At 42.4% G+C, this 72089-nt stretch overlaps 1 protein-coding gene across 1 annotated transcript; it reads left to right on the plus strand.

Moving 5' to 3' along the window:
• Positions 1-14258: 14258 nt before the first annotated feature.
• On the plus strand, positions 14259-48369 carry slc7a11 (solute carrier family 7 member 11). The gene is made up of 12 exons (XM_079269164.1): positions 14259-14660; positions 16682-16808; positions 20759-20874; positions 23074-23199; positions 29145-29244; positions 30937-30981; positions 32121-32244; positions 36323-36426; positions 38548-38644; positions 40674-40823; positions 41066-41243; positions 48166-48369. Exons 1-12 carry the CDS (start codon positions 14372-14374, stop codon positions 48219-48221), a joined length of 1512 nt encoding a protein of 503 aa, XP_079125290.1. The 5' UTR covers positions 14259-14371; the 3' UTR covers positions 48222-48369.
• Positions 48370-72089: the final 23720 nt, after the last annotated feature.

Genomic DNA, 72089 nt, shown 5'->3' on the forward strand with positions numbered 1-72089 from the left:
GGACCGCTGTATTAAACCCAGAGACTTTGGAGACCCTGCTACAACTTCACCACTTTTCCGATGCCAGTCAAGTTGGATATGGAACTGTGTCTTATGTGAGATTGGAAACAGATCATAAAGTACATGTTGCATTTCTCTTGGGAAAGGCTATAGAGTTGCTCCACTAAAGCAGACTACAATTCTTTGACTGGAACTCACAGCCGTAGTTCTTGCGGTTTGTGTGGATGAAATGCTTCGGAAGGAGGTGCACCTCAAGCTGGAGAGGTCAGTCTTCTGGACGGACAGCACAACAGTCCTTAAATATATCTCAAGTGAAACTAGACTATTCCACACTTTTGTGACAAACAGAACCTCTTTCATTAGAGAAGCAGCAGATGTGGATCAGTGGAGATATGTGGGTTCCAAGGAGAATCCAGCAGATGAAGCAGCAAGAGGAATGAGAGCTGAGGATTTCCTGAAAGGCAGGAGATGGATAAATGGACCTGAGTTTCTCTATAAGTCAAAGAAGGAGTGGCCTAAACTGGATGTGGATCTTGATGTAATTTCTGCAGATGACCCAGAGGTCAAAAGGGACTTAATGGTGAATGCTATCATCAAGGATTTGTAAAATACCACCAACCACCTGATCTATTATTTTTCATCTTTGATTACACTAAAAACATCTGTGACTTAGTTTCTGAAGGTCAAGGAACGTTTCCTGTCATTGGGACAGAAGAGAAAGGAGTTGTGTGCTTCTGCAGGCCTCAGAAAGGACAATCTGTAGATTCAGGAGAATGAAGTCGAAAGAAAAGTTCAAAGCTTTAAAGCCACACTCAAAGGACAAAGCTTAACACCTGAAGACCTTGCTAAGGCAGAGCAGTCAGTCATTCACAGTGGCGGGCTGTGCATTTTATACCTGGGCCTTCAGTGCTGTCTTGTAACTGAAACACCACCTAATAACCTCATGATGGTGCCACAGCTACGGTTATTTGTTTCTAGGAGTTTAATAATACACATATTCGTATTAAACCATTTGGTACAAGGCTTACAAACCGAACAATACGTTTGAATATTACTAGTGCATTTGGAAAATGCAGAAGCTTAAATTGTGGGAAATATAATGTTTTCGGTGGACTGCGCTCACGTAGGAGATACCGGGCTGTGACCTCTCAACCCGGAACAAAAAAAACCACAACAAAAAACAGCTGAGGCCCCGCACTTCTGAGAGGCTAGGCTAAACTAGCTTAACAAACAATAACTCCGCACATGACGGTATGCTTCGTAATTAACGGACAATGCATATAGTCCAAATCTGTAAGATTAACACAATGACAACAAACTCACAAGAACCAGTCACATCTATTCATATGCCAACAGAGCAACAAATCAATCCAGCAACACTGCTCCTTTTTTTGTTGCCAAAGAGTTTAATCCCACGGTTAAATCCTAACTCACAAATCAGTTTCTCCCCCTTCAGTCATTGAGTGTTAAAAATACAAAGCTAGGTAAACATAAAAAATCTACACCAAGCAAAATGCGAAAAATTTCATAATTTCTTCCATATATTTCAATTTGAGCTCTTACTACTCTGACTAAGCCTCTGATGGCTACTTTAAGTTTTGTTTCACGATAGTCATGTGCTCGCCCACTGACCAATCACAGCACACGCTGCACCTCACTGCAGAGCTGCACCTGCAAACTGAGCTGCACGTAATGCTGACGTAGTTGTAGGCCAGCTAGCAGGCTCTGACACGTCAAAGAATACGCCCATCATGTCAAACTAAAGATCTGATTGGTTGAACACTATGACAATCAACAATATCATCCCCATTCACTTAAACTGCAAAAGGATTCACTTGTGAGTCCGCAGGCCTGGGGCCTCTCTTCTTACCTACAGACACAGAGGTGAAATATGATTGGATAAAAGCTCTACTTAAACAAGCTGCACTGAGCAACTGAGGAAGACAGTAGCTGTGCAATGAGAAAATAAGATAATGGGAAAAATATTTTTATAAATTACAACATATGTAGTGTATTAAGAAAAAATATTAGATTATAAAATAGCTATAACTTTGTGATTCTCTTTAGGCCAGCAGAGAAGGCTTTGAAGGCCCTGACGGCCCACCACATTCATTCAATATGTACAAGACAAGTACAAAGCTGAAATTGCCTCACTGAAAGGTTGCTTTAAAAACGTCCCCAAAGAAAGTCCGCTGTACAAACTGGACCCAGTAATGGATGATGAAATCCTCAGAGTTGGTGGTCAGTTGAGTAAAGCAGCACTGCCAGCAGAATCCAAACATCCAGTCATTTTGTCAAAAGACCTGAATGTATCCACACTGATTTTGCACTCAAGTAGGCATGATGGCGGCACGCATGTACGCAGTGGCTCGGCACTCTCGGTTTGTTCGCAGCTTTTTCGTCCTGTGTGTTTTGTGTGTACTTGTTTGTGTATCAGAGGTTCATAAACAATACGAGCGAGCTGAACTCATTGACATCGGAGGGCAGTATGAGGTCCACATCCCTGAAATATCGGATTCTATCCCACCGGAGATCCTGCGACTGGGAGGGCTCGGGGATGCTGCCTTCATCCCACCCAGGAGGCGCCGCAGGCGGCGGAGGGAAAGAAGGCAGAAGTGGGGCAAGAGGAGCGGCCTGCGGGCTAGGCTACGAGCTAACCCCAACTGACCAGCTCTTCCTCGTCTTTTTCTGGCAAATTCCCGGTCACTTGTCAACAAGATCGATGAAATGAGGCTAAGGATTACGTCACACAACACGAGCAGCTGTCTGATGATAATTACAGAGACTTTGCTGGACAGTACCGTTCCCAACGAAGCTATCGAGCCAAACGGTTTACCGAGGAGATGGGACTGCAGACTCTGGTAAGAGCAGAGGTGGAGGAGTGTGCATCTACGTGAACAATGACTGGTGTACAGCTACGGACATCATTGGGAAACACTGCTCCCCGGACTTAGAATACCTGGCTGTGAAATGCAGACCGTTCTTTCCGAGGGAATTTTCTGCCATCCTGATTACAGCTGTTTACATCCCACCACATGCTAATGCGAAGCTAGCTCTGGAGGAGCTACACAGCACTGTTAGCAACCAGTTAAATGGTCATCCGGAGGGAGCTGTGATTGTGGCGGGAGACTTCAACCACGCAGAACTAAAGACAGTGCTGCCCAAGTTCCACAGAAATGTAAGCTTCCCCACCAGAGACAAGAACACTTTGGACCAGGTGTACACCAACATCTCGGGAGCATACAAAGCTGCACCATCTCCACACCTCGGCTTATCAGACCACCTCTCTCTGATAATGACTCCATCATATAAACCAGTAATTTGCAAAACAAGACCAGCTGTCAAAACCATTCAAGTATGGAGCAACAACGCTGCTTCACCTCTGCAGGACTGCTTTGAAAGCACGGACTGGGAAGTGTTTGCACAGGGAGCTGTCCTGGAGGAGTACAGCTCGGCTGTCCTGGCCTACCTACACTTCTGCACTGAGACAGTAACGACCACCAAAACCATCAAAGTGTTCCCAAATCAAAAACCCTGGCTGGACAGAAATGTGTGGTTACTGCTTGGAGCAAGAGACGCCGCCTTCAGGTCTGGTGACATACCGGCCTACAAAAGTGCCCGGACGGACCTGAAGAAGGGCATCAGAGAGGCCAAGCGCAGATACAAACGGCGCATTGAGAGACACTTCGAGAACAACGACCTCCGCCGCATGTGGAGAGGTATTACAACCCTGACTGACTACAAGAGCAGCACCACACAGATCAGTCAGGACAGTGAACTCCCCGACACCCTGAACCGCTTCTTTGCCCACTTGGATAGACAGCACAGCGGCGCAACAGCTGAGAAGATCCAGCCCAAGGAGGAGCAGACACTCTTCCTCCAGCACCACCAGGTGAGGTCCACTCTGAGGAGGATCGACATCACCAAGGCAGCGGGACCAGACAAAGTGTCGGACCGCACACTGAAGACCTGTGCTGACCAGCTAGCAGAGGTGTTCACCAACATTTTCAACCTCTCCCTGCAACAAGCTGCAGTCACCACCTGCCTCAAAGCCACCACCATTGTCCCTGTCCCGAAAAAGACCGCAGTCAACTGCCTCAACGACTATTGCCCAGTCGCCCTTACCTCAGTCATCACGAAGTGCTTCGAGAGGATGATACTATCGCACATCAAGGACGTCCTCCCAGCAGACCTGGACAGCCACCAGTTTGCGTCCCGAGCAAACAGGTCTACGGAGGACGCGATCTCCATCACACGGCCCTGTCTCACCTGGAGCACCCTAACACATACATCAGAATGCTCTTCATTGACTTCAGCTCTGCCTTCAACACCATCATCCCCCATAAACGGTTATGATGTGGGGTGTTTCACGGACCCAAATGCAGACTCAGACAGCAAAGTTCTATTTCAAAACCAAGGTTCGTTTATTTCTCTCAGTCAAGGGAAAAAACAGGAAAAGGACAAAGTCAATAGGAGGCATCTCCACACCTCCGCCCGGTTCCAAGCCGGAGAGGGACTAATCCTGTGGAGCGGCAGATGAAGCCGACAGGCAAACTATCAAACGTCACTACGGAGGCGCGTCCTCGCGCTCCCCTCGAATCCTAAGCCGGGAAGAGCCCGGTCCGTGTCCGTGGCTGGCAGGCAGGCTGGATCGTCTGTGTGACACCCGAGGCTCGACACAGGAACGCCAAGACTAAACAGTTGATCTCCGAGGAACAAACTGGAAGGCTTCTACGTACAGGTGAAAACCCGAGGCTCGACACTGTACGGCAGGCAGGTTGAAGAAACGAGAGACAACGTTAGTAACGGGTCTTCAGAGAGTGAACAGCGGGACGACTCATGGGTCGGAATACCAGGTAGGTAAATGGACGGACTGACAACTGGGATGAGAGTGACAGGAATATTTATGTCAGCTGGAAGCGATCACCGGAGATGAGGCACAGCTGTGCCTATGGAGAGAGGCGCGGCAGTGGGCGGGACTCCTAGGAGGACACTACTGAGGGAAATACAGCAGAGTTAGACACAAATCCTCACATAAACTGGTGCATAAACTCAAAAACCTTGGACTTTCGACATCACTCTTATGGATTCTGGACTTTCTCTCAAACAGACCACAGAATGTCAGGATAGGGATCCTGACAACAACTACCATCCTGAACACTGGTGCACCGCAGGGCTGTGTGCTCAGCCCGGCCCTCTTCACCCGGGACTGTTCCCCCACCTATTCCTCCAACACAATAGTGAAGTCTGCTGACGACACCACTGTGGTGGGACTCATCTCCAACAACGATGAGACACACTACAGACAGGAGGTCCAACATCTGGCTGAGTGGTGCTCGGACAACAACCTGGTCCTGAACACCACCAAGACCAAAGAAGTCATAGTGGACTTCAGGAGATGCAGGAAGACCACACCCTCTCCACTCTACATAAGTGGGGAGGAGGTGGAGAGGGTGGACAGTATCAAATTCCTGGGGCTCCACATTACTAAAGACCTTACTTGATCCCTGAACACATCACACCTGTTGAGGAAAATCAGCATTATAACTGAAATGCCCTTCAATTGAACTAAAAACAAGTTACGTAACGTGTTATTCTCTGTTAGTTTTCGGGAAATGATTCTCTCTCTGTTCGTTTTTGGGAAATGATTCTCTCGGACAGATAAAGTGTGATTAATCTCAAAAGGACCAAAACAACCCCTTACATGGAGTTGTTTTCTGTGAGAACGAAATAGGAACCACCCAGATTAGAAGCCCAGATGTGTCCTGTTTTGATTGAACAGACAGGTTTGATTGATGAGCCACACGGCTAAAGAAGGCGTGTATTTAGTCTATAAAAGTGTTCCTCGGACAGTTAGATTTTGAATCTGTTTCCATATGCCAAGTTCGTATGTTGTTAACGAATGTGCATTAAACAAATTCCCGCTGGATTGCAAACTCCGATTCGTCCTGTCTACTCCTCATTTACGCTTCTACATAATTGGCGCCTCAACGTGGTTCGGGTCGAGACCTGACATCTCCTCTACGCCAGCCAACCGACAATCACGCTAAAGGCGCCGTGTCAGGTATGAGATCTTCATATCTCACCATAGTATATTTCTGTATAGCGTGGTTCTCGCTTGTGTGATAGAGAGGGAGTGTCTGGGGTCCCCTCGACTGAATCCACGCTGTTTAGCGGAGGAGGAGAGGGGCAGATTGGTGTGTGCTGGAAAAAATGCTAAAAGATGTTGATATGATTCAATTTGATCTCCAGCTGTAAAAAGAGAGCTCTCTCGTGTGGAACAGCGTACGCAGCATTCTGTTGGCGTGACGCCTGGTTGTGGCCAAGTTAAGCTCAAATGCGGAGTACTCTGTGCATCTCTCAAGCTCAAGAGCCTTTTGTACGCTAATGACAAAGCGACTGTGTGCTATTGATAAAGCAATTTCTAGAAATAAGTGTAAGGAACTCCAGTGTGGGTTCCAGTGTGAGATACGTAGGTCTTGAGACGACTCTTTACTCGAGAGGGAAGAAACGAAAAGACTGGCTTAGATTTAAATAATAAAACTATAATGTGAGTCTGTTAGGAGTGGTTTCTGTTTAAGGCAGGACACTACGCTGACGAGACTCAGAAATTTTGTGCAGAAATCTAAATGAGCAGGAAAAGTAATATCTAATTAGACAATAAAATGAATAGTACAGTTTGAAAAGGTGTGCACACGACTGTAACATATTGACATTACTGATGAATTAATAGTATAAAGGAGAGATCCTTATGTGACAAAGGGAAGATAACAAAAAGAGACCTGGACAAAAAACTGACTGACAGACTGAGACCGCTGACTTTTGATGTGATATACATCCGGATGGCTTTGCATGTGTATGAGCTATTGGCATGTTTTTGGTTGTTTACCCAGTGGTAACGCTTTTGCAAACAAATATAGTTTGTTTCAATCCGTCTGCATATATCCAGGCTATATTGTGTCCAGATCCGATTCTGTCTGTAGGAGGAGAAAAAATAGTGAAAAAATAGAACGTTCATGCTCCGAGTACTTGATGATGGCTGATTGCCCAGATGTGTGTGCGCCAAAATAAACCCTTGCGCATGATTGGCTGTACGCCCAGATTTTGGGGCCTGACAGGCTTACTCACTCCGTACAGAGAGGAGTAGAGTTGTCATGCATACAGACATTGATCATACATAGTCCTAAATAATCAGAGGAAGAGTGTTGATGGAAAGGTGTTGTGGAGATCACAGGAAGGATTGTTGGTTGCACTTGGTGCATTGCTGACCATCTCAGAATCGCACAGTGAAAATCACTGTGCGAGGGGGGAAAAGGTTAAAAGGTTAAAGAGACAAATTGGTTAAAGTTACAAGACATGGTTAAAATATTTATCAGATAATACTATTTCAAGTATAATAAGAACTATCCAATAATGTATCAGAAGTAAAAGCACAATTGTAACTTGTAAAATGGGGGATTAGACGAGTAATCTGAACTCTGTGGGACGACAGAAGCGCGCAATTAATAGCTGATTCCTCCCAGAAGGTGAGAGGCTGTCCTCAAATGGGTAAAAGTCAAAGTGAGTCTGAGCAGCTTGATGCCAAGGTCTTACCTTCAATAATAAAATATATGCGAGACAAAGATAATCAGACTGCCAAACAATGGAAAGAATGGATCAAATGGGTTCCCTGAAAAAGGCAGTTTCAGCCTACAAAAACGTTTAACTCAAAACTTGTTTAAAGCAAAAGGAGAAAGAGGAAGCAGAAATGTATGGAATCATGTCTAAGGGAGAAAGAGAGAGATTAAGAAATAAAGGTCAGAAAGACAAATTAGAAAAAACAGGGACCAATAACAGATAAAATTGAGTAAATAAAAAGGAAAATATACTGCCGAGCTCTGTTCTGTTTGTTCTATTTCTGTCCGAGGGACACGGTCAAGTGGACCCCAGAGAGGGAACCACTGACACACAAACATTAACACAGAGGGAGAGTTAACTTTAGATTCTGACTGTTTAGTGTAGTTTAGACTATGACAAACTAGACAAATACATACCAGATGTACGCAAATTAAGGTTTTAGAAAGTTACCACAAGACAAACACTATTAAAGGAAAAATGTTCAGAATGTCACATGCAGGCTGATTAAATGGATTAGATCAAATGTTTGAGGAAGTAGTATTTAGAGAAGGGAAATAAGTGGTGAAGTTACGTATAATGGACAGAAAATACTGCTGCTGTATCTGTTTTTCTGTCTCCCGAGCAGTACGACTGTGTAAGGGGGAAATCACATGTGTGTCCTTGGCATGAAGCCCAGGAATGGAGAGGATGTCTGACTGGCTGCACAGTCAGACCCACACTCACTGACTTCAGAAACAGAGGTTCCTGGTAAACTCTACAGTGATAAGGGTGACGTATACAAAACAAGAAGTACATCAATATCAAAGAAACAACTCAACTTAACAACTTAACTTATGTTTGATGAGAAAACACACACCATGGGTCCAAATGTGTGATGTAAGACAGGTGAGGGGTGCTAGTGTTCACCCAAAATCGTGATCTGCCCAAGTTCAAAATTTGATTTCCACCCATGCAAGAAGCAATAGCTACTCAATCGAGATATTAATGATATTACACCCGTTCTTGAGTCTTTAATGAAGGTTGGTATAATAATCAAATCTTATGATACACCGGTGCACGCACTAAAATTTTTCCTGTAAAGAAAATTCGAGACTTGAGGGAATCACCTGAGTGATGATTGTCTAAGATTTACAAGCAGTTAATGTATCGGTGCATCCACGAGCACCTCAAACTTTGGCTGCCTAAGGTCACAAGGCTAACTGTCCAAATTGCAATTTGCTCTCGATAAAGTTTCATATCTGGGACATGTGATCACAGCAGAGGGCAGAACCCTCCCTCCCAAGAGAACACAGGCAATTAAACTGTGCCTAAACTACAAACTGAGAAACAAATGAAGAGCGTTTTAGGAATGACGTCACAGTATGACAAACCACTCAGAAACAGAGGCTTTCCTCTATCCATGATTCATGGTAAAGATCTTTATGCGCATGACAAACTGACCTGGACCGACCGCTCGACTGATGCCTTTAATGACAAAGATTTTAATCCTGCTACTCTTTTTCCGACTGCAGCAGATGGAGAGCCACATAACTGTTGTTTCTCCTGAACAGGTCTGCACACCGAGACCTGACCTCACAGACACGCCCACCAAATGCTGATTTACAACTGTTAGTGGACGGTTTGGCATCCCGCTCGCCGGACATGAAAGAAGGGCTGGTTGGTTTGCTGTAGTCTCATCACATCACATGACACTATTTTCTGCTCAAGCTGCAGATCATGTGGCTCTCACAGGAGCCGGTAAGCTTGCTGCCAACAAAATAGTTAACTTCTACACAGACTGTTGCTATGCCTTTGGTGTAGTGCACCACTGTGGCACCTTGTGGAAACACAGGAGCTTTTGGAAATCATCCTGCAAAACCATTTCTCACCACCGTCTCGTGGCCGACTTGCTAGAAGCCATATTGCTCCTTAAAGATTGTTTGTGTTATGAAATGAGATGCTTACACTAACGCTTCTGATCCCATCTCAACAGGAAATGCTGCAGCTGATGCTGCGACTGAGCAAGATTTATTTATCAACAGAAATATCCCTCACTTATGATGTTCAAATATTGCAGACATTAGCGACCTCTGCAGAGAAAGTGTTGGGCCTAATCTGGTGCAATTTAAACATTATTAATGGATAATGGATTATTATTAAAAAGTATTATGAGCCCAGACAACTTCCACATGAATTATTCTATTGTTCAGCTAAATTAGCCCACAGCAGTGATAACTTGGCAAAAGGGAGAATATGTGATATATTTTGAAAGGTAGATCCACATTTTGTAGAGTTTTAAAGTTAAAAAGGTAATTTAATAAGATATTAAATCTTATACTTTCTTTAGCTGGTCATATCAATCTTGATGTATCATCAAAGCAAATAATAACACCACTTAAATACAATTAGTATCGATATTTTGAACATTTTTATCTCTTTTACACAAAATTTAATTCTTGTGACAAAATGATGATGTAATGAACTGGCCCTCGATATTAGATCATTTAAATACAGTATTTGAATTAGTTTTTAACTGACATTAGGAAATGTAGGAACTGCAACAACAAATATTATTTATATTTTGTTTGGTTATAATTTTAGAAAGCACGACCACAGTCCATGCTTGTACCAATGACACACATCAGCAGAGTGCCAAAGATCCAAAACATCTTCCACATCACACTATGCCACTGTTTAATGTGGTACACCAACTTGTCCGACACTAAGGTGTTCAAAGATTACATTTCCTGTAAACATGTCCTGTACCATAAATATATATATATATATATCTATAAGTACGCCAGACGTCATCCCTGTGACAGACCTTGACGTTCCAAAGAACCTCACTTTCACTGACTGCTTTGAATCACAAGGCACCCGGCACAACGCATGTTGTTCTTCTAAAAAGCCGATCCTGCACATCAGACTTGTTTGTCTGACTGTTTTCCTCCCGTAGAACTACGAAAGTGACATTTCTGTGTAATACTTGTGTTTGTTATTACAGCTTGCTGTCTGAGAAACATGATCTCATAAACAGCCTGTGCTTTCTTTTATTATTTTACTTGATAAAGGAATCAGTTGAATTGACAGTTGATTCTGAATGAATATAATAGGAATATAAATACTTGGATGATAGAAGTTTTACACATTGTTAAAATTGTTGTGTGTTATGAGCCCCACTGATATGTTGTCTCTCTATAACAGTTCAACAGAGATGAAGGTCCGACGTCTGTGTTTCGCCTCATCTCAGGAGATTTATTTTGTCATGTTGATGTGAACATTCCCAAGCTAGCTACAACATGGAGTTGCTTCAAACTGACAAAAACAGCTCATGTTTTGACCTCATCGATTATGTCATCATATGTTGTGCGTATGTAAACCATTTTTGCCATTTCGATAAATTGTAAACACTTTAGTGGCCATGGGAATGGCCAGAGGGGGGAGTTGTTGGCAATTGGCAATTTATCATGTTCTGTTAGATATAACTTCTATCGCAGACAAGGACATCCGAACCCATCCAATGTAACAACTACCAGGACTCCAACCTTGAGAGCCGTAAGAGCCCAGACGGTGGTTCAGCCGTCCTGGAGGAGAGCCAGAAGCCATGAATCAGATGAGTGCGATGCAACCACACATATTCCATCCCATGTTAGACCAGGACCTATACCAGCATTGCCATTTAAGTTCAAACCAGCCTATCCAGTGTTCAGACAGTTGCACGTTAATACACGTAGAAAGAGACGACTTCACACCATGTGGAAAGGGCACACAGCTCTCAGCACACAGCTGAGGCTGATGACAGAATGAGCCGAATGTGGAATCCAAATCATGTTTATGATGCACATGTGAAATAAAAACATTGGCACTTCCTACATGAGAAGTTCAAGTGGACTCTTGTATGGATCTCAAAAGAAACGACTATTGGGATCAGTATCCTGAATATCAAGTGTGGAACGCATGTGCAGAAATTATGATTTGCACATTGCAAAACAAGCCTCCCACTAATCATAAAGCAGATCAATTGGAAAAGTATGAATGTTTTGCCAGTGGTGGATTTGCGTCAGACAAAAGAAGGGTTGACGTAGGCAATACTACTGTGTACTGTAAAGTAACCCGAGTGTCCTGGTTCCACAGGCGAACATCACTCCTTCGTTCATTAGGAGACCGGTATGATATGAAAACCCAATACCATGAGACCAAAGTTGTGAAAACACAACTATGACCATTCCCACTCTTCATTTGTTAAACAAACAAACATCAGACATAGCCGACATGTATGGAATGTGTTGTGAAATGCTTTACTGAATATACTGGTGAAATGGAGAAGAATTCGGGGTTTGAGGCAAGAGCTTGAGGAGAGTGCTGGCAGGGGGGTGGTCAGGGGATTGGTTAGACTAAATTTTGGGAAAATAAGGGGTCTGTATTGCTAAAAGCAGGCATTAGCGCATTAATGATGCAAGAGAGACAAAAATGGACAAGCCCAAGAAGAAGCCTCACTAGACATAGTCCTTGTTCCGGAAGAGGATCTTGGATGATGGGGAAAGTTTTGGATGCAAGACCAGATGCAAAGGGGCTGCTGCGCTCTATGCCACTTCAAACCAGGACCAGCATTCTGGAGAGGCCGGTGATGAAGCTCTGTCTGCTATTGGAAGCGGCAGTCTCGCATCATGGACTGATGTTTTCTCCACCTCTATCTTTCCCTACCTCTATTTCTCTTTTCTTTTTTGTTGTAGGTGTATCAAGAAGAAGATTCACTTAAGGTTAATACATGGCACATAGATATATCATATTGCATGTCATGTTTATGTTGTAGGAATAGCTCGTTTGAGAATAAGAATAATTGTGATAGTATGCACAATTAGGGGCCGGAATGTTGGAGCGATTTATTTGATATTAGTATTTTGTTATTTAATTAATAAGTAGTATTGTTTAATTATTTCATTAGATTGATTGTTTGATATATTAAGATTGCTTTTTCTCTTTAATGGTCATTTGATTAGTTATATTATGTTTTGTTGTTTGGGTAAAAACTGTGGGCACCTGTGGCTATATATAGGAGTAGATAGATAGGACCAGCATGCACTGGGGTGGGCTTATAGTTTTTACCAGCACAGGAGAGACAGCGTAAGACAGGAGTTTTGTTTGTTCTTTTTGTTTGTTAACTTGTTTTGTTTGACTTACCTAAATAAAGAAGAAAAATCGGAATCCTGCATGGACAATCTACTCTCTTCTGCCTGCGTAGAAAACTAACCACGGTGCATCAGTGGCACTTGATTATCGTTTGCTTTATTTTGAGTTATTCGACAAATGGCCACCACAGTTAGATTAGAAAACTATTTACAGAATAGAAAATAAAAATATGTGGTGAAAGATCATGATGAATGGCCACTGTTTGAGGTAGTGCGACCACACAGAAGCTTTTTGTCAGATAATGTCTGAAGATGAATGAATTGAAAGCAGTCCACTAGTGAAATGATCTAGTTACACTTTGCATGTGATCAGTTGCCTGTCTGGTTTCTGGATGTTGACATAATAACAAGATCATTCACTTCGTTCACTCACTAGAACAACAAACACTCTGAAGGCCCTACTCAATCAACAGAAGAAGGCATGAGGTCAGGGGACTCAGTTTTTCAACAGGCTTGTCCTTTTTTACCCCCACTTCTAGCAGGGGCGTCTCACAGAACTAAATTACTACAGGTCAATAGCACTAACTTGTCACATCATAAACGTCTCATCCTAGCATACCTCAGACCAGTGGTGGGGCCATCTACTGCAGTTTGTGTGTCAGCCACGTAGTCTCATGGCCCCGGTACTACCTGACTGGCAGACTGCAGTTTGTGAGGCTACAGAACTTTGTGTCTGCCCCTCTGGTGAGTAACATCAGAGCCCCCCAGGGAACTGTATCATCCCTCTTCCTGTTTAACATCTACACATGATACTTTAAAGACAACTCTGACTTGTGTCACCTTCAGACATTTACTGTTGACACTGCCAATGTGGGGGGTGTGGAAGTTGGCCAGGGGGAGGAGTATAGAGGCGGGTGGACCACTTTGTTCAGTGGTGTGGGGAAAACCACTTGGAGCTGAGGCTGGGTCTGTAATTGGCTACAAGCTGGGGGAGTTGGCAGAGGACAGAATATTGGCAATACTGCTGGCAATCACGAATAACACCTCCCACCCCCTACACACATATTGCTATACAGTATATATTGCTGATACCGGCCGATACACATGCCAACATGTGAATAGGGGCAGTACTTAAAGCATTGAACTGGTGTGATTTGTGTGTTGCTGGAGTGGATCTCTTTCACGTTCCAAGTAAATCGATTATGGAGGGTTTGCCACTTGCCCAGATTCTATTGCTTCTAACATACTACCCAATGCAAAGTACTCTGTGAGAAAACAGAGTGAAATCGCCTTGAGGAAATTATAGAGAAAGAGGTACAAGAGGAAAACAGTTTGAAGTCAGAAAGGGGAAGAGAAAGCTTCCAAGGCTTTACAGCGGTTTATTAGTGAGTGAGACAGAGAGAGAGAGAGAGAGAGCGAGAGAGAGAGAGAGAGAGAGAGAGAGAGAGAGAGAGAGAGAGAGAGAGAGTGTGTGTGTGTGTGTGTGTATTTTGTAACTTTGCCTGCACTAGTCACACAGTCTGAGTGGTTCCAGGCTACACTAGAGGGACAGATTCCAAGTGAACTACACTTTCACTTACACTTTGACTCTCATTCCAAGGGAGACGCACTGTGTGTGGTTTTCAGTGTTAGGAAGTGTTCAAAAAATGACCAAAAGGTCAGAATCTACTCAAAAAGATGGAAAAGTCGCAACAAGTGGACACAAAGTTTCCAAAAATGAGAGCCATTCAGATCCCAGCGGGAAAATGCAGGACCAGGACGACAGGAAGGTGGGACTGGGGAAAAAGGTGACCGTGCTCCGAGGGATATCCATCATCGTCGGCACCATCATCGGAGCCGGGATCTTCATCTCTCCAAAAGGCATCCTGAAGCACTCAGGCAGTGTAGGAATGTCCCTCATTGTGTGGATCGCCTGCGGTGTGCTGTCCCTGTTCGGTGAGTTGGTTGACAGGTGGACCAGTAGCTGAAAAATATGTCTTTTCTACTTTGAGAGTAGCAACATTGAATGGGAAAAGTGTTGGTGGAGGTGAAAGTTACAAAACATGTTAACTGTGTACACCGATTACTAAATAAATAACTAAATAAACAGAATTCCATTTCCATGTGTTGAATCAGCCCCTAAAACAGTTGACTTTATTAGGAATGATTTACATCATAAATCTGAGTAGCCTCCACAATGTGATGCAGGAGTCAGGCCTACCTCACTCACAAAGCTGTGCTTGCTTTGCTGGTTGTGTGTGAATAGTCATCAATGATGACCAAGACTGTATTATTTTGCAATAGCAATTGCTTCATTGCTAATCAGGCATATAGGTTCAGCGTTACTGTGAGTTTACAGTGTCTGCTTGGAAAGTCTTGGGGCTTGGATTAATGTAGTTGATTACCGCTAGTGTACAGCTTTTGTAAAAATATTTAAAAAAGGGGGAATGTATAATTTTTCAAAAAAAACATAAATATGTTCAACCAAGCAGGAGGTAATGTCTTTAACTTAATATTTGTAACTACACACTGACTACATTTAATAAGGATGCAAATAGTAACACTAACTATTGTTAAATAAATACGCACAAAAAACACTGAACTTGGCTTCTGGTAGTATAAGAATATTTGTATTCCTTTTAAGATTGATTAAAACAAATAATATATACTATGTTGTGGAATATTTCTATGAATAGTCGGGAGAAGAGTGTAAAATGTTTCTTATCAATGTCAAATGAAACAGAGTCTGGATGAACGATCAAAGTTGTAATAGTCAATTTATTTGCTTGCAAGCAAAGAGAACACAGTCTCACAGATACATCACGTCATCTGCAGGAGGTCCTCTGACGACACAGTTAAATGCACGGACATTTATACCCAGCAGCATGCTGTTATCTTGGTTCGCAAACAAGAATAAACAAAGAAGACAGGAGAAGAAAAACAAGTCAAGGCAGATGTTTTTCTTTGAAGCACAGTGTCCTGTCTTTACGATACCCTGAATGTGCTTTTAAAGCCTGTTTACAAATCCCTTTGTTATCAGTTTGCCCCACAATAAACCATGGATACACCCAGTCAGATGCATCCTTTGATGTCACTGTGACCTGGTCAAAGAGTTAAGTCACAGTATTGCAGACACGGAATGAACCTGTGAACCATCACACATCATAAATACCTAAAGAGGGTCATGCCCTTCAGCTGATGCTCATCAAGGGAAATACCGTAATCAAGACCCTCTGTGTGTTTCCGTATTTGAAAGACAGAAACAATACACAGGAACAAACAGATAACAAGATGAACAAGGTTTGGTGCCTGCACTTCTAAAGACTTAACAAGACACCTGGCTTTAACCCTAAAGCATAAGACTCTGACATATTTTCCCATAACAACTATAAATAAGTCTGATCTGGTCTGAACTGATCTGTTGTGTCTTTCTACAGCCTCCATCCACCCAAACCTACTTCTGTTCACTCCAAACAATAAAACATAAGACAAGTAGCGATTAGGTTTGTCACCACAGTGTAATTGGGAAAACATTATAGAACAATATAAAAGTAATTTCGTGGAGATAGAGTTGAAATACTGGTACTGGAGGAGGCAGTGCTGAAGTGTTGCTGTGCCCATCTGTGTATTCTAGCATATATTGTTGCAGTATCCCTAACTCTTTCAGTTTTTGCACAGTAATGAAAAGTCCAAGCACATTACCCCTAAATACCCTTCCTTAATCCCTTTTCAGCTTCCCTTAATTTGTATTCCCTGAACTTGTCATTAAAATGCGTCGACCTAAACCTGTTTCTCTTAAGTTATGGGTTGAGATCCTGAAAGGCTCCCACAGTCATATATCTGGGTGATTGTGGGGGCCAGGGAGGGACTGTACATTTCTATAGATGTGGCTGACACAGTTAAACAGCCATGGGACTGTTGTGTGCCGGCCTTCTTGCTTCAGAGCCAGAGCTAATCAGTCACCTCTGTCCCTGCAGGAGCCCTGTGCTACGCTGAACTGGGGACTTGTATTAAGAAGTCTGGTGGACACTACACATATATACTGGAAGCCTTTGGACCTCAGATGGCGTTCATAAGACTATGGGCTGATCTCATAGCTATAAGGTAATGTCTGCCTCCTTACCTCAAGTTTGCTGAGCCTAACTTAAAAAGTGCATAAATGTTTTTTATACCAACAATGATCAAATCAATATGTTCTCTTCCCAACTCGTCACATACGGATGCTTGGCCAGGACCCCTTGGCGTCAATTTTAACACCCTGAGTAGCCTTTAGCGTAATCTTTCTAATGTGCAGGGTTGTCCGATAGACCTCATTGTGTTTACCGTTGTGAATTTGAACAAAACTACATGGTCAGGTTTAAAAGATCATGGTTTGTTTTAAAATAACTACATTTGTTTTTGTAAGTTACGTAAGTTTGCATGCAAGTTAAAATAAGTAAGCCTTAACGTTTTGTTTTGTCTTGTGGGTGTAAATCCTGTCTATGTTTTTTTAACTTACCGGTACATAGGTAACTTAAGTTTGTTACACAAGTAAGTTATGTAATTTAAAATAAGTCACCATCCTCCTGGGTGAAAGTCCTGTGTCCCTATGCTTACTTTGTTGCTCTTTATACTACATACATACCTGCCTACCTTCTTTACTCCTTTCATAACTAGAGGCTGTCCTTCACATGCAAAACTGAAATCTGAATTCTTTATCCAAAATTGTGTTCAATGGTCACAGAAAAAAAAGGATGGTCAAAGACATTGGTAATCTCTTGGCCACTCAACAAAAGCTTCCTGCTATGTCATTGATTCATTAGCCCCATTTGGGACTAGCACTATCCATTGCACCCACCTTATTAATTTAGTTTAGTTTTGTATTGTGAATTCTGCGCCACAAATAGAATAATAAAATCGATCAGACTCAGTGTGCAAGGTCTCTGTACGTGATGATTTATATCGGATGATGGATTTTAAAGAAAGCATACGGAAAATTCTGTCTTGGTGTGCAAAGGCCTTGACATCAGAGGGGTACGTGGTGTTAGATCCTGGGCTACTTCTGGCCCGATACGGGGCTACTTACTGACTCAGCTCTCTATTAAAAGATTGTCGAGCTGGTGTTCTTGCGAGGGAACTTTTGTGTGTGTGTGCATGAGGAAATCACCCCAACTTCCCTGTCTGGGTGTTCAACATCTGTTGCACTTCCCCTTTTCCTACACTCACACATTTCTAACACAGATTAGTTATCATAATCACAGTTTTTACATTTGTTAAATCAGTTTACTGAGTATACATTTGCTGATAAAATGATTATTGATCTCATCCTTCATCATTATTGTGCTTTGTGTCTTTTCTTCTCAACCATCATTATTTCCCCATCCCTTGAAGCCAACACCCTGCTTACTTCCTCTTTCTCCGTACTTTCTACACTCAGACTGCACTATACTCAGATACACATATTATTATTATTATCAGGTTTACATTTGTTAACTCACTCTATGTATTAAACATTTGTTATGTAACGATCATACACTTTATCTTTCGATTACACTTTAACTATTGATTTCTGAGTATATGCTTTATGCTTTTTATATCCTGACCTTCCCCTGATCGTGTATGCATGTTTTCGAGGCAGCTCTCGTGAGCTCAACTCTTCTCGACAGTGGAGACTCAATGTGTCATGTTAAAGGAGTACATTGTAAAGATAATTATCATCCTATTCTGCAGGTCCCCTCAGTTCTACTGAGCCTTTTCATATTTATCAGCTCGTCGCTTTGGTTTGACAGCCCAGAACTTTACTGTTTTTGTTCATTCTCAGGGATCTTTTCAGCCTGGACGGACAGATATTTTTCCTCAGGAATTGATGAACACCAAATCAGAGCTAAAAGAGGGTGAATATTGGACTTATATTGTAATTGGCCGGTAGCACCAATCTAAATGAATGCTAATTATTTTTACAGCAAATAGTCTTATCAGTACAGGAGTCAGTGGTACGCATACATTCCCTTGAATGCGAGCGGAAGTATTTCACTGTGCCACTTTCTGATCCAACTCGACACTTATACTTTGATTGCAATAAACGGATAAAAAGGAGGAACGGGGAACACCTACGGCTACATCCGTTTCTGATGCAACAACGTCAGTGATGGCAGGAGGAAAATCTTGACGCAGATAGGCCTTTGTGAAAACAGCGTCATTCGCGCCTTCTTGCGTCCATTTCTGTCTTTGCATTGTAATCTTGGCACGCGAAAATGTGCTTCGTGTTTGGTGTGAACACAGCCTAACACTAGTTGTAGGAATACTCCACAAAGAATGTATTATTTAAGTTTCAAACACTGCCTGTAGGCTTAGAAAGGTACCTCAGGAAGTTGGAATAACAGATTCATGAACAACAGCTAGACACAGTTGGGATTTGCGGCACTTATAATGGATTCTAATGGCCGTAATTGAGTAGATATGTTTCAAAACACTGCAGCATAATTCCTTTCCAGATGTGTTCCAAACACACTTTCTTTACACCAGAGCAGACAACAACCTTATTACTTTGTGGTACAGCAATCAAATAAATCAAAGACTGTCTGACAAAGGATTGAAAACCTCAGGTGCAAATCTATTATACTGTGTTGGGTGACAGAGCCCAGCACACCAGCCAAATAAAAGCCCTATCTGGCTGCGACCTCGTGAGGTGAGCTACTGAGTTTAGTTTAGGCTGGTGAGGTGAGAAAAGGCCATGTGTGCAGCTGTCTATGTACACAGCCAAGGCGAATAGTATAAACAGTCCAGTGGCTATCCTAAGCTGTCCAATTTTATGCTGCCCTCGGGCTAGTGGGACTCAATGGAAGCCATGGGAAATGAACAGAGACAGAGGCAGAGAAGGAAAACAAGAATGAGGGAGACAAAGAGAGATGTCCATGGCTTTAGCAGCTCAGTGGCTGCTGTGGGAAATGAGGGACATACTGACCATGGGATACTACACACACACACACCTACACACAAACACACACACACATACCATGGGGTTAGAAAAGATCATAGAGGACAAGATGCACGGACACGCGGGTGTCTGATTATTTCCACAGTCTGTGTGTGATTAGTAAAACTCAGCCACGCAGATGTACGTGTTTTTGAAGTGACAGTAGGCCTTCATAGACAATGAAGCCTGTTGGGCTGTTTCTTTCAGCTCGTAAAGTGAACTTGTGGACTTTAATAAAACACCTTGGGAACTTGAACTTAACCACTGCATTTGCAGGTCTATTTTAATTTACATTTTTTTAATCCTTCCAGTAGCATGATTTTTTTACTCTCCACTCATGTAGACACAAATGGAATGTGATCATAGACAACAAAACCAAAGGGGCAATGCTCATTTAACATCCCAGAATTAAATCCCTCTTTCAGTATCATGGATAGCGTAACTCGGTCAGGTCAAGTATTTCCTATATGCATGTATATTGTACACATGTAGAATTTAAACGTTTAACTAAACATGTATGGAAAAGACATTTACTCTAAACTTTATATTTACATTACACACGTGTGTACATGAAAGCTACAACAATAGAACCGCGAATCAAACTGTCTGTCTGCACACAGCTGTCTCTTTACAAATCCACCAGACTGCAACATTATTATTCATTTTTTTGTATGACATTGTTTGAGATGTATCTATGTTTTATCTTGTCTTATAACGACTTGCCACCTGCCTTTTTGGCCAGGTTGTCATTGGAAAAGTAAACTGGTTCTGAATTGACTTATCTGGTTAAATAACGGAATAAATAAATACATTTGGAGTCCTTGTGTGTCCACCTAATGAATATAAGTCCAATATTATCTATCTTGTGGCTCTGCATTTGGTCGCTACCAACTCCTGAGAAAATAACATCCCAGCTCTGTAGATGCTAAATGCTCCACTATGTTTACCAGCTAGTCTCTAACAGAGTACTTTGGATTAATCAGAGCTTTCTCACTGAAGTTGGGGGCTGTACAACCAAAACCATGTGCTAAGACGCTCCATAGAGCTGAGTATTGACTAATGTTCTTCGTCCATCTCTGTGTGTGTATGTTTCTTCCAGGCCTGCATCGATGGCAGTCATTTCTCTAGCCTTTGGTCAGTACATCCTGGAGCCTCTGTTCATGCCCTGTGCTGTCCCCCCTATGGCTGTCAAACTGGCCACCGCCATCGGCATAAGTATGTATACCATTAATACATCGGTGTGGCAATATGTCAGGATATTATCCTTTTGATCTGTTGAATGCTATCTGTAAATGACAGGAGATGTGCACGTCTCTAAAGGAGGAGGAAGACAGTGGTGGAAGAGATACTGGGGTCCTTTACTTAGTTAACAGTAGCAATGCTACAATGTAAAAAATACTCCATCAAGGGGCAGCCTGGTAGCTCACTGGGTAGAGCTCGAACCATTAAGGCTTAGTCCTGGCTGAAGTGGACCAGGGCCTTTTCCTGCAAATCAAACTCTCTCTCTCTCTCTCCAGCATTTCTCTATCACATGAAGCAGAAATGCTGAAAATAATTATCTTAGTGAAAAAACTCCACAAGTAAAAGTCATGCATTCAAAGTTTTACTTCATACAATTCTGACTCCAGCGATGAATGAGCGGCAGCCAGCAGCAGCTGCTCTCTGTCTTTTTCTGTTTTCTGCAATTTACCTTCCAATTAAAAACGTTTTATTTCATTTTATCTTATTTGAAAGGACAGAAGTATCATAAACAAAATGTAAAAAAGAAAGAAAAGTACATAGTATGAAATATAGTGACACCCCATGAGTGTTATAGTCAGTAAGTTAAGCTTTATTTATTAAGGAACTCTTGGTAAGATCAAGATGTCTATTACAAAAGAGACCTGAGAACAAATGATATACACACAAGATCACAACAAGAAAATGCATTCACTCATTACAACCATCAACCACGTACAGCCACTAATTCAAATGTATTTCATTTTATTATTATATTCCTGACTGTTTAGCATTTTGCTTTTGTATGTGGTTGAGTTGGGACTTATTTGAACTGTTAAATATATAGTTTGGTAGTTCATTCTACAACAACATAAATGTATCTCAGAATCGTACTGTACTTGAGTAAATTAACTTAGTTACATTCTGCCACTGGAGTAAAGAGAGGATGATGTCAGCTGTCCACATGAAAACAAACCCAGGACTATCTTTTCTTAGGTAACCTGTGCATTAAATCAATACATAGACAGTACCGCAGCTGTTAAGTAAAATACAACCTAGAGTGAAATTTTCTGTTGTTGGATAGCTCAGCGAAGAAAACGCCTAACATTGCTGCCTCAAAATGAAATCTCCCCATGGTAATTTCTAGCTTAATAAAGCCACATTCATGCATGCGTTTTTAATTTTTAATTGGCTGAATAATGATCTAGTATGTATCATAGGTTGTTATGTGCACACTCCTATAGTTAGGCCAGATGCAGGATAAGAATGAGTATTCTGACTTTCTGACATGATCAACAACGGAATTAATTGCAAATATGTCACAGAAATCACAAAGATTACACAAAATCTCTGATTCCAGATATTTTCAAAAGAGTGACACATTATACAATGACAAATCCAGTGGTTTTGGCAGCTTTGATCCAGTGCATGGATACATTTCTTTCCTTCAATGTCACATCTTCTCAGCTCCTTTCTCAGAATCCAATAGAATAGGTACATGGACTGTACTTGTATTTCTCTTTTCTAGTCTTCCGACCACTCAAAGCTCTTTAACACTACATGTCATCATTCATCCATTCACACCCATTCATACACTGACATATGCCACCTTCCCATCAGGACTATCTAACATTTACAGTATACTACATTCACACTCCGTATAGGCACATCGACATGGTACTAGCAGAGCCGGGGATTGATCCGCCGATCCTCTGATGGACGAACCTGCTCTACCACAGTCGCCCCAGTCCATGCCATGTCCATACTATTTCAGTGCAAGTGTAGGCACAAGAAACAAGACAACTCAACACAACAAAGACAATATCATGTGGACCAAAGTAGTTGTGGTTTGATCAGATCTTTAGGTTTTCAAAAGTTCTATTTGCTCTACGATCTATGGGTAAGGTTAGACAACTAAACCACTTGGTTAAATTGAGGCAAAGATTAGATTTACGGTTAAAAAGATGCAAACATGAACTGTTAAACTGTGTTAAAACACAAACTTAAATCTACACATTTAAGCCAAACATGCCCATGCCCATTCACCATCTTAACCTACCTAACTCTCTGATTTGCTTATTGAAGGACACACTACTTGCTGCATTGGCACTGAATGTTGTCACTGGCCATGAATTGTGTGCTATAAAATTCCCCAATAGCAACCTATGTCTTGTCTGTCTTTCTCTGTCCCTGTAGCTTCTGTTATGTACCTGAACAGTATGAGTGTGACATGGACAGCGAGGATCCAAATCCTCCTCACCTTCAGCAAGCTGCTGGTCATCAGCATCATCATAGTACCTGGAATGTACCAGCTCTTTAAGGGTAAGACATCATCATCGTCACTATCATCACCACCTCTAGTAGAATCTATTAGTATTATTCTAGAGCCCATATACTCCAAGATATATACCGGCTGTACTCAACTCGACTTGCTCTTTTTTGGTTTTCCATAAGCAAAATGTGTAGATAGTAGCTGGTCATTTTTGTCCCTATGTCGGTGGTATACTTCACCGATACTAGAAGGTGGAATCAAATCACTGCAGACCACTGATTGTTCAGAAAGACTTGTCACGATTGCGACACGGAACATTCTGCACAAACTGGCCATTTTTAAATAGCTAAGCTAACGTCAATAGCGACCTCAGTTGTTTTTCTAAACTCAACCTAAATTTAAAAAAGCCTGCAAAAGTTTGGAATACAACTGACAAAGATTGTCCTCTGTTTAGTTGCTGATGAAAAGATTCAGCCAGTATCGTATTGTAGGTGATGTCACGGCAGTTTCATGCTGCCTTCAGCTGGGATCCCGAATACACTGAGGGGGTACTATCCGCAGTGGAAAAGGAAATAGGGAATAGGACCTGATACAAAAAGTGAGTTGAGTTGAGTCGAGCCTAACCAAGCCGAACCATGCAGTGGAAATGAGGTGTTATGCCTAGTTTATGATCCTACGGTTGCAAATGGTAAATGGACTGAAACTTGTATCGAGCCTTTCTAGTCTTTTGACCACTCAAAGCACTTTCACACCCATTTATACATTGATGGCAGGGGCTACCATGCAAGGTGCCACTAGCCCATTAGGACTAACTACCTCATTCATACCCCACACATACACTGTCGGCACAGCCTTTGAGGATGGCTCATGCTTCCTCTGAGCCACAGTGCAGGCTGGCACTTGCATGTCTTGTGCACTCCAGGCATACATAGTACTGCAGTGGTTTACACATAGCATGTTATTTCTCTTAGATTTGCACCTGCAGTTTTCAATCCTTTGTCAGACAGTCTTTGATTTAGATAGATAGATAGATAGATATAAACTTTATTCATCCCCAGGGGGAAATTGGTACTTCTTGCTGTACCAAGAAGTAATTCAGTGTGGCTTTGTGGCACAAAGGCAGTAAAACTGCCTGTGCCAAAGCACACTGATTGTAATCCTGCGGGCTTAACAATAATAATCTTTATCCAAAAGTTTGGCGCGCTTCTCCTCACACAGCGTTGCCAACAGCGGCGTGAAAAATACATAAAAACGTGCGGCCTGATCGGGAATAGTGTGCTATCTGTTTTTCAGAGAGATTCCCCCAGCGGTTTTCCCGAAAATCACAAAAAACGAAGCAAAATTTCCCCATTCACTTGAATGGGGTTTCGGCATGAAGAGAGCAAAAAAACCACTACATTTTGGGCCCTTATTGACAAGCCATACTTTAACGTAGAAACATGATTCAAAGTTTAAAATGTAGACAAAACGCTGGACTGTATTGAGCCCAAGGGACATTTTGATAGCTAGCACAGTTTTCATGAAGTCACAGATTAAGTTTCAGGAAAATTTTGGGTCTGTTTCAGATTTTATAATGGGTGTGTATTGCACGGCTCGTTAAGAGCTGGAGTGAGAGCATAACTATCAGAGTGGAGCGGAGCAGGAAAATATTCTGTGATTTTTCCAAACTAATTGCTCCAGCTCCCACAATTTTTACTCTTTATACACCATTTATGGCCCAAAAGCTTAGAAATGTTGTGCTGTCGCACAGAGATGTCTATGGCATCCAACGGATTTACACATTTGGCTCAAAGCAGAGCGACATGAACTCCAACCAACTGCTCCATTGGACTCCATGTTAAATCTCACCGCTCATTTCTCAAAGAAAGCAGACGGTACCAGTTTTGTCTATTGCTCTGCAGCTCACATTTTTAACACCACAACCATAAAAAACACATTACCGCGTTTGCCAGAGTCTTATCTTTCTCACGGTACCCATTTGGCATTCAGACTCCTGCTAATTTGTTAAAAGGAGTTCGGGGTTTTGTTCAAAATCACTGTTTACTGTAACGTTTCTAAATCAGTCTGCCTCTAACACCTGGTGCGTCCTCGCGATGGTAACCAGTTACACACACACACGCAGGCTCTCTCTCTCTCTCTCTGTCTCCACACACACACACACACACACACACACACACACACACACACACACACACACACACACACACACACACACACAAACACACACACGACTTGGAGATATTCAGTCAAAGGCATTGTTAGACCTCCTGTCTGGCTGTCTGTCTGGCTCTGCCTGTCTCTCTCTCTGTCTTTCTGGCTCTACCTGTCTCTCTCTCTGTCTGTCTGTCTCTTTCTCTGTCTGTCTGTCTCGCTCTGCCTGTCTGTCTGTCTCTCTCTGACTCTCTTTCTGTCTGTCTGTCTCTCTCTACACACATCCACACATGATATTCAAGGAAAGATCATTAGACCTCCTGTCTGCCTGTCTCACTCACTCACTCACTCACTCAGTCCATCTAACTGTCTGTCTGCCTGTCTCTCTCTCCTACTCACTCAGTCCATCTGTCTGTCTGCCTGTCTGCCTGTCTCACTCTCCCACTCACTCAGTCCATCTGTCTGTCTGCCTGTCTCTCTCTCCCACTCACTCAGTCCATCTGTCTGTCTGCTTGTCTCACTCTCCCACTCCCTCAGTCCATCTGTCTGTCTGCCTGTCTCACTCTCCCACTCACTCAGTCCATCTGTCTGTCTGCCTGTCTCTCTCTCCCACTCACTCAGTCCATCTGTCTGTCTGCCTGTCTCTCTCTCCCACTCACTCAGTCCATCTGTCTGTCTGCCTGTCTCTCTCTCCCACTCACTCAGTCCATCTGTCTGTCTGCCTGTCTCTCTCTCCCACTCACTCAGTCCATCTGTCTGTCTGCCTGTCTCACTCTCCCACTCACTCAGTCCATCTGTCTGTCTGCCTGTCTCACTCTTCCACTCACTCAGTCCATCTGTCTGTCTGCCTGTCTCTCTCTCCTACTCACTCAGTCCATTTAACTGTCTGTCTGCCTGTCTCACTCACTCACAATTCAATTCAATTCAAATTTGCTTTATTGGCATTAAAGTTTAAAAAACAGTGTTGCCAAAGCATCAGAAAATTAAATATACAATAACATCAATACACAACAATATCAATATAACAATAATATTAATACAACATCTCAAAAGTGGTCTGAGACAGAGCCCCCATTGCACCCACGTTACCTGTAGGCCACCGTAGCTCTCCGACACCGAAGCAAAGGGAGGAGCGAAGTGAGAGAGAGAGATCCATGGATAGAGAGATCTCTCTCCCTCTCCATCTCTCTCCCAATTCAACCCAAACTCAAATCTGCTCCATTGGCATGAACGCCCAGAAACGGCATCGCCAAAGCGTCACCTACTGTCCCTCAGGTTGTGGCATGCCAATACGCACTGGGCAGCAAGGTATGCCCCATCTCCTTCTCCTAGGAGGAGTTTTAATTTTGAGATATCACTAGATTTTTTTAAATTTGAAATCACAGAGTCAATTTTTTTTAGGTAAATGTTCCTAATTTTATGGAATGTTTTGCATTTTAGGAGGGAGTGCATCTCCGTCTCAACCTCACTGGTCCCACAGTGACCACATGTTCTATTCTCTCTTGGTTGCCATGACTTTTTGTGTCTTCCTGTTTCAATCTCCAGATTGTGGTCATTGAGCCTGTACTTGGTGAGGATCTGTCTGCTTTATATCTCTGACAGTAGAGAGATACTCTGCCAATTCATAGTCTCTTTCTAGGGCCAGATAACATTCGAGTCTGCTTTGGCCCCCAGTTCCTCTCTCCAGTGCTTCAGGTAGGCTTCTTTACATCTCCTTATGATGTGTTTTACTCTGATTGGTGCTTGGAGAGCAGTCACTCTGTCTCTCTGTCTATCTTTCTGTCTGTCTCTCTCTCCCTCTCTGTGTCTCTCTCTATCATACAGTCATTAAGGTCTTAGATATTTTTAGAGGACTTTTCCCCTCTCACCCCCAACCCCCCATTTCAAATTAAAAGCCCCACAGAATGAATTCTAACTGGAATGCTTGTGATGAAGCCTCTCATTTTAGTGTCAAACATTATGATTCTGTCTCCTCTCCCCCTCTCGCACCCACCCAGTCCCACCCTTTCAAAATAAAAGCCCCACAAATACAAGATTCAATCCAAGAGTATGAATCTAAAATGCAGAAAAGAGAGTAGCGCTATCTCAATTGAACCTGAATGACACGACCGGTAACATTGGCGTGTGTATATGTTGCGATTTCTTCAGGCAGTAGAACCACACTGTCAAAATTTCTTTAGGAATTTTCTAGTTAGGTTGTTGTTGTTGCAATAGATGTAAGTAACTGCTGAAATACTGCCTTCTGGCTCTTATGTCCAATCAGATGTCAGCGGTGTCTGACATATGACATTTGTTGAAGAAATCATTCAAGTCCAGTTCAGAAGTTGCTGTGGTGTTGTGAGTTTAATGAAGCATACCGGTATACTGGTGACCTCACAGACACAGAGCAGATCTGAGCCGGTGAGTTGACCCCGAACAAAATAAAGAAAGAAGCATTTTATACAGGGAGCCAGATCAGTGGTTAGACTGTATGTAAATACTAGAAGACAGAGGAAAGGGGGGACTATGACAAAGGGCAGGAAGGGGGGCATTCACATTCAGACCTGCAGGAAGGCCACACAGTTGGCATTTGGTCAATCAAGGGGTCGACACAGCAGTGACCTGAAGTAGCACCTAGGCTTCATCTGGTTCGGAAGTCTGGCCCCAATGTGTATTCTTCATCACTATGCCTGACGCATAGTCACATTTTTATGGAGGTGCACAGCGCGTCTCTACAGCTCTGCAAACTCTGCTAGCTACAAAAATCATCACTGCAGCTTTGCAGAAGCTCTGTGCAAGATTTATATAAGGAGTATAGTAATAAACTACATGTTAATGTTCATGTTTCATTCAGGAACATTCTCAGACTTCACACAGAATTTTCAGCTGTACAAATTAACATAGCTTTCTTTGTCTCAAACAACAGCAACATGTACTACAAATATAACCTTGAAGCCTTGCAGTCCGTGATACACAGCTGCTCACAGCAAGAGCTCAGCCATTTCCCAATGTCTTCACTGCTGGTGTTAGAAGAGGCCCTACATCACAGCGCATGGACACCGTCTTCAGCTATGGACCTCACTTTTAAATCTGCTTATGTGTGTGTATAAAGTACTAGTACACATGCAATTTTGGTGAATGTTCACCTCTACTGGAATTGATATTACATATCATATATACAATTACTCAAAATGACTTCAGTTAATTATCATACACATTTGTGCAGACCAGCTAAAGCCAATAACATGAACAGATCCTGATGACTACAGCATCTGTATTCATCCTATGACCCTCCATCGTAAAAAGGATTATAATGAAAAATTGTTCATTTCAAATCTCAATTTAAAGGTAAACAAAGGCCCCTGCACAGATGACCAGGCTTCTGCCTCTGTTTTTGGAGGTTTATTGGTGTTTATTTCGATTTTATGCCCATACATGATTCTACGTGGATCAGGCCTGTTGGCATAGCATAGTTGGATATCTCTAACATGCAGATATTCAAACCAACTGCTGAATAAACTGTATATATTTACCATTTAATATTGCTTTAACTAGTGTGTATGAATTATTAATTTGGGAGTTGGAGTTATCAAAAACTGTACTCCTGATAGAGTTACATTTCACTTCAGAAACAGCCAACTATTTTTAACACAATCTAATAAAAATGCACTCACAAAACTGACAGGGAATAATGTTCATTTCTGTAATCATACATCTTGTATGTTATTGTTTTAAATACATTACCACAAATGGGGGGGGGGGGTAGTGTATTCACCTCTGCATGTCTTCAAATGGCAATGAATAGAAATGTGTGTGTGTGTGTGTGTGTGTGTGTGTGTGTGCGCATGCATTTTTGTGTTTGTAGGAGAGACCAAGAACTTTGAGAATGCCTTTGAGCTGAGCAATGTGAAGCTGTCTGGAATGCCACTAGCCTTCTACTCTGGGATGTATGCATACGCTGGGTGGTAGGTTTGGTCCTCACACACAGAGACACACCATACACTCATCCCGTGTTTTTAATACCTGGGCAACCCATCCTGACCTTTTTGTCTTTTTGAATGACAGAGAGACCGTGATTCATACCTAATCGTATCTAAACTAAACCATCTAAATTTACAATCTATTCAAAACCGATTATCCTGCAGCCATGGCACAACAGTCAGACTCAAGGTGTCCTTACGAGATCTTTCTGACTCCCGGTAGATCTTAAGCCTCCACCCCTCCATCAGCGATGGCCAAAAACCGCATACACCAATGTAATAGCCAACCAACCTCTCATTATCAGCAACCTCCTTCCTGCCAGTACACAACCCTGCAGCCTGGCCCCCATGGAGCGCTTGCATTGCTACCACCTTATCGATTCGGCCGTATCCACGTCCACAAATGGAGTGCGGCATCAGAGGCTGGAACGTTACCAGCCTCCAACGATTTATGAAAGGGAAACATATTCCCCTCTCCCGCATCCAAAATATTGTCACATTATTCCATTCACTAGAACAACCACAGTCAGTGTTGTCATGCATGACGTTACAGGCTTTTCTGCTGCCTTAGTGGCCACAGCCCTCATCATCACCCCCCATCCTGGTGTGGGCCAGTTTGTATTTTCCCCTGTACCTGCTCTTTCTGCATCTGATAGGTCCCAGAGCATCTTAGACCAAATCCAGGTCCTCTGCCGCTGGTCATCTTAGGCATATTTGTTCTACATCTGCAACAGTCTTAGCGATCTCTGTCAAGCCCACATTCAACTCAGCTCAATTTAAATCGGATATTTTGGGGTCCTCTATTCAGCTCGGGTTGAAACACGCCTTTAAAGGAACCCCTATACTGAGCCATATAGATCAAATCCCTCTTCCACCTGCACCGCTCCCCTCTACATCCATTCATCAGTGCTGGACATCCACTACCTCCTGTTCTCTGCTGTGTAGCTGGCATACCACACATTAAAGCACTGACAGAGGATCCTTTACTGTGTCTGCAATGATCACTGCTGGGATGTTTTATTCAACAAAGACAACCCACAATTGGCTATCCCTCGTCTAGACCAAGAGCGCAACAGTGTTTTTCACTCTCACGTCTCACACAACAGCTGTCCTTTTCATCAATGCAGGGGCCTACATCGGTGTCACAGCTCCGTCTCATGGGAGTAAACACAACTTGAAATGGTAACTTAGGCTTCAACTCTATTTTTTTGACAATAGGCATGTAAACCTGAGCAAAGAAGGACCCGGAAACTTCTTGGGTATTAAGTGTTGAGTGTTCATGTAGGAACCTACTCAGGCAATTGGCTCAACGCCGTCATACAATACATTCCATACAAACTTGAAGAAACAAAAAAAACAAACTCACCAAAGTTTCTTCCAGCTTCACAGCGGCTGAGCTTGTCCTCTTCATGTAGCCGACTGCCATGTTTCTACAGTAGCCCAGAACGGACAAACCTTACACTAGTTAGGGCCGTTGGCATTTTCACGAGAGGTTTCAGTTGTTGCAATCTGCAACCTCACCTCTTGATGCCACCAAATCCTACACACTAGATATTTAAGTGGTCTCAGTTTGGTGCATATCATTTTGAATGTCTTCACTTCAGTTCTGTGTACATTGCACATGATTTACCATTCATTAATCCTTGGAGGTTATACAATAACTGTTTCCTTTTGCAGGTTCTATTTGAACTTTCTGACAGAGGAGGTAGATAACCCTGAGCGGTAAGTTGAATCTATGTATTGGCTGTATCAGTATAGTTTATCTATATTTGCTGAATTTAAAACCCAATGGAAAACAAGAAAATATTTTCCATCAGATTTTAAATTCAGCAGTAGTTGCACAAAGGTTAAATTGCACCATATTAATGGGAAAGATTTAGAATGCAGCGATAATCAAAATTTTTATACAAACAACAGATCGCGTGATTTGTGAAAGGAGTTGCTCATAGTGATGAACTCATAAAGAATTATCTCCAGCCTGGCAGTATTAATTAGCTCTAATTTAGCTTGTTATTTTGGTTTTAAGTCTGCGACTTTGTCGAATTGGTTCACTCTCGTGGTTCTCATCAACCTGGTTTTCCACCAGCAGGTAGCTGTTTTCAGGGAAAACCCGTTGTACACTACCTGCCTAATAGCTAAAAGAAAAAGTTTTTGACTTGCTGGTGAACACAGGGGAGCATTTAGCAGCTAAAGAGACCAAAATTCTAACTAAAAAAGTGATTATTTTGTACTGTGAACAATTCACACAGTGAATAAACTAACAAGTATTGTGTGTGCCTATCTCATCCGTTTGTGCCATAGAGCTCCATTATTGTCTAAAAACACATTCATTTGCCACACTGTACTGGGTGACATGTATCTTCATTACTTTGAACACACACTGTAGTTTGTTTCACTCAATCCCACACACACACCATCCTGCTGTAACAAATACTCACTAGAGCACCAAATGTGAATTCGTCCTCGACTGAAAAAACAAATGCATTTCAATTTCCTCATTTTTGAGTTTCGTTTTTTAAAAAGTGCAGTGGTCATCTGTTTGAAAAATAAATCTATATTTCGTTCATGTCTTCAGTAGGAACCAATGGGCTTGGGGCTGAGAGACACAAACAATCAACAACCTGCACCCCATTCACCATTTGAATAGCAGCTTTTATTTGATAATTTATGTTATATCCTCCTGAAATATGTTAACTCTGTGCATTTATTTACTCCAGCAACAGTGTTTTATTTAGATGAATATCATACAAATAAAGAGAAAGTCAGAGGTCATAACAGAGGTGAAATAAATGTGAATGAGATGCATAAGTGAATTACAGCAATTACAGTACTGCTTCTGTCAATATCCCTCATGCCATCAGGACTATACCATTAGCTATCGGTATCTCCATGGCGATTGTGACTTCCTGCTATGTGCTGACCAATGTGGCATACTACACTGTGATGTCAGCAGACGAGCTCCTGGCCTCAGAAGCTGTTGCTGTGGTAAGTAATACTAATGGAAAGGCTTAAAAAATATTACCCAAAGAAAACACATTATTTTCTGGCTAACTTCTCTTTTACCCATCGTGGTATTGTATTTCTATTTACGGGGCACAATCTTAGTTGTTCAGACTAAGTTGTTAAACTCCATGATTCCTTTGTGTAATCAGCAAAAAATGCACCATTTAATAAACATTTCCGAGACATGATATTGTAAAAGTAGATTTACGACCACAAAATGTACGACAGTAAGTTGCTCCGAATGTATGACAATTTAATGGAGATTTTTAAAAGAATGTGGCCTTTGCTTACGTAGGGTACAATTTAATTCATGGAGCTTTTGCTTACCGTTTTTTTCCAAAGTCTGTTTGTTGTTGGAGCAGCTGATAACTGCATAGGTGCATAACTGACCAACTAAGAGCTGTCCACTTGTGATCACACAAGACGTGTGTTAATGCCAGGTCTGATAGATCAGCCTCCCAGCCGCTGTTAATGTGTTTGATACAGCCCAACCCTGTGAATGCTAATGTAAAGCTTCTAGTCCAAACCAACGACAGCAATAACAAAATATCCTGATAATCTTAGTCCCTGGACTACTTTTTAAGGACCTAAAGGGTTCCTCCATCCCATCTGCGATTCCATTGCAGTTTCAACACATGGACAACTGAAAAAATAAACACACTAAGCTGGACTGTTGGTCGGAGACAGTGTAAATGTGGATAGCCTTGCTTGAGTTCATGAATAGGGTAACTCTGCTCAACAAACAATCATGTCAGAAGTGAAAGTACTGTCAAATGCAAATTCTCTTTCAGGGAAATAAGCAACCATATAGTTTGAAGTTTACAGTTCTTCCCTCTAGTGTCTCTATCTGGTAGCAGCATTGTATGTTCTGATCCATCATCTAGGATTTACGATTATAAATTTTAATCGCGATTAATCCCATGATTTTTTTGCAATTAATCGCATTGTTATGCGCAAAATTCAATAATAAATTCAAAAGTAGTGTATTGCGCACTTTTATTTTAAAAGTACTGCTATATGAACAAAAGTGCAATAACATTTGGTTTGCAAACACTTTAAACAAATCAGGTTATTTTTAACAGCAGTATACCCTTTACACAGTAGCAGTTATAATACAGTTATAATGATTCTGATAATAGATATTCAGCCGGTGTTCACAACTTTATCTTCATGTGTGTAAGAGATGCAATCTGAAATATACACCTTGAAAACTGAAAACCTATCTACGTCATGTTTTTATGTTTGTTAAATTCTCAGTAGCGATAACTACCGGTAAATGATGTGCTTATGATACATATTACAAACAAAACAACTTTAAAAACTCTAATATGTGTGGTATTTGTTATAAATGTGCGTTGGTCCATAGAAGGTGATAAGAAGCGGTACCTGGAGGAACTGAGGACCCAGGGGAATGTAGGTGAAGCAAGGGAACCTGGAGGAGGTCTGCACCGTGGCAGTAACCTGCATGAGGAAGTTGTGCTAATAAAGAGTTGCAGTTAAGAGCGATTTCTTTTTCCTCTTCATAAGAGTTTGATATTGTTATTACAGGTAAAAAAGCAATAAAATGTCAAGAATTGTCATTATTCTTGTTCTATAATTTCATAAATTCAACAAACTACAGTATTTGCATCTATAATATAACCATATATACAACTTTATAAGCTGCGATATCAAATAGCTTTTGTGGCTCCAGACACATTTTATTTGGTGGAAAGTAAGGCAAAATGGCTCTTTGCAAAGTCAATAAGTCAGACACGTTCCCTGTGGGTGTTGGCCTCCGCTAGGGCTGCCCTTTGTCACCGGTCCTGTTTGTGACTTTCATGGACAGGATATCAAGGTGCAGCCTGGGGGCGGAGAACGTCTGTTGTTTGCAGATGATGTGGTCCTGTTAGCCTCCTTGGATCATGACCTCCAGCATTCACTGGGGCGGTTTGCAGCCGAGTGTGAAGCGGCGGGGATGAGAGTTAGCGCCTACAAATCTGAGGCCATGGTGCTCTGCCGGAAACCGGTGGATTTCTCCCTCCAGGTGGGGACGAAGTGCCTACCTCAAGCGAAGGAGTTCAAGTATCTCGGGGTCTTGTTCACGAGTGAGGGTAAGATGGAGCGGGAGATCAATAGGCGGATCGGTGCGGATGCAGCAGTAAAGCAGGCGCTGCACCCGACCATCTTGGTGAAGAGGGAGCTGAGCCGGAAGGCAAAGCTCTCAATTTACCACTCGGTCTACATTCCTACCCTCACCTATGGTCACGAACTCTGGGTCGTGACCGAAAGCACAAGGTCGCGGCTACAAGCGGCCGAAATGAGTTTCCTCCGTAGGGTGGCCGGGCTCAGCCTTAGAGATAGGGTCAGGAGCTCGGTCATCAGGAGGGAGCTTGGAGTCGAGTCGCGACTCCTTCCCGTCAAAAGGAGTCAGCTGAGGTGGTTCAGGCATCTAATTAGGATGCCTCCTGGACGCCTCCCACTGGAGGTTTTCCAGGCACGTCCAACTGGGAAGAGACCCAGAACCCAGAACACGCTGGAGGGATTACATCTCCCAGCTGGCCTGAGAACGCCTCGGGATCCCCCAGAATGAGCTGGAACATGTTGCCGGTGAGAGGGAGGTCTGGGTCAGCCTGCTTGGCCTGCTGCCACCGCGACCCGACCCCGGATAAGCGGAGGAAAATGGATGGATGGATGGAGGTTGCCGACCCCTGCCCTAGGTTAACAGTTTTATATTCGCTAAACGAATAGACTGTTTTATTTTGTTTTTGTTTCACTTCCTGGAAGATGAAGCGGACAATTTTCCCGCAGACCTCCCCCACCACTCGGAGGACCGACCGATCAGACCATGAAATCAACTCCTAGTGGCGTCTGGGCAGATTTTGGTCATTGTGTTTATCATCTTGTTTGTGTTGCTTAAGTTACTGTCATTTTTACAACAAGGTGTGTATGCTCAATAATCGCAGAGATTAACGACCGAGATCTGTTTCTATTAATACTTGTTAATAATCTTACTCACATTTAAAATTATATTGATGTCAATAATTTAGTTTTTATATATGCAGATAACTCAATTAGCTCATTTTCATTCCCAACACTACAAATGCACATTTTTCCTTGTCCATAGCGTGGACTGGGATTAATCAGCACTGAATGATTTCTTGAATAATAAGCAGCTTTCTCTCCCACGTCTGCATGACCCATTTAAGACAATTACTGCCAGCAGCCCTGTCAACTGTTCTTATTTCATCTAACCAACGACAGTTAAAAAAACAAGTCAAACTACAATTCACTAAACTGATAGTTGAAGATTTTGATACATTCACAGTGGAACCCTGCTTCCCTTTTACAACAATATCTAACATGTTGCGGAATAGACTACACCTGTTTGCTTTCTTTCCAAAAGTGTCAGTGCGTTGTTCAGAGCTGGAGTCAGGACACGGGAGGCTGGAAGGAGAAAAGTCACCTATTCCTAACAAAATATTAAAATGTAAATTTGTGGTGTTTTTCGTAACTGTTTCTTGACAAACAAGCTACTAGCAAGTTTAAACAAACAGCAAGATGCTTGCGATAATGCTACCAAGTATGGACTGCTGAATGAGACAAAATGAAGGAAAGCAATATTGTGGGTGACCAGAGGTACCTCTGTCCTCCTCATTTGTACTGTTGGCATCTGGGTGGTGGTATTTTCCCCCTCTATTCATAAATGCAGGTATTAAGTTCTTAAACAGGTAATGCACTAGCTCTTTAGAGGATGTCTGTCTATCTATCTATCTATCTATCTATCTATCTATCTATCTATCTATCTATCTATCTATCTATCTATCTATCCATCCAAGTTATATTCTCAGGTGTTGAAGTTATCCTTTAATAAGAACAAAGTGTTATTAATACATTCTTTACTTGGAAAAGGAGGCCTTGAAGTGACAAAAACAACGAGGGCAGAGTTTCTCAAATTAATGAATAATATACCATGAGTTTGTGAGAAGATACACTGCTGATATATGTTGGTGACTTATTACATCCTTGAAGCAACACATATCATTGCTCTCTTTGCTCCCTCTCTGTCTCTACCTGTCAGACTTTTGCAGAGAAGCTGATGGGGAAGTTCTCGATAGTGGTGCCGGTTTTTGTGGCCTTGTCCTGTTTCGGATCCATGAATGGCGGCCTCTTCGCCTTATCAAGGTAAAGATGCTTCCTCTCTGCTGTCTCACATATATGTATTACCAACGACAACACACAACATATGTATTTTAAATTCAGTAAAGTGCCATATAGCACTGATGATTTGTTCAGTTGTAGAAAGCTATAGAAAGAATAATGACGGTTATACTAACCACGGAATGGTGGTTAGTATACTGTAAACTCCCAAACAAAATTTGGTATTGAAATAATGGCTGAGTCTTAAACAAGAGTGAGGCCTGAAGGAAAAGATGAAGTAAATCACTAGTAAACACCGGGTACAAATCATTGAACGGGTGAAATTATCTGCACTCTGTTAGTTCACATTGTAAATTGAGTAAATTATACATTTCCACGGACAGCACGACTTCCATCAGTCAAGGAAAATGAACACTTGCTGCAGATTTTTCATTTTAAAAGTCCACCAGGAATTGGAGGTATTTTTTATTTGAGACACAGGAAGGCTGTAAATGGTAAATATCTGTTCAAGAAGTGTTGAGTTGCACAAACAATAACTTTTGAAAGACCCCAAAATAGCAAATTGGAAGAGAAACAGGGAAGCTTCTTACAAAAGTGTGATGAAATACATATCTACATATCTCCCACCAGGGAGACCGCTGTTTGCTCTCCAGGAGTCACCATTGACAAGTCATCTAATTTGTTTGTTTCAACCCAAACGCATTCTTTTCCGAAACTTAACTAAGTAGTTTTGTTGCCTGAATTGGTTGTTTCCTGTTTATTTTTTAAATACTGTATGCATGTAACGAGCGGAAATTGACGTGTGGCTGGCTTTCGTAGAAATAGCCATGGAAAATGAGGAGTTACTTTTCATAGGGTACGATACAAACCTTTTAAGTCAGTGATTCTCAACTGGTGGGTCGCGACCCAAAAGTAGGTCGCAGACCCGTTTTCAGTGGGTCAGGCCTTTGCCTGACAAAAGAAAAAAAAATGTTGTGATTTTATTTTGAAGGGCATTTTCTATGCAGCGGAATTATTCCAGCATTTACGGCACTTGTTCAGCGTGCAGGAAAAACAGTAACCAATGCGTTGTGAATTGCATCACGTGATGCAGCTCAGCCGATCAAATATGGGTATTCTGACAAGTTTCCTGACTTGAGTGAGATATACACACACCGTGACACATGGGGGAGAGACGAGGATGTAGACAGCAGAGCAGGACTACTGAGGTGTGAGTTGAGTAAGTCAAATCATAGGACGATCTCCAAAAGAGAAAAATATCCAGAGAGACCAGAGTCATTAGACTCTGACTGGACAGACTCATATAGCTGAATTCTTTCCACACTAATTTCTCTTTTTAGAAGATGAGAAAAATATAATATTGTGGCTTTTTCACTTCACCTGAATGAACTGAATTTAAAGCTGCAGGTCAATTCAGTGAAAATAATTTTGCTAAAATGAATTTCGTTACGTAATTTATTTTTTAATCCAGCTGTTATTTTACTTGAAATGAGAAGAACATTTATTTATGTATTTCTATGTATTATTTATAATCCATCCAGTTAAATTTGAAAACTGAGAATAATAATTGTTAAAATATAATTGATGTGTACTTTCTTTATTTGATTTGGCAGTTGTTTACAACACAGATACGTTACTACTACTAGACTTCTTGAACATAGATATACCCAAATTATATATATACATATATATATATATATATATATATATATATATACATATATATATATATTTGGGTCGTGGGTCGCGGCTTGTCATTAAGGGGTGATGGTGGGTCCCGCAGACAGACCAGTTGAGAACCACTGGTTTAAGTTTTCTAATGCTTCAAACACAAGGTTTTGCAGCTGAGAGCAATATGCCTTTCCTTGCTTCTGATTGCAATTATCCATATGAAAAAGTAGAAATGCACATGATGCCGATGGGCCACGACAGTCAGCACAGACTTTCAGACAGGAAGGTGATGCTTTCCTGTTCGTCTGAGCTGACACACATCCTCTTCACAGTGCAATTGGGGGTCAGTGGGTGGGAGTGAATGGGGTGCAGGTTGTTGACTGATGTCAGAGTCAGAGCGGGTGTGTGGGTGTGCGGGTGTGTTTAATATATATATATATGTATATTTGTAACGTGTGTTTTTGTGTTCACCAGAATGTTTTTCGTAGCATCCCGAGAAGGACAGCTCCCTGAGGTTTTGTCTATGATCCATGTACGCAGGCACACTCCACTGGCTGCTGTCCTCATACTGGTCAGTTTACTGCAATTTGAACAATAATGACAAAAGTCAATAACTGTTCATTAAAAAAAAAACTGGCAACACTAAATATTACTCAACCCCATTTGTAATAACAATTGACAACAGCAATTGCAAATATCATTCAACAACAATCTACAAGGACATCAATACTAATGTTTAAATAAATAATACTCACCATATTATATGTTAATTATTGCCAGTGGTAACATATGAAGCATAATGTTGTTGATGTGGTTACCTGCATATACCTTGCATGCTGGCATATGTTAAACAATTGACCATGTTTGAGGTGTCCTGATTGTAGATTTGAATGGACAACTGACCGTGGCAGAAATAGGACTGTCTACACAAGCCATTCCTTCTCCCACGTTGGATACAAATCTTTTAACTTCTTAAATATGTGTGTGTGTGTGTGTGTGTGTGTGTGTGTGTGTGTGTGTGTGTGTGTGTGTGTGTGTGTGTGTGTGTGTGTGTGTGTGAGTGAAATTATAGGCCAATATCAAACCTCCCATTTTTAAGTAAAAAAATTGAAAAAGCGGTTTTCAACAGCTGACCAACTTCTTGACCGTAAATAACTGCTTTGATGTTTTCCAGTCAGGCTTTCGACAGCAGCACAGCACTGAAACTGCTCTTGTTAAGGTTTTCAACGACATCCACTTAAACATAGACAATGGCAGAAGTTCAGTCTTAGTGTTACTAGATCTCAGTGCTGCATTCGACACGGTCGACCATGCCATACTCCTAGAAAGACTAAAAATCTGGGTGGGACTCTCTGGCACAGCACTTAACTGGTTTGAATCCTACTTGAAGGGCCGAGAATACTTTGTGTCTGTAGCTGATTACACATCAGAGCTGACTAAAATGACATGTGGTGTTCCCCAAGGTTCAATACTGGGGCCTCTTCTGTTCAACATCTACATGCTTCCACTAGCTCCGATTATGGAAAACAACAAAGTGTGTTATCATAATTATGCAGACGACACACAAATCTACATAACTATGTCACCAGGGGACTATAATCCCATACAAGGGCTGGGTAACTGCATTGAACAAACCAACAACTGGATGTGCCAGAATTTTCTTCAATAAAACAAAGATAAAACAGAAGTAATTGTTTTTGGTATCAAGGACGAACAATTGAAAATCACCGCTCAGCTTCAGTCACTGATGTTAAAACCCACAAACCAAGCCAGAAATCTAGGTGTAGTGGATTCAGACCTCAACCTGAACAGCCATATCAAGACAATTACAAAATCAGCCTATTATCACCTGAAGAATATATCAAGGATTAGAGGATTTATGTCTCAACAGGATTTGGAAAAACTTGTCCACGCATTTATCTTCAGCAGACTGGACTACTGTAACGGTGTGTTTACAGGTCTCTGTAAAAAGTCCGTCAGAAAGCTGCAGCTGATTCAGAACGCTGCAGCTCGAGTCCTCACTAAGACCAGGAGGGTGGATCATATCACCCCAGTTCTGATGTCTTTGCACTGGCTTCCTGTCCAACAAAGAATTGACTTTAAAATCCTGCTGTTGGTTTACAAAGCACTGAATGGTTTAGGGCCAAAATACATCTCTGATCTGCTGCTGCCTTATGAACCATCCCGACCCCTCAGGTCGTCTGGGACCGGTCTACTTTCTGTTCCCAGAGTCAGAACTAAACATGGAGAAGCAGCGTTCAGTTTTTCTGCTCCACATATCTGGAACAAAGTCCCAGAAACCTGCAGGTCTGCTGAGACCCTCAGCTCATTTAAATCGAGATTGAAGACTTTTCTGTTTGCTGCTGCCTTTAATTGAACCACATTCAATTCATATATTGATCAATTTCCTGCATTTCTGCATTTTACTACTGAATTTTATTTCTTACACTGTTTCTTTAATTGTTTTTAAATCTCCATTTCTTTTGCCTTATGTTTTAATGCTTTTAATGGTTTTATGTGAAGCACTTTGAATTACCTTGTTGTTGAAATGTGCTATACAAATAAACTTGCCTTGCCTTACCTTGTGTGTGTGTGGTCAGTACCCTATGACCATACTCCAGGTGTTTGTGGGAGACATCTACAGCCTGTTGAACTTCATGAGCTTCCTGCGGTGGCTGTTCATCGGTGTGGTGGTGTTGGGCCAAATCTACCTCCGAAAGACAAAGCCTGACCTCCCCCGCCCCTTTAAGGTCAGTGTTTCCACACCTGTCCACATCTGTAGCTGTACTTTCTGAATCTGTGCCACAATATTGGTGAAATAAAGTTCACTCATCTTCATTGTATTTCACAGTTACTCATTTTGTTCTTGTAGCTGTTTCATTTTGCTGAGAAAATCTTAAGTGATGTTTAATTTAAAGGTAACATGTGTGTATCTGCTTGCAGACAGTATATGGATAATAATAACAGGCGTCACTTCTGACTTCTGACCCAGGTCCCGCTCTTCATCCCAGTGGTGTTCTGCCTCACATGTTTCTTCATGGTCTTTCTGTCTCTGTACTCGGACCCGGTCAACACAGGGATAGGATTTGCCATTTCCCTCACTGGCATCCCTGCCTACTATATCTTCATTTACTTCAGCCACAGACCAAAGTGGCTTCAGAGGGCTTTAGGTAAGTTGTTTCTTATACAATGGAACAACACATTCAGCAGCACATGACTGGAATAGATGGATGTGTTTTGGAATGGTCATGCTGAACCTTTATGTCATCTAGCACAGAGTTAAAGGATCACTCCACCCATTTGTCACATGAAAGTCAGTTTATTTGTCACCACACAGCTGGAGAATGTCTTCTGTGGTTGTAAAGTCTGACAAAAGAGTCGCGCCGGAGAGGGGGCGGGGCTTATCGCCCTGAAATCCGTTCAACAGTCCGCCATCAACCATGAAAAAAATAACCTATATTTCTGCTTAGTACATGTTGAGGAAGTCCCAGATATCCCGGGAAACTAAACGCCGTCATGTCTGGTTCATAATATTGTTCAGAGGAGCTCTGTGGATTGTATCGAGCTGTATTCACTGTGTCTAGCAAGCCACACGTCGCTGTTTACGACAGCTGTAGGAACACAAAATAAACTGATTTGGCTGTGATTTAACGGCAATAAACCGACAAAAAGGGACTCCGAAATAACTACATAATGATGCCGATTTGATCGTAGAGCTCTGGGTGAACACAGACGGGCGGCTCTGTATTCATTTCCTGATTCAGCAACGGCAGGACGTCGCTGGTGACAGGGGGAGCAACTCAACGCTGATAGGCTATCGCGCCGGGCGTAACGCGAATATTTTGCAGAAGTTGAAAAATTTCAACTCGCGCCCCGACAGTCTCATCGCGTCTGCATAGACTTTGTATGTAATCTACTCGCGCCAATACTTCGCGACGCGTTTGGTGTGAAGGCAGCATTCGGGCGAGGGTATTTATCTGGCAGGGAATATCCAATATGTTTGAAGTTCGATTCATAAAAGTGACTAAAAGTTAGAATATCAATACCTTTTGACCAATTGTTATGACTTTTCCACTTGCAAGTCACCCAATTTGAGCAACACAAAATCAAAGGAGTAGCTCTTTTAAACATGTCACCGTAAGTAACCCCAATGGTTTTGCAAAGATTATTGGATTTGAAAAATAACGCCGGAATTGCTTCCGAGAAATTTGCTCAGTTAGTTTTTTTTTGCTGATACTCATACTGATACATTGTTTCATTATTTATTTTTCAAATATTTTATTGTATTTGTTAGATGTATTCTGGCGCAATGTACCTAAGAATTTCACTGCACGTTTTACTGTGTATGATGGTTAATCCCTCTCATCTCCCGTGTGGAGAAGGGAGGAATAGACACCAGTAATAGTGGTCAGCAAGTTTGTCTCACATTAAGAGGCGTCCGAGTTCTGTGGGGAGTTTGCATGTTGTCCCTGTGTCAGCTTCGGTTTCCTCCTGGTTTTCCAGTTTCTTTCCACAGTCCAAAGTCATGCAGGTTAGGTTCAATGTTTACTTTATATTGCCCATATGTGTGAATGTGACCATGAATGTCTGTCTCTATGAGTCAGCTCTGTGATAGCCTGGCAACTGCCAGTGTGTGCCCTGCCTTCACCCTATGTCTGTTGTGATCATCTTCAGCTCCCCCCGCGACCTTAAAAGGGTGAGTGGTTAAAGATAATAGATGGACCTGTGGGATAATTTTTTGGGAGGTAACTCAACTTCCCAGTACAGACACTTAGCCCTTATATAAAACATTAGGACCTAAAAGTTGTAAAATGCACTAATGCCAGAGTCCAGTTACTTTCCTTCCTCCGTTCCGCTGTGAATGAGACCGAGACCGAGGCTGGACCAAGGGCTGGGAGGCGGGGTTAAGGAAACGCTAGTGCGATTGCTCTATGGGCCCATGGATGTGGAAGATGGCCGGAGAAGCTTTACTATAAGTCAAACGTTTTTTGGTTCATGCACCAATGAGCAGTTTTCATGGAAATGAACGGGGCCCCACCTCCAATGCTGTATCAAGTGCCCTTTATACATCCATGGTTGCAAAGCCTGGTCCACACGTGTTCAGGTAGACAAGTCGTAATTGTGAAAGGTTTATATCTGGAAACGTGATAGAATCCTCAATGTGGAATATTTGAACTCTAGTTTGAGTCTTAAAAACAATTGGACCTCAGATTGTGCAAATATGCTCGTGCAAATTTTCAGTGGGCTTGTGATTGGAGCCCATAGGAAAAGGCAAGGCAAGGCAAGTATATTTATATCGTTCATTTCAGCAAATTCAAAGCGCTTTAAATAGAAAATCAAAAGATAAAGTATAAAAGACACATTATAAAAGGACATTATACAATGAAAAACAGTCATTTATAAGACAATATAAGATAAAATAAAAACAAGCGAAGGTAGAATCAGACAGCTATGAAATACAAGAATACTGTAGAAGTTACAGTGCAGTGTAAGAAATTATTCATTTGACTGCAGCAGCAAACAGAAAAGTCTCTCAGCCTTGAATTAAAAGAAGTGAGTTTCAGCTGATCTGCAGTTTACTGGGAGTTTGTTCTGGATATATAGTCCATATGGCGTTCAGTTATGGTCCATAAGTGAACGCTGCTTCTCAATGTTTAGCTTTGACTCTGAGGACAGAAAGCAGAAGTGAACCAGACGACCTGAGAGGTCTGTATGGTTCATAATCTAGCAACAGATCAGAAATGTACTTTGGCCCTGAAACATTCAGTGCTTCATAAACCAACAGGAGTATTTTGAAATCAATTATTGTGAAAGAGAGGTGTAAAGACCTCAGAACTGGAGTGATTTTATCCAATTTCTGGGTCTTAGTGAGGACTCGAGCAGCAGCGTTCTGAATCAGCTGCAGCTGTCTTATCAATTGTTTAGGTAAAGCTGTGATGACACAGGTGCAGTAGTCGAGTCTGCTGAAGATTTTCCAAATCCTGCTGAGACATAAGTCCTTTAAAACCTCTTGCCTCCGAGGGTCCCCTTTAAAGGGGACGTAGAGGGGGTACACACATGTGTACTCTGTACAATTCACTTTTGCGAAACGAATAAAAAATGTTTAAAATAAAAACAAAATACCTGTGTAACAAAGAGATTCTGGGCGAAACAACCATGGGAGCCATTTTACACACTGCAAAACACAATTATACATGAACTAAGATCATATCTAGAAGATATCTATAAGTTTTACCACAAAACCACGTTTTTCTTGGGCAAAAAACTGCGTACTATGCTTTTTGCTTTGGTCTCATGAGAAAGCGCGGACCGATATGGCGGATAAACACGTCTATCAGGGCCGCTATTCGACACGGCGTCGCGTAGCGTTTTCGAAATGACTCTCTTTCAAACCGTTCAAAAGCTATGGATATATATGGCAACATCGGCCACAGGTCACCAGAAAGAAATTGGGTAAAAAAACTTACGTTTTGATGGTTTTGGTGATGAAAAACGGATTTAATCCATCGGATTTTCGCGCAGCTCCTTCCTGCATGTCCTCCTGCATGTCTGTGAGTGAGATCAATGCGCTCCGAAAATGAATGACAAAATGGCAGGCGATTCTGCGAGGTGGTAATATGGTTATGTTCATTGTGTGGTATCTACATAATTATGGCAACTTGTTTTGTTGTATTCCATAATCTGAGTCAGTGGAAGCATGTAGATGTAAAACAGAAGAGGCCTCAGAATGGAGCCTTGTGGATCTCTGCATGTCCTATTTGTCCGCTCAAATGTGTTACCTGTATTACTTATAGACACAAAGTAGTCTCTGTCCTTTAAGTAGGAGTCAAACCACTTTAGTACTGTGCCAGAAAGTCCCACTCAGTTTATTCTGGTAATTTATTGTGGTCAGCTGTGTCAAATGCTTCATTGACATTCAACAAAACTACGGCTGAAACTCAGTCTCACGGCTGTGGTGTGGATGATTGGAAGACATCAAAACAGTAGTTTAGTGCCAACAATTTGGCATTTAAATTATTCCACTTGTAAACGGGAGGTTACTACAGTGTGTAGAGTGTTCTACATAGAGTTGAATAGAGGGCGCAGCCTGAGTAAGTCAGAATTTGACTGAAGGAAAATATAATTTACATCACAATAAAAGTAAACAATGAGTCTTTTCAATTCTACGTAATGCGATGAATGTATGTCATCCTCTGCAGTTGCCTAAACTATTTGAAAATCATTACAATACTTATTGTTCTGTTCCATGTGAACTATGTCTTTGAATTTGACACAATGTACAAATAATAAAAGTATGACATGAATAAAAAATAAGGAAACCTTTTTTTATTTCCTTAAACCTTCTTAACCCTAGCCCTATTTTTAGGCCTCTGCTCGAAAATTACATACCCATACTAAAAATACTATAATTCTCTAACTACAAGGTCTATTTTAATAATTTTGATGTTATAATACAGGTAACACTTGTGAGATTTGTTCAGATGTGTAAATATTGTGTATATGTTACTTGTTAATGGTGAATGAAGATGGCACACAGCTCAAATTGAAAAGTTTCAGGTTCGCCTGAAAAATAAGCACTTTCTTTTGATATTATTTCTTTGAAATAATGCAGATCCAAGCATAAATACTCCCGAATCATAGCACAACATGTCAGCGGTCTCTCTGCAAATTGTTGCTTTGATGAAGTGAAGCAAAACAAAGTTAGAGAGGTTTTAGTACAGAGAGGTCACGCAAGGTCGAGCAAAATTGTCATTTTGGAACCAGCTGTTCCAGCTGTTCCTGTCTGTTCCTGATGACGGAGGATCAGCTGATCACAGCTGGATCAGCTGTCAGTCGGCTTTAACAGCTGGAGAGACTTTTGAGAAGTTTGTGTCTGTCCACATGATCACTGTATTTAATAATAGTCACTAATAATACTAATAACTAATAAAGACACAGTAATCATCACTGTAGAGGTGTTTCTCTCTGTAGTCTGTTAACAAACTGTGTCCTGTGTTCTGTTTATAAGCACAAGATCCATTTCTACCGGCGGAATGCGATCGTCTTATTTATGAATTATTTGCGTCTGTACGTTTTGAAATTGTGACTGGCATCATTGTTAAATAACCCAGAATATGATTATTGTTTCTCTTAAATGATAAAAAGTGTGTAGTCTCTCAGCTCTCTCTCTCTACATATATAAAGTGTTTCGTCTCTCCAGCTCTCTCTGACTTTAATTGTATTCATAATAAAGTTATTGAGGGAAACATCAGATCATGAAAACACAAATCTTTCGAATAAATGAAGAAAGTTGTTTGTGGTCGTTTTGTTGTTCAGACTACAATGAACATTTATTTAAACCAGATGTTGAATCAGAAACCTAATCAAATATAAAGCTTGAGTTTATTCTGTGATCCGTCTTCACTCTGGTGTTAAAGTCAGTCAGTCAGTCCGATCGGCTGCAGCGTCCAATCACATGACTAACAATGAGGTGGCGTGTCGGCCGGTAAAAGACTTCCTGGAAGTCTGTTCTCGTGGGTCCTCGGTCATGGCTCCTCCGAGGTCCCTCCTCCATCCTCCATCCTCGCTCCTCTGAGCTACATTAGAGCTTTTGGGACGGCCGTCAATATGGCGGCGCAGAAACAACTTCCGGTTCAAGCGAGGAAATGACAATTAAGAGACTTGAGAAGCACCCTATGACACCTCGTTCGACGCGTCAGAGTCTCAGGAATGCATTGAAGGTAATGTGGGCTTGATTGACAGAATCGTGAGCCGGAAAAAAACAAAACTGCGCCGTGCGTCGCCCTACGTAAAAACGGATTCGCCGAAAGTGAAATCCCTTCCCCCACGGTCCCCCAGGCTTGTCTGGCCCCCCTTCCTCCAGGAAACACTTAAAAAAACACAGGAAATACGTAGCAACAGTGTATTTAGCTGGGAAAACGGAATATGATACCTTTTTCTTCATGGTTCGTCTCAAAGTAAGGAGCATTTATGGGTTTTTTCGGCTGGGTTTTGTGGTGCCTGTTGGCTGGAAGATATCTCTGGATTCTCAGTCGAATTCTCGTGCTTTCTGATGTATTGGTTGGCCGTGTTAGCCGTTAGCTTTTTGTTCTTAGCTTTGTCCGGAGTGCATGGCTCGCTGAGTCATGGCAAAAAATAGGTGATATTGTGGTACATCTTCTAGTTGATTATATTAGTTTGTGTAAAATGGCTTTCATGATATTTTTGCCCACAATCTCCTCGTTAAGTGGGTATATAACATGTGTGTAGCATTCATTGTATTCATTTTTGAGAAGTGCATTGTATGACATGCTGTATGCTAAACTTTCTCCGTAGCCCCCCCCCCCCCCCCCCTGGAGGGGCTCTCGGGTACAGCGAGTATATATTTTTATTCTTTGTATATTGTTGATATCTTAAAATGCCTGATGGTCTGGACAATCATACATGTGCCTTTGATATCCTTCTAGACATTGGGAGTAATTTGAAAAATGATTAAAGATATTGCTGGGAATCTCTTGAGTGCATATTTTTACTGAATAATGTCCAGTTATGATCGGTGGCCAGTCAATCGGGGAATCCCAATGAAAAACTACACAAAAATAGTTGTGGATACTTTTGTTATCTTCCAATGAGAAGGCATTTCAATAAAAAAATGTACTGATGTTTGCCTTTAAAATAGCTTTTCCAAAAGGTGACTAACAGAAAGGGGTTTCCCAGGAGTCAAAAGTTCAAGCACTCTACCTTGGAAGAACCCTTTTAGAATTTTTCTTTTTAATGGTTTAAAGTCACTTTAGTCGATTTTACCCCATCTGATGGACTTGTTAAATAGTTCCATTTGCCCTGCTTATGAACTGAAACATAATCATGAAAGGAGGAGAGTCAAACCCTCAGGTAGCAACAAAGCATGTTGATGTTGCATTGCGAATATGTAACAATATTACTAATGTATTACTAATGTAATTGCTAGTATTCTAATTCCAAAATTGTTTCAACCTTGTAAATGTTCTTTGTGAATTCAAAACACTCCTCAGTTTTTTCCACCACACTGTTTATTGTGTGTCACCTTATAAGATGAGAGATGACGTAATTGTTTGGTTTTCTTTGTGTCCCCAGATTCCTTCAACAGAACCTTGCAGATCATCCTGGTTGTCGTCCCTGCTGAGCAGTAACAGTTCAGATCATCACCTCTTTGGTCCCCTCTAATCACACATACATGTATATACTGAGCTGATCTCCATCTCAGAGAAAAACTGGTGTTGTGCTCATTTAGTACAAAGTAAAATCATGAATGTCTCTGCTGAATGTGAGTGAGTTAACATAATGTGTTTTAATGAAGAATAAAGATTAATGTAAAATTCCCTTTGTATCTGCATGTCATTGTGTTTGTGAGTGTTGTGATTGTTTATGTCACAGTAAATGACATCTAATCACCTTTTTCTTCTTCTTGTGTCTGAACAGAGCAAGTCCCTGCACATTATACAAACATTGTCTGGACTAATGCGATTTTATTAGAAAATGATTCTTTATAGAAAGGTCTAAGTAAAGTAAAAGCAACCACAGACTCAAGTGTGTTATTTCAGTAGATTAGTTCACTGTTTGGTGCTATCTGAGCATCATGTAGCTGGTTCAGATTTGGATCCAGTTGCAGGTGAAAAATACCAAACTTTGCTCCATGGCTAACAAATCTAACCCTGAGCCTATCCTTGCTTTTTATATTGCAATGTGCAAAATAATCAGTTAACATTAGTCTGCTTCTCCTTTTTAGATGTACTACTAGAAATGCCAGGGAAATGTCCTTAATTTTAAAATATAGTTATGTATTAAATCTAACATCATAAAGTTATTTTTTTGACTTTGAACAATGATGGTACTATACGTGAGTGACCCATCGTCTGGGGTGTCTTCTTAGCAGCATATAAGCATATAAAAAAAACTGCTCCTTCAAAAATGAAATGTATTGTTACATCACAATCATCATTTTGAGTGTCACCGTCCAGAATCCACAATCATATTCAATTAAGTTACCTCTGTGCATGTGTTTTTCTGCTGTCAGCAGGTGGGGTTTACCTCAGTGATGTTTTTACTATTTATTTTTAGTTCAGTAAGAAGAACCCATGTTTTGCATCAGATTGTTGTGTCCCTCTTTCAACCAGGTTGTAATTTGCAGATGGCCCAGTCCTAACCTTTGCCTTTAGATTCAATCGTTATTATGATTTTTCATCAATCTCCAACCTTGTGGACTTTCTGCTCCCCTGGTAGTTCACTCATTAGCCAGTCAGACCGTAGCAGCACCATGAACTGGTTTGGCCCTATGCAGCCTGGTGTGGTTATACTCCGAGGTCTGTGTGTGTGTGTGTGTGTGTGTGTGTTTGTGTGTGTGTGTGTGTGTGTGTGTGTATGTATGTGTGTGTGTGTGTGTGTGTGTATGTGTGTGCGTGCGTGCGGCATGCAGTCTGCTGATGTAGCTGCTCTCCATCCCTCTTGGGTGGGATTTGCAGGTAATCTATCTGTGTAACCGCTGCCCTGTGGCACACTGCATTCCCTCTCAGCACTGTAAATGGACGGCTTTTACTGCTGATGAGAGGATGGCAGGATGTAGACAAAATGCCCCGGAGCTTCCACTGTAGCGCTGAGCAGTGAAAAAGCTGGCTTAAACTCAGCTAGCATTAGCCTTTTTGAGAGAAAAGCTAGCTCTGCCCACGTTGCAGGCATATGCACATTTTGTCACACTGCTGGTGGTCCATACACTGTCACTGCTCAGGTTGAAGTATTACTTGAACATGTCTTTAATTGACTTATTGTGAGCCTTGATTGACCCTTTGCTAAGCCCCGCCCCCTGCTGTTACTCTGTCAAGCAGTCAGAGCTACCATGGAGCCTACACTTTCACTAGCTGCGTCTTAATATCCTTTGAGCTCTTTGAAACCTCTTCTCACCAATATCACTCATGCTCCTTAGATGGGTACCAATGATGTTCTGGGTGGTTTAAATTACCAGCTGTTACCTTCTTGTTTGGGGCTGTTCACATCTCATGTCAGTTTGTAATGTCAGGCTGCTTTTATTTGCTCCTCTGTAAAAGTTTACAAGAACTCGGTAGGGGCATTGTGCCTTCTTAAGATTCCTTGAGGAATGCAGCTGTTTATGAGCTTGGAGCGAGGTGTGTCATGACCACGACAGCGGCTTTGTGATTCCCAGAAACAGGGAACTGTTCACTTCTGCTCTGTTGATGTAGACAGGGGTGTGGGTCTTTGCCTCCTTTTTCCTAACACTGCAGTGTTTCTACTTTCTAACAATAGACACACTGTATGCAGATTGATGTTAGAGTCTGTTGTGTGTGGGCTCCTCATTTTTGTTTTTCAACGTCCGGTTGAGGTTGGTGTGAAAACTGTATCTGGACTAGACAACCAGATCAAAGTGGGTCAGGTGGGTCTCGGTCCTGTTCCAGGTGAACTCTAGGTTAATTATTGGTGAAACCAAAGCAGACCCACCAAATCATGTTGTGAGAATAGAGATATGATTTCAAAGTCCAAACTTCAAACTGTTTTATCCATCTGCTGATGATAGGAAATGTAAAGAAAATGATCTTTAAGTGATCTAAGATCCCTAAGATACCAAAACTGTTCCATCCATGAGTTACATCTCACTGTCACAGCGAATGTATACTACCTGCTTCATGAAATATACAGTTTTTGTATATTTGCATTGTGTTTTTGATTGAATTCATTCATTCAAAAGTCTGCCTTACTGTTTCCTCCTCTCTCCTCCTCTAAGCTCTCCTCGCCATGTTGAGATGCAGTTCTGTGGGCAGACACATGGGGGTGCTGCAGTGCTTCATAACTCTGATGACATTTCCTTTTTAAATGACTGTTTAAAGCACAGAACAGTACCAAACAAAGAGAAGCAGTGCACAAAAAATGATACATGAACACTCCAAAAAGAGATATTATTGACTTTTTGCAAACGATTTAGAAACTTTTATTTGCTTGTAACAATGAGGAAGAAGAAATGAGAAACATGTTCGCTGTCAAAATGTTTTCAGATTAGCAATAGTATAAAATGAAAATGTTTTCCTGACCTGCATTAATTTAGAAACAGGAAGCAGCACTCCATCAGACGATAGAAGAGCGTTTTATAGATTCAGCAGCGCAGGTTTTTTAATGGCAGAAACGGCTCCCATTCTTCTAGCAAACCAAGGTTAGTAAATGTTTGAGAGATGGATTCTTTTTTGAAATCAAGGTCGAAAACACAGAGAGGGAGAAAGCGAGAGAGAGGGAGAGGCTGGAGGGGATATTGATGTATTATAATAGTTTATCCTCATTCTCTTCCTATCTCTCTCTAACAAGACACATTGCATCCCAGTCTCTGTGGTGATTAAGATACAGTAGACAGTAAAGTATGGACGCAATGTACCAACTCCATTACATTGACTATTATCCCTGTATCATATAGTTTTCCATTTTTAATGTTGTTAAAATCATCTTATTTCACTGTTTGACAGAATCATGAATATTTTTTATCGTGTTGTTTCAGCATAGATGCCACTGAGGATACGAGGTGAAAACATAGAAAGTTTGGAAATGTAACCACAGGGATCAACACACATGTGTTTTGGTGAGAAACTATGAATGTAGACAGAAACTTTATTTATTGGAAAACTCCACAGGGGAGCTTGAAAAACAACTAGTTTTGAGAAATGCGGACAATTCGTAGAAAACTCATCATTTCCATTCCTAACTAAGAGAACATTTGGAATAGAAGAATTTTAAATCACTAACGTGCCACAGAGGAACACATCTCTTCATATAAGTGGTTTCTGTATTCGATGGTCCTGAGGTCTGTTCCATGAAGCCAGGTCAACAAATGCCCAGGGTATCTTTAGGCCAGGGCTTCCCAAAGTGAGCTGCCTCTAGGGGGTGCGCGAGAGGAAACATGTAATGGTGGTCTAATGGTGTAATAATTAATATTAAATAGAATTTTCACAAAATAAAAACATGAATGTAACAGACTGTCTCATGTTTGTCGTTCTGATTTCTATGCGGCTATAAATAGGCTCTGTTGCTTCTTTTTTTTTAAGGTGTGGGGGATTGGGGGTGCGTGAACCCGGTCGGGATGTAGATGGGGGTGCCTGGCCTAAAAAGTTAGGGAACCGCTGCTTTAGGCTATCCAGTTGAACTAACCCTAACCGCTGGTTATCAACTCAGTACGTCAACAAGGTTTCTCAGTCTGGCTTTGACTGTGTTCACATGAAGAGAAAACGAAAATGAGAAAAATACGTTGAAGTTAATCACTAAATTCAGGCTGAAAGTAACATATTTTAAACTGCCCAATGCAGAAAGCACAGCTGCTAAGAATATATTGTATAAATTAACAGCACGAGAAGAGCTGACTATAATTTCATGTTTATTCCGTTAAGTTACTGTGTTGCTTGTGTTGGGAACGTAGAGGAGCGTGTTTGGGTTATCAGCATCTAAGAAACTGAATTCTTGACATCAACAGAATTATTAATGTAAGTAACAATTATGAATGATTATTAATAACAACGGGGCACCACCCTGCGAACAGGGACCAATAACCAAACGATAAAACTAAGTCTCATAATTAGTGGTCACTCATAATGTCAATAGTCTGAGTACTATTCCACATTCAGAGTGAAAGTGAAGGTTTAAATTCGAGCACAGGGCTACTACATCCAGTTATTATTACACACATATGCACAAGTAATCACAGACGACTGCTCTTTAAAATACAACAGAGTTTATTAAATCAAAATAATAAATGATCAAATCAAGTAATATTGCAACCAACAAACACTGTAATATTGCAACCAACAAACACTACCATACAATTTTGTGTGTCTAATACCTAAAGTCAAATGAATAAAATGGGGTAAGGATATATATACATATGTGTGGGTGTGTATGTATGCGTGTGTGTGTGTGTGTGTGTGTGTGCGCGTGTGTGTGTGTGTGTGTGTGTGTGAGAATCTATGTGTGTGAAACGAGGGGGTGTAACCTATTCCATCAGTGATGAAAAGAGGAGGGGGCAATCTAGAACTACAACATAGAACTACAAACCAAGATGGCGGACTCTTGGGACCTAGACAAAATGGCTGAGAGGTGGCTGCGTGTGACCCCGTGGGACGGCGCACCACGTGGGTAGGGACAATAGATTGCGAGGGGTTCACCCAGAATCATAGGCTCTAACTATGTGTGTGCAGGTTAAGAGGGAGAGAGAGAAAAAGAGAGAGAGCGAAATCAACTCTGCTGCGATGTCGTAGTGAGAGTGAGAACAGCTGGTCTTATCCTGCACAAGTCTGCTGTCGTCATTCTGAACTGACGGCGCATATGCAGGGATAGCCACGGTTCTACACCTCACTCACAGAGCCGATTTAAGGAAGAGAGAATAAACCAAAACGAAATAAAATAATCCCCAAAACAAAACAGACTTTTATCACTGCGGTGAGGTGAGCGTATTGCTTTCTTATCACCCCGAAACTCGGTCGGCGAGATGAGGGTCCGGCCACCGTGGTTTCAGTCTTTAAAGTGATAGAATCACAAACTCTACATTCACTAGCAGCGATGGATCTAATGCAAACAGTTACAGCAGGAAATACACAATATAACGGGACTCCGTGGTCCGCGATGGTTGCGCAATAACACGGTATAACACGACAGTGACTTAACACAACAAGATACGGGAATATCAACACATCAACGAATAGGCTAAATTAAGCTAATGCTAAGCTAATGCTAAGCTAGGCCCAGATACCATGACTCTTACTTGTAGAAGCTTCGTTCGGTGGGGCCCGTTTCCCGTGGTGGGAATCGGTCAGTCGTCGAGTGTTGACTCGGCAGCGCGGCTGTCGTAGCGGGCGCAGATTGGGGGGGGATAACTCGGTCCTCAGGAGTCGGTACTCCCGGTGGCGTGTCTCTCTCTGGAGCGGACGCAGACTCGATCTCCTCTCTGCAGAGAGGGCGATTTAACTTCGGCTGAGGCACGTAGTCGGTTCGTTCCTCCCGGCAATCTTCGGCGAGGAAAGAGAGTTCATCGTCTTTCTGCCGGCGGTGTACTCAAAAAGAGTGGAGGTACGGGGCATGGAAGCTATCCGTTCTCGCACTAGGATCCAGAACTCAAAATAAAACGCAGTCTGCTTTCGACCAGCGAATGTAACATGTGACCTGACAGGATTTGATGAGGCCGCGGCTCCTCGTGGGCCTTCTGTTGCCAGCGTGATGCTGGAGGAAGAGCCCGGTGGGTCTTCTTGTCCCAGGACGACGTCCAGAGTGAAGAGAGCGATTCTCGCCGTGAGAGCGCTTATAAAGCAGGTCGGCACAAACAGTGGGGGGCACTTTCTTGGCCAATAAAGGGCCAGCATCAGGTTTTGGCCGGAGCTGGGGGTGTGGTCATCCTAGGTGGAGTTTCTGGCAGATCCCAGGTCAGGCGTTTGTTGAGAGGAAGGAAAACATGGCTGCTCCTGTTTGGAAAACGCATGTGAGGGATTCAGCCAGCCAGGAGGTGTCGCCAGATCCCAACACTTGGATGTCTTCTGATGGTGTCGATGCCAATATTTTTGCTTTATTATTTCAGCTGGAACTACGGCGGTGTAAAACGGACTGGGCGCAAATAGAAAATGAATATGAAAAGATAATTCATGTGTAATTATAGTCAGATCGATCGTGCTTTAGATGAAGCAGTGGTATTATAAATCTGTTAAATGATCCATTCAGACAGTAGACAGACGATTCATTGGCAGCTGTCTTTTTTGCTGGCTGTTTGAACTGTGTTGCTGTTAGTCTGGATTATGACTTTAACTTCTTAGTAATTGTGTAATATCAATTTCCGATCTACGTATGAAACTTTGAATAACTCTCGAATCACAAAAAGGACATGTTCACTATCTTAGATAGCATATTAGCATGCTTGCTAATGGTTGCTTGCTAGTAAGCTTATTTACACTAAATAGAAAGTACTGAGGCTGAATGTAATTCTTTGCAGCTACATTTGGTCACTTATCAGGAAAAACTCCTGGAAGTGTCATCTGACCGTGACCTCCAGATGACGTTTGCCACATCCACACTCACACAGTTGTGTGTGAAGCAGGAGCACCCTGACCTGGGACAGAAAGCTTCGGAGCAGCTACTACCCTTTGCCTCCACATATTTATGTGAGGCCTCCTTCTCTGCAATGGCTGTGATCAAAACAAAGCAAAGAAACAGACTGTGCCTGGAGAAGAGCTTGATCACAGCAGTTTCCTCCCTGCCAAGACTGACAAAGATCCTCAGTGAAGCACAAGTTTCTCACTAAAATGTAAATGCAAAAGCACTGTAATCACAATGCAATCTTCAGTGTTGACAGTGTAATAAATGAGACACTGATGGCACAGCGCTGTGTATTACATCTTAATATTATTAAAATTCTTTGCGCTGGTTAGGGGGTACTTAGCTGAAAAAATATTTCACTGAAAAAAGGTTGAGAACCACTGCTCTAGACCGTAAAACCCTTTTACTTTACTCAACAGTTTCCAAGCAAAACACAGGAACTCACTTTACAATGTTCACATCTTGCTGCCAACCTTTCTCCGCTCTGATCCCAACACTTGCCTGCTCTGGGCACAACATCACTCTCGCTCTCTTTTGCTTGACTGCACACTTGCAATGCGCACTCACCACACTGAGCTATTGCTTTAATGGCTATAATTTGTATAGCCGAAGTTCAAATAGAAATTTTAACTGGACCCTGTGAGTCAGACGATTGAATGTATTACATTGTATGACCTATGTATGTCCACATCTACCGAATGCGATGGCAATCCAGGTGTTCAGACATTGTACTCTGAACCAAAATCATCAACCTGTCATTAAGAGTCATTAAGATTCATCATCTGGAAACTGAATGATTGTACCAAATGTCAATCCATCCAACAGTTGCAGAGATATTTCAGTCTGGACCAGCAAGTTGAACTGACCGAGCGGTCATGGCTGGAGAAGCCATGACATGCCTAATTTTAGGTATAGCCTAATAAATGGGTGTGAATTCAAATAATATATAAATAACAGTACACAATGATGCATGGCACATTAATCGCGATTTAGTTTTTCTATTTCTGTCTGTTAAAATAGGAGTCGGTTAAAACACATGAAATATAAGATGTTAATTAGTGAGCTTTGGAGGTGTTGTTTTATTTGTATTTTACAACTTTAGACAGAGGCTTGCTAGCTTTACCCCTGCTTGCAGTCTTTATGCTAAGATAAGCTAATCCCCTTACATGTGGTTCTTCTCATCTTACTCTTGGTAGTAAATAACTTGAGTGTGTTGATTTAACAAACTCTAAATTCAGAGTTCCCCTTCTATCTTTTTCCAGCGCTTCGGACCATATGCTGTTGTGTTCAATCAACAAATTAATTTGCCAAGTTGCCAAAAGATGGTTGAATATGTTCAATGATTGTCTTCTTCAAAAATATATTAGAATGAGAATTAGAACTAGATGAATTTCTAAATAAGACCATTTTGAGTCATTATGTACTCATCAATGTTTGTTTGTGAATTGTTAATTTCTATAAGTAGAATCTGCCTTTTTGATTCTGCCTATTGTTATAGAGGTGTTACATAGTGATTGTTAAACCATATGTACAAACAATAAAATGAACGCTGCCGTATTTATGCCTTTATGACGTTATTTTGAGTGTTGATGGAGCTGCTACAGTGTTAGCATAGCCTAGCACAGATCGATCCAAACTCCATACCGAAAACAAGTTTTTTAAAAGTGATTTGCTTGTCATCTCGCGGAGAGAACGAACAAAACATGAATTCAGACTTTTTACAAATCTGCATCATTTTGTAGTTATTTCGGCATCCCTTTTTATCCATTTATTGCAGTTAATCACAGCAAAATTCTTTATGAAAATTCACTTTACGTTTGGTGAAAACACAGCATAAGTTACATCCATTATGGTAGTGCCCATAGTTTCCGGACTTTGGTCCAAGTTCAGTTTTAAAGAAATGGCTAATGTCCAAGTGTGTCCTGCTTTATGTTAACTGGGCCAGAATGTTTTTACCAACCATCCTTTCATGCTGGGATGTCACAGGGAGAGATCAGCCCTTCTTAAAGACTTTGATCGAGACCTGAGCGGCCACTAGAACATGGTTAGGAACTTCATGAAAACACATGATGTAACATAGTCTTCACTTTATTATCATGTAAGAATCAAGATGTTTATCTTATAAGATTCTGAATTATTGCAAAACTTCAAAAGAACAAAACGTTTAGAATAAATAGACAGTTTGCCTTTGCATGTTTAAATTCTTGCTATCAGTTGATATAACTTCTTCAGATATAAAACTCCATAATTTTATCCACACTTTACTCTGCTTTTATGCCATACCTTGCCACACAAGGTATATTAGTGCCCAGCGTACTGGAACAAATTAGATACCCCATGTGCTGAATCCAGAATCAATTTTGAATCAGGAATCTTTTTGAATCGAATCGTGACCCCAAGAATCAAAATATACCGAAAGATTCACACCCCAGGTATTATCAGCTGTTCTGAATGAAGGCCTTCATCCTCTACTCCATCCTTGTTGTGTGTTTGTTTTCTTTTGTGTGTAATATTCAGCTTGTTTGTAAATAAAACATGAAAAGGAAAGAAAAAATGCATAAACTCAAATAAATAAATAAAAGCTTTGAGGAGAAACTCATCAAATCTTCTGATATTTCTCTTCTCATAAAAGTATCACCATGGCAACTGCAGGCGGAAATGAGAGACAATTATTTGAGCGAGCAGGAGGGAACAGGGCCTGCTTTGCTTTCAATATATTGGGTGGGGAATTTGCTGTGTTATGATGAACAATGTGCAGATGTTTTCTCAGACTGTATCAGTTTCACTGTGTGGGCTGCTGCTTGTAAGTGTGCTGCTCTGAGGCCATCGAACTCAAAAGAAAAACAACCCACCAAGCTTATTCTGTTTGGCTGATTGGATTCCCACAGTGACTTATGCACTGCAGCCAACACATCAGACAAGTTTGATCAAGTTTTGATGTGATCCACAGATTTGACTATTTGCCTAATGACTGCTGTCGTTTCTCAGATCTGAACGCCGCTCCTCACTCTTGTCTCAATTTAATTGGTTTAAAAATCAATGGCAGGCATAGAGAATGGGCTGAGCTGAAAGTAAAAAAAAAAAAAGCTTTGAGGAACTTTTTGGCTTAGAAATTGTGGGAGGCCCCCACACCTTCAATGATATGTTTCTGAAAGAAATCAGGATTTTGGCATCTTCGTCCCTCCCTCCCTTGGTTAATTCATTCCAGCTCCTCAGGCAGAATCTCGTTGTTTTAGCAATTAAACGCCTCTCCACCCACTGTTCATTAAGCCTACCAACACAGTGGCATTAATCTGCTTTTTGTGAGTAATGAAGGCCTCCATAATACTCTCACTGTACATTACCTCCATCTGTTATTCTAACTGATGACTTACAACACACTGCAGTCATGCCCTTTAGTGGAGATCACACACAAATAAGTCTGTCTCCAACGCATTAGTCATACATACAGTATAACTCACACATGACAGTGATGAGTGTTGTTTGGACACCAATTCCCACAAGGCACTGGGAGAGTTGATGAGGCTGAGCCACGAAAAGACAATATATCATTGTGTTTTTGCTTACCCGAGGCTAAAGAGAAGATGTCCTATCATTAGATTATAAGAAAATCACCAGAATGTCTCATTTACATAAGAAAAAGCATGGAACTCAAGAGGGTTCTGGATGACATTTCAGAATCATCACCCTACAATACTGACGTCCATTTTCGTGTCATTGAATTACCATCAAAAGATGGATGTTGAGTGGGAAATCGCAAGAGCCTGTCAGCTTGAGGGCAACTGACTTCACACTTTATGATACATGGATTTAAAAGTTTGCAAGTCTGTTACAAATACGGATGAACCATAAGAGGAATGAATTTGGAACAAGAAAACAGTATCAATGGAAGAAGTAACAATGTGCATTTACTGTATATCTGTTCGAACTAAATGAACATATTGTGGTCTTTTTTTAAATCCTAATCAATCGATCTAATTAAATCGATGTAAAATTTGCTTCAAAGCCTGGCGCTATTCCTGGGGGATTGCACATAACCCCTCATTGTTGTACAGAAACCTCAATCAGAAGTGGGCTCGAGGTGGGCGGCCATATGTCTTGACTGGCTGGATTGTGAGAGCTCCTTGATTTTGCTTCCTGAATTTCCAAAATGTTCTCCTGTTTCACTGTTATTGTTTTACAAACTACCTTGCTATAGATTATGAACAAGTGAATGGGCACTCATGAATTTACCCGTGTGATCACCTTTAGAACCACAGTAAATGCGACAGCCGCATTGTCACGGGAGTTCACAGGTAGGACCCAAACGCAAGACCACAGGAGACAGAAGTGAATATTAACAGGCTTTATTTAGACTGTGCGTGCAGGTGTGGAGCCCGTGGTCCGACACCAGAGCGGCAGATCGACGGTGTGAGGCCCGTGGCTCGACACCGGAGGGCTGGTGGGTTGACGGCGTGAAGTCCCGTGGCTCGATACCAGAGAGTAGCCAGATCGACGGTGTGAGTCCCGTGGCTCGACACCGGAGGCTGGCAGCTTGACGGCGAGTGTAGTCCATTTAACACACGGCGGGTAGAGCGGCGGAGTGTAATCCGTGGACCACAAGGAGGGCAGAGCGGCGGAGTGAAATCCACAAACACAAGGAGGGCAGAGGATGCCACGGGGTTTCAGCGGGTGAAAGACGGTACGACCTGACAACCCCAGACTGCAGGACCAGAGCTTATGTAGTGACAGGAGACTCATTAGTGGGCCCTGAGTCTGGTGTGTCAGGCTGCAGGAGGTGATCGGCTGGAGTGTCCTCAGCTGTGCACAATCAAGGGTGCGGCCATGGTAGGTGTCTGGAGGCAGAGGACAAACAGAGCACATGGCACACCACAACAAACAGGGGAATGACAGGACACATGAGGAGAGGAGATCAGGGGAAACACACACCGGGTCAGACAGGGATCCTGGATCCTGACAGTACCCCCCCCTTAAGGAACGGATTCCAGACGTACAACAAGACACAAAACAGGGCGGGTGGAGGGGGTTCGGAGGAGGGATGTCCCCACAGCTACAAGGCCGACTAGGGTGGGCGGCGGGGGTCCAGAGGAGGGGTGACAGGATCTGACCGGCCACGGGGCCGCCGAAGAGCGTCGGCCACCGGTGCACCGGCGGACGGCCGGGAGGGCAGAAGGGCTCCGGACACGGGTGCTCCGGCGGACGGCCGGGCGGGCGGAAGGGCTCCGGACACGGGTGCAGCAGTGGCAGGTACTGGAGGTCTCTGCTGCTCCGCGACGGCAGCGGGCACTGGAGGTCGCTGCTGCTCAGAGACGGCAGCGGGCACTGGAGGTCGCTGCCGCTCAGAGACGGCAACTGGAGGTCGTTGCGCCTCTGGGACGGCGGCCGGGTCTGGGAGAGGCCGCGGCTCGGAGCTGGCGCTGCGGCGGCAGGAACTGGAGCTGGCGCGGCGGCGGCAGGAACTGGAGCGGGCTGCGGCGCTGAGGTGGCAGGAACTGGAGCGGGCTGCGGCGCTGAGGCGGCAGGAACTGGAGCGGGCTGCGGCGCTGAGGCGGCAGGAACTGGAGCTGGCTGCGGTGCTGAGGCGGCAGGAACTGGAGCGGGCTGCAGCGTAGAGGCGGCAGCGGCAGGGACTGGGAGCGGCTCTGGCTCCGAGGCCGCAAGGTCCGGGGATAGCTGCGGCTCCTGGACGGCAGCGGCGGGACCTGGAGGTCGCTGCTGCTCCGGGACGGCAGCGGCCGGACCTGGAGGTCGCTGCTGCTCTGGGACGGCAGCGGCCGGAACTGGAGGTCGCTGCTGCTCCGGGACGGCAGCGGCGGGAACTGGAGGTCGCTGCTGCTCCGGGACAGCAGCGGCGGGAACTGGAGGTCGCTGCTGCTCCGGGACGGCAGCGGCCGGGACTGGAGGTCGCTGCTGCTCCGGGACGGCAGCGGCCGGGACTGGAGGTTGCTGCTGCTCTGGGACGGCAGCGGCCGGGACTGGAGGTCGCTGCTGCTCTGGGACGGCAGCGGCCGGGACTGGAGGTCGCTGCTGCTCTGGGACGGCAGCGGCCGGGACTGGAGGTCGCTGCTGCTCTGGGACGGCAGCGGCCGGGACTGGAGGTCGCCGCGGTACGGAGACGGCGGCGGCCGGGACTGAAGGTCGCTGTTGCTCTGGGACGGCAGCGGCCGGGACTGGAGGTCGCCGCGGTACGGAGACGGCCAGGACTGGGGAAAGCTGTGGAGAGGCGGTAGGAACCGGAGCTGGCTGCGGCGAAGAGGTGGCAGGAACAGGAGCTGGCTGCAATGCCGTCCGAATACGGGGAGCCGGAGTCGGCCGGGCCACCGAGTGTTCTGCTACACTTGCTTGGCTCCGTCTGAGAAGGTGCTTGGCCATATAATCCGAGTCCGCCAGAGGGTCAAAAACTCTCATCAGATCCGCCACAAAGTCCACATAACCCACCGTATTAGGCCGCTCAAAACCTAACGTTCTCGCGGCCCAGTCCAAAGCCCTTCCCCGCAGTAATCCCACCACGTAGGACACCTTGGACCCGTCCGAGGCAAAAGTCTGAGGCTGCCGGTCAAATACCCGTTGGCATAGCAACAGGAAGCCCTGGCACTTCCCCAGTGTTCCGTCATAGGGATCCGGAGCCGGCACGGGGGATTCCCAGACCGGCGGAGCGAGGACAGGCGGGAATAGTGCGGGTGCTGAAACTGGTGGATACTTGAGCCACCCAGCTCTCAGCCTCAGCGCACAAACCAGAGAGACTGATGTGGATATTATGCACAATCACAGGCAATGTAAAAACTTTCAAAAAGAAAAAGAATGTCCCTCAATGAAGAAAACAAAGCACAGATCAAAAAAGAGTTTGATTCATAGGGCACCTTAAAACAAACCACATTCGCAATGCACAAACTGCATGAAATTACATTACAGAGATCATCAGTGGGATTTTACAAAAACACCAATATCATTACAGACATCATGTCATTATTTATATTTTTTAGGAGTGACAATTTTGATGAAATCAGTAGAAGTTGAAACAAACACAAAATATATACTCACAAATTCCTTAGTATGCGGGCAATGCATCGGTTTAGGACACGGAGATCTCTATAACTATCACTATAAATACGTGACTTGAAACCCTTCCTGTCATCAGTTTGTTTCTGTAACAGGGCCTGGATCTCTGCTAAGAGCTAATCTATCTTCTGCTGGAGAAGATTCACTTCATTGCAGAACTGGAGAGAATAATAACCCCAATATCAGTGTCCTGTCCATCCATTCTGTTTACGCGCAGTTGCGTCGCCATATGAAGCATTGCGTTAGTTCATGCAAGACACGGAAGTCATACGTCCCCAGCTGTAACCAGCCGATTGAATCATAGCTTCCAATCGGCCATACACCAATCACAGCCCACTCTCACTTCAAGGAGGTTTATTTAAATATGACTCCCTCCTCACTGATTCATTCTACACCTACGCTGTTACAGACCGTACTGCTGGCAAAGCTTTGCCTCCTCCACCCCAGCCTCCACCCTTTTTTAGTTCAGAGTTCATCTTTCATGGCAAATGGTTGAAATGTATTTATAAAATGTATTTCTGGTTCATTCCTGTAAACCCTTGGGGGTTGTTACTTGGTGCTCCCCCTTTTTGCTTGGTAGCTGCTGGCTAATCCGGGGAGCACTCAAAGAGCGGACCCATCAGCGCAAAGTTCAACTGTATTTCCATTTGTTGCAATAAAGGGTTAAAATCTCTGACGAGAGTGTTCCTGACTGAATCCCCGTGAATGGCGCAGTAGCTTAAAAGCGGTGATATTCCTTCAATATTATTAAAAAGATATGAAAGAGCCACACTGTTGCACTGAGTGACATCCATCCTTATCAACTCAGGTGGCAATCTCTGGTTCCAAAAAGTAAAGCCAAACTTGTATTATTTCTAATGTCCACCAGGGGGCGACTCCTCTGGTTGTATAGAAGTCTATGAGAAATTGACTCTACTTGTCACTTGATTTATTACCTCAGTAAACATTGTAAACATGAGTTTATAGTTTCAATCTCTAGTTTCAAGTCTTCTTCAATACAGCATGATGTTCATTTAGTAAATTATGGTCCATTTACAGTCAAACAGACCATAAAGCAGAGTATGCTTTAGGGCGGGGCTACCTAGTGATTGACAGGTTAGATCTTGAATCCTTTCGTATTTTCAGTTCATGAAAGTTAATTGTAACCTCTTTGGTCCCGTAAAACATTCTTATTTATCATTTGATTGTACCTAGCTCCACCCTCTTGTATCGCTTCTGGTTGAAGACAACCAAGATGTAGTTTACAAACCAATGTAGTTTACAAACCAATGTTTCAAACATGGTGACTATGTCCACAGTAGATGTATTAACTTTACTGTTGTAGTTTATTCCACCCAGCTGAAGCTTGAGTCTGTCTGTCTGTCTGTCCATCTATCAGCGTCGAGACCGAGGTATAGGTTCACACCTAACATGCCCTGCCTCATATGTTACAAAAAATAGTGGAGTACAATCAAAAACAAAGAAACATGAAGCGATAGTAAGATTAAAAGAGAAGGAGAGAGTGAGAGCGAGATTGCAAAGGTCAGAATAGTTCCAGTAACTGCTAATACATTAGTTGATATTAGTTGTCAGCTGTGTCAACTTTTGAATTGCCAGGAGAGATGAAGTGTGTGTGTCACTGTGATTCTAGCTTATGCTGTATATGTGCGTGTGTACTTTCTATTTCATAATGGCCTTGCCGGCTGCAGGGGCCCTACTTTAATAACATACATCAAACCTGACATGGAATACATACAAACAAATCACTGCGGTGTGCAGCGAGGGATAACCACCGTCTGTTTACACCCACACACACACACACACACTCACAGTGTGCGGTGGGGGGTGGTAACCTCCATCTTTATTATCAGCTGCATCACGGGAGCAGCAGAGGGGAAGAAATACTGATAGTAGAAACACACACATATATATACTGGCACACACAGCCGAGCGAACACCAAACAGATCCAACTTGGATACACTATATGCCTGCATTCACACACACACACACACACACACACGCACGCAAAAACACACACACACACACACACACACAGAGACATGCAACAATTAAGCTGATAGTTAAGCAGTTGGAGGCTGTTTCTATCGGCCCAGTGTCCAGGCAACATTCTGCTGTTAAACAGGATAGATGCTCCAGTCATGAATCAATAGCCGAATATCAGCTTAGTTGAAGAACTCGCACACACACACACACACACACACACACACACACACACACACACACACACACACACACACACACACACACACACAAACTGTATCTTTTACTAAGAGGGAGATGAAGTTATTTGTTGGCTACATTTGCTCAGTGTTTCAGGGTAAAAAATACAACTGGGTTTGTAGGAATAAATTTGAATAAAGCCTGAATACTCGCATACCTTTTATTGGCAGGTCCAGAAAAAGGTGCCGTAAAAGAGGTCAAATCCTCACTGTCTGGCAACAACCTTGTATCTCCATGTATATTACATACTCTTAAACTGACTAATGATTAAATGTTCCTCCAGGAGTTGAAAGCATTTTTCATTCCGCGAGGCTCACTGTGAAACCCTTTCAACATGAATTGGTAATATTAATATGGTAAATTCACTGGCCTCCAGCTTAAACAAGGTTTGGGAGATATGAGGTTTTTCACCTGACAGCAGTGGAATGGTGGCCCGGAGAAGTTGATGTACCTCTGTGTGGCTTCATACAGTTTGAGCTCAGCTTTTCTCCAAAGTATTTCAAAGGTGATGTGGAAAATCTTTTGCGCTTTCTGATTTGGACTGGGCATCAAGATCAGAGCGTTCTCAGACATGCTGTTGCCTCAGTCCATTTCAGCCCGTCTCTCTGTGTTTTCATCTCATCGTTGAAGAACGGATGTGTATTTCAGTTTTGCATGCTGTGTGATGTCGGAGGCTGACAGCCTGCAGGAGGGCTGCTCAGGACACGCATTGCAAACTTCTGTCAGAGTCTAAATGGAAGAAATTCAGACGCTGGTTTGGTGGGTTTTTAGTCTAAGAAGAGAAGGAGAAGTGATGACACAGCAAACTAGTTCATATCACTATACAAGCTATCTTCTTTATCTTATCTTTAGAGTCTCCAAATTAAACTGTCCAAAAATGCTAAAAGATATTATTAAAATACACAGTCTACAACGTTATGAATAATATTCATACAACCCAATTGTTATTCTTCTCTGGCCATCATTACTATTGGTCATAATCACATTGTACTCACCAAGTTGATTTCTGAGATCTGGGAGAACATATTAGTTATTGCTGAAATGCTAAAAATGACAATACCAAAAAGCCTTTGGAAGAGACAATTATTACTCAAACTGTCAACACACATTGTGAACATCCCAACCATCTCAGTTTACAGATTGACTTCCTGCTTTGTCCTGAATTTGAATTACCGTACTTTTCGGACTATAAGCCGCTACTTTTTACCCCACGCTTTGAGGCGTCGTCTTATAGTCGGGTGCGATTTATATACGGATTTTTCCGTAGCTTTTCTCCGCCACAACAACAACCGCAACTTCCGGTTCCGGTCTAACACAACATTTACTAGCTCCCAACACAGAACAGTTGCTACCAGCAACCCCTCTACTACCAGCTGTTACTGACAGGGTCGCTACAATATGGATGAAGTACCTTTGACCTACCTCTCACTAGGACTGTTAACAAAAAAGGTTGAACGGCAAGATTCTTTTAACAGTACATGTCCGACTCGCTAGCTTCTAAGCTAATTTTAACATTACCGCCAATGGGGAAATGCTAACCGCGATTAGCATTAGCGAATATATAATATATCTTCGTACATCTTTTCATGCAGACATAACGTTACTTGCATTACAGACTAAGGTCTCTCAAGGCTACCAAATGAAAAGCAATGAGGCAATAACTGTTGTTGCTCATAGCTCTGAATAGCTGTTGTGCTAGCAGCAACTGGCCAAGCCAGTTAGCCGTAAATGCTATTCAGAGCTACGAGCAACGTAGACACGCTGCATGAGAAGAGCAACTTTTTCTCAAGTCTGCCAGTGGATCCTAACAGCGTGGAGCAGTGTGAAAGAATCCACCATCACCAACGGGTTCCGAAAGGCTGGACTGCTGTGAGATGAGGGGGACAGCGCAATGAGGAGGACAGCGGAAGCTCAGGGGCGGATTTGCCTCGGGAGCAAAGTGACACTGAGGGTGCAGACGAAAGACGGACTGAGTGCAACGAAGCAATTTTGAGGCTGTTTAATTCCGACACTGAAGAAGAGGACTTCAATGGTTTTAGTGCACAGGAGGACGATGGTGACAGCGATCAATAGCGATCCTGTGTTGATCCAGCCACTTTCCGGCTCGGATCAGAGGGATTACCGGTACCGTAAGCCATTTCCCGGCTTGGACCTGTGCGGTTTTTTCCAGTTTTTCCAGTTGTTTCCAGTTCTACAAAACTTGTTCTGCAGTTCTACAAAACTTGTTCAAGAGTTTTTTTGTGTGGGTGTTTTTGTGTGCGTGTTTTTGAGTGAGAGAAATAAATCATCTTGGTTTGCAATATAACTCTGCTGTCCTGAGTCTGCATTTGGGTCCTTGAACACACCACATCATGAACCGGTAGGTATGCCTGTGTTGGGGTCTGACCATATGGCTTCAACATGTGCTGTGAACAAAGAGAATCAGGCCTTCACTTTTCCAAGCAAAGGTTTCATCCTGATTTGTAGTTTGATAAGAGCAAGCCTCCTCTGATGGAATTTCACACTTGGGTGTAAATTTCCCCCCCCAAAAAACCATGGTCACCTGAATGCACCGCTGCAATCTCATTGGCCGAAGGCCAAGAGACCCCAGGACCCCTGTGGTTCAACCACTGTTCTACAAAACTGCCTGCAGATCACACCTCAATGCTTTTTCCAACAATCCCTCCGGGGGTAACAGGAGGCACGCAAACACTCTCCTCGCCCCGGACCTCCACGCTTTTTCCCTTCGACCTCAGTTGAGACAGGGAGCACACAACGCTCTCTTCGCCCGGACCCCCCGTCCAGGCCACAGAAGAACCAACTTTCCCCGCCAGCGTGACGCTGGAGCCGAGGCCCTCAAACCCTCAAACCCTCATCAAACCCTGTCAGGTCACAAAGCCATTTCGCTGGTCGAAACGACAGTGTTCCACGCTGAGTAAAGGCCCACTCAGCCCGCGATAACGAATCCGCTTCAGCGATCCGTTCTCCGCTTTTTGCTTTTCTTTTGGTGCACACATTCCGGCGAAGGAAAGACGACCAAGCCTCCCTCCTTCACCGACGATTGCCGGTAAGACGCACGGACCATGCCGTCAGCCGAAGTTAGATCACCCTCCCTGCAGCGAGGATAGATCACGTCTGCGTTTCACTCCAGAGCGAGCCACGCCACGACGGCCCGAAGCCGGCTCAAACGCCGCGCCGACCCGCAAGCTCCCCCTGCGCCCCTTCCTGACGAGGAAACGGACCACTTTGCCACGAACACACTTCAACGTTGCAACGACGCATCGACAAGTAAGATTCTTGGTATCTGGGCATAGCTTAGCTTAAATTAACGTAAGTTTAATTCAGGTCATTCATTTACATGTTGATATTCCCGTGTTTTTGTGTGTTTAAGTTACTGTCGCGTGATATTGAGATATTGCGCAACTCCTTACGGAGCAGAGAAGCGCCGTTGCGTTGTGTATTAACTGCTATGACAGTTTGCTTGGGATTTATTTTGAGTCATTTCATTTCGTTCTGTTTATTTCTCTCTTCATTAAATCGACTCTGAGTGAACTGAGAGTCGTGCTTATCATTGCATAAAGCTGCCGGTAGTTCGACCCGACAACGGCATACTTATGCATGGTAAGGCAAGCGATACTCATTCTCACTACGACAACACCGCACGCAGAAGTTTGATTCATGACCCCCACCTTTGCTCTCTTTCTTGTCTCTGCCCCTGGGGAAACCCCGTTCAAACGATCGCCTCACAACACGTGTGTGCATCGGCACACGTGATTACATACAGCCGGCTCGCCGCCATTTGGTCCGAGTCACTCGACTCCGCCATCTGGTGGTAGTTAGCTGTAGTATCTTAAGGCCCCTCCCCTTTTGGCACTCGTCACTCGACGCCGCCATCTTTGTAGTCTTTAGCGGTAGCTGTAAGACTCCCCTTCCTTTTCACCCACAGACCCACACACACATACACACACACACACACACACACACACAGACATACACCCTCATCCATTTTATTCATTCTTTAGTTTAGGCATATAAAATTGTGTGATAACGTTTGTTGGTTGCAATATTAATTGATTTGATCATTTATTATTTTGATTCAATAAACTCTGTTATACTTTAAGGAGCAGTCGTCTGTGATTACTTGTGCATATGTATTTGATAAGACTGTATGTAATAGCCTGTGCTCGAACTTAAAAACCTTCACTGTCACTGAATGTATAGTCATACGCAGACTATTGACATTATGAGTGACTACTAATTATGAGACTTAGTTTATCGTTTGGTTATTGGTCCCTGTTCGCAGGGTGGTGCCCCGTTGTTATGAATAATCATTAATAATTGTTACGTACATCAATAATTCTATTGATGTCAAGAATTCAGTTTCTTAAATGCTGATAACCCAAACACGCTCCATTAGATCCCAACACCTGTATGAAGCATGAAAAGATATACAGTACAAAGGTGGATACAAAGACATATTATATTCTCTAATACTAATCGCTAATGCTAATCGCGGGTAGCATTTCGGCTTATAGTCCGATGTGGCTTATATAAGTAAATATTCAGTTTTCTTCGCAAAATTAGAGGGTGGGGCCTATATACCGGTGCGACTTATAGTCCGGAAAGTACGGTACAGTCCTTTCTGTAGTTGTTTGCTCACAGTTTCATGTAATGTGTCTGGATAAATGTCAAACTAGAAGCAAAAAGCATGACACAAAGACCAACCAATGTCAGAATCAATGTCAGAAAAGCAGGCAGGCCCCAACACCAGCACAGGCAAAGAAATCTGATGGGGGCAGGCAAGGGAATCAATCTTGAAGGACTCCCCAATTCCTAAAATGCATCTCAGGGATCAAGGAGGCTTGCAAGAAAACACTGGTGTATCCTTTGCCTGTAAACAAATAAAAGAGGTGTTGCACACAACTGGAATAATCTTAAACCATGGTGGGACTCCACAAATGTAACTGTTTCTTTCGTATTCATGAATTATATTTATTTAAAATAAGATGAGCAATCAAACTTTCTGCCTTCAGTTTGTTTAGCGCTTCTTAAAGCTCTGTTCTAATCACATTCTTTGATAGCATTTCACCTGATATTATAGTGACTACATTCAATTCAGCTGCTACAATCATGCAAACAAATGTTGACGGCAAATTGTTCAAATTAAAAAAATATAAAATGTATAAAGGCTATATATATATATATATACCCATATATTCACACATATTCATGCATACATTTTTGTCTCACAATGCCTCATTGTAAATTGAATGAATGATAAAGACAAGTCAAATAAATATAAGTTGTCATGAACACAGTCATACTCATTTGACAGAGATCATAGAATACAGCGGTATAACAAAACATTGTACAGCTGTGCCAAACCTCATTTAATTGAGGTATGGCACAATTAAAGGAGTTATGTGTGTTATGTTTCCTTTTTTATTTATTTAATTTCTAACAACTATCAAATACAATCATTGCATTTTATATTCATTCAATGTGGTCATATTTGCAAAAAAAGTTGTAAAGCAAGTAGGGCGTAGAGCAAACAATGGCGGTTTTAGGAATTTTCTAACTGGGGTAGCCCAGGGATGGCAAAGAGATGTCTGGAAGTGGGGATTTTATTGTGCGTGCGTGCGTGGTACATAGATTTTATTTATGGATGATTATTCTCCTACAAATAGGCTAAACCATAAATGAATAGGCTACCTGCACACACACTGTGGATGGTCAGTCTTCTATTGCAGAACCTTCATATTAGACTAACATTACCCTCAGAATCATTTCAAAAAGCAAATGTTTATACATAGCTCTGTTGCGCAACAAGAGATGTCGGCAATTATTTTAGGATGGGTTGCATGAATTTGTCCCAGTAAACATGGGTTCTGTTGATGACCGTTGCATGTTCTGGGGTGCTATGAAGGGTTTCATAAGGAATACTGGAACACTTTCTCATCCCATCAGAGCAAGGTCAGATTAGGTCAAATAACTGAACTGGTGGTCAAATATATTGAATTAGAGTATAAACAACAAGTGTCTCTTACTGATTATGTAAAAGTAACCGTTGATGCAATTCATTCGGAACTGAACTCATCATTCAGACATCGAACAGGATTCTTAATATTACGGACTAGGAGGAATTACTATTCCAATAGCCCAGGGCAAATTTAAATATTTTCACGAATTACATCGGTTCTGCTCCTGGACTAATAACAGGTCCTAAGGAAACAAACAAAGGCCCTACAATGTGTTTCTCTAACCTCTATTTCTCAGAAGTAACTCTGGATATTTAGAAGAGGCAGAAATTTAACGGAAACCTAAAACTCCCATCTTCATCTTTGGAAGAAGCAGGGCACTTGAAGAAAGAAGAAACCATTTTTATTGTCATATACATATATACATACACGAAATTTGACTACTGCATTTGACCCATCCCTGTATATAGGGAGTAGTGGGCTGCCATTGATCGGCACCCGGGGAGCCGGGGGTTCAGTGTATTGCTCAGGTACACTTCGACACGTGACACGTCCCAGTCGGGGATCGAACCGCTGACCTTCCGGTTCCCAGACGACCCTCTTAACCCAGTGACCCAAAAATCAACTGACACTATACAGAAGTGGTGAAAATGTTTGGAAGTGATGCAGCTACCCACGTTTGCATAATCATTGTTTGACTATCCATATTTTTTGAAAGGAATCACCATTTACCAAATGACTAGCTTGTGAGTATTAGAGTATCAATACCACAGTATCCATCCACTCAATCCTCTTTCCTAGTGCTACCAAGTTTCCAGCTAGCTATCATGTTACCAATAAGCTCCACAGTCACAGTAGCTCTCTAACTTGCCCTGTTAGGGGCAACACACAGTTGACGTTTAGGGCCTAATCTCTGTGACTCACATGTAAAGAGGAAGATTTGAATCAAAATGTTGAAGCACCACTGAAAAGAGATTCAGTGTGGTAACATGTGAGCGTGCTGCTCTTCTGCTCGAACTGAGGAGGAGAATGTCTGCACCTCCTCCAGAGACTGCACTTTGATTAGTTTCCTTTAAGCTTGACCTTTCAGTTTTAGTCGGAGGGCGGGACAGAAATGCAATGTGGGAATTGAAAAATCGTAACATTGAAAAGCTAAATATTTACTGCCTTGTGATTAAAATAACAACGGGATCACAGTGAATTAAAGTTAATTTTCACTGGGGCTGGTGATGTATATTTAATGTAAAATCTGAACAATTTTTGGGGTTGAAGTAGTTTGACACAAATATACACATCATCACACCTTCAGAGGAGAGTCACATTTTAGATACGACTTGTTTCTGACAGCCTGTCACAAAGTTGACTTCTACCCTCCTCTACTGCTGACACCACGGAGATCTGAGAGCATCACACACCTACACCCACAGCACAATCAAACAGCCATCTAAGTAACACCCAATGGAGGTGCAAATCATCACATCCGGTACATTATGAAGGAAAATAGCAACACATCTATTTACAGACATTTGGAGGCATTCAATTTAATAAACATACATGATTGTTTTTTGTTTTAATAAAAGTTAAAATGTACTAAAGTATCCTCTTTCTCTGAAGCTGATTCACTTTTAGTTTGGAACAAAATCTCCAGTTTTTCACTTAACTATGCAATTTAATATCAATTTAATATAATTTTGGTGCATCAA

The sequence above is a fragment of the Melanostigma gelatinosum genome, assembly GCF_949748355.1.
Source record: "Melanostigma gelatinosum genome assembly, chromosome: 5".
NCBI lineage: Eukaryota > Metazoa > Chordata > Actinopteri > Perciformes > Zoarcidae > Melanostigma > Melanostigma gelatinosum.

Excerpts from the sequence above, each read along its gene's own strand:
- slc7a11 (XM_079269164.1), top strand. The coding sequence starts at position 14,372 with ATGACCAAAAGGTCAGAATCTACTCAAAAAGATGGAAAAGTCGCAACA. Across the intron at positions 20,875-23,073 it reads GGCCACCGCCATCGGCATAA|CTTCTGTTATGTACCTGAAC; the intron begins GTATGTATACCA and ends CTGTCCCTGTAG. Across the intron at positions 41,244-48,165 it reads GTGGCTTCAGAGGGCTTTAG|ATTCCTTCAACAGAACCTTG; the intron begins GTAAGTTGTTTC and ends TTGTGTCCCCAG.